This window comes from Humulus lupulus, chromosome 7 (assembly GCF_963169125.1).
Source record: "Humulus lupulus chromosome 7, drHumLupu1.1, whole genome shotgun sequence".
NCBI classification, from domain to species: domain Eukaryota; kingdom Viridiplantae; phylum Streptophyta; class Magnoliopsida; order Rosales; family Cannabaceae; genus Humulus; species Humulus lupulus.
In genome coordinates this window covers 95,175,888-95,230,230 of record NC_084799.1, presented here as the reverse complement: position 1 = coordinate 95,230,230, position 54,343 = coordinate 95,175,888, and the positions used below count along the sequence as shown (strand labels likewise).

The 54,343-nt window shown below is 39.5% G+C and overlaps 1 protein-coding gene across 1 annotated transcript; it reads right to left on the bottom strand.

Moving 5' to 3' along the window:
* Positions 1 to 29,898: 29,898 nt before the first annotated feature.
* Positions 29,899 to 31,086, bottom strand: LOC133791988 (actin cytoskeleton-regulatory complex protein PAN1-like). Its single transcript, XM_062229896.1, has 4 exons — positions 31,026 to 31,086; positions 30,720 to 30,922; positions 30,196 to 30,444; positions 29,899 to 30,111 (listed from the first exon to the last, which is right to left on the bottom strand). Exons 1-4 carry the CDS (start codon positions 31,084 to 31,086, stop codon positions 29,899 to 29,901), a joined length of 726 nt encoding a protein of 241 aa, XP_062085880.1.
* Positions 31,087 to 54,343: the final 23,257 nt, after the last annotated feature.

Here is a 54,343-nt window from a genome sequence, read left to right as displayed (position 1 = left end):
TCACCCCGGGGCCCTTTGCCCTATCCTCTGTATAACCAGCCTTGGAGTTGGCCCAACATACCTGGCTCTATAATTTTCCACGACCAATAGGCCGGTCAAGCTATGTCACACTCCTGATTAGGCATAACCACATCGGCCAGCACATAGCGCGCTACTGCCACCCTTGACTTATAAATCAATGCTTTCGACCAACACTCAGTGTGCTAATGCCGTTCTTGACTTATAAGTCAAGTCCGGGGCCCAACCATAGGATATGGGACTAATAAGTCACCCTGGGGCCCATTGCCCTATCTTCTATATAACCAGCCTTGGAGCTGGCCCAACTTACCTGGCGCTATAATTTTCCACGACCAATAGGTCGGACAAGCGTATGATGTCCTCCTGGTTAACCTAACCAAAACGACCAGTGCTCATCGCTATTTTCGTCCTTGACTCATAATTCAAGCCTTTCTTAATCAGATAATGCAAACAAGCATATATCATATATCAAAGATCCAGATACAGAGCATTCAAAATGCTTCATCAATGATCACAAGCATAATTATAATCATGCACATTCTCAAAGGTCCAAGCTCCAATCAAATCTATATTCAACATTCAGGTCAAGCCCTAATCACATACATCACGTATTGGGTGCAATTTTCTTACCTTTAGTCCAAGAAAAGGTTACTAATGAATGACCCTTGAGCACGATCCTGCCCCGAGCCCTAGCGGTAACCTAGTCACAACCATAAATAATAACTTCATTAAGATTCAATCCCTAAAACAAACTCTGGGACCACTCCCACGCTCTTAGGACTTCCAATCCCACCCAACAAGATGGTGGAGCCATCCCCCGAGCCCCCAAGTCCTCCTAAGCCCTAAAAGTGGACTTTGCTGAAATTGGTCTAGCACCGGGGCGCCTAAGGGTAGCGTTGGGACGCCACACAAGTCAGAGAGCCCCTTTAGGGCTTCCCCTGCATAGCATTGGGGTGCCTTATTCCAGTGCTGGGGAGCTCCCCTACAAACCCAGAATCCCTAGGCTTTCCCCTACATTTTCCTCTGAATTCAAGCCACCAAAATGTCATCTAAACACAACCTAAACTCACAATTCCACCTCAGAACCTCATCAATACATCAAGACCATCAAAACCTAACCTTAAACTTGATCTATTACCCATCAAAACACAAAAATCCATACTTGAGCTTTGAAGCTCAAGAACATCTCAAGAACATGAAGAACTTGCAGCAAAACTCAGAGAATCCTTACCTCAAACTAATGGTTGGCAAGCTCAAGCTGTCCCTTAGCCAAACTTTAGCTTCCACCTTCCAGAGAGAGAGAGAGAGAGAGAGAGAGAGAGAGAGAGCTACTTGAGAGTGATGCTCTGTTTTTGGTTTCCTTCAACCAAGGGAAAGAGTGACTAAGTCACTAAATTGGCACAAAATGACCTAAATGCCCCTAGGTTCAAATCTCTCTCTCAAAGCCCCTCAAGGTCAGTTTTGTCATTTGCCACATACCCCGTTAATCATAATCAACGCCTTATAATTCCTGATACTTCCAATATCCTCAAATAGGTACCAAATAATTTCCCCAGTACACAATCCTGGTAATGTACTAAATTGCCAAATTACCCCTAGGCTCACCCCGAGCCGGGTATTTGACCCTGTTATAAATAAACCACTACTTTGCTCACTAGGATCGTCTCATGCTGAGTAACCCAAATATATCCACATAATGATGTGGTTCTGACACATATATCACATTTATGCCAAATATACCCACAACGAGCCAGATTACCAAAATTTCCATTTTAATTAGAAATGGGCCCACATGCATATTTAATACACCTAAACATGCATATCAAGTGATATTATAATATTACTCACATAATCATATAATGACACACCTATATATCACATAAGCACATAATTTCCATAATTTTCCATCCTGGCTCCCCAGTCAAGGCCCTAAGCCTTATTAGATAATTTGGGACTTTACAACTATCCCTTATTTACTGGAATTTCATCTTCGAAATTTTACCTGAACAACTTGGGATATAGATTTTGCATATCTAACTCTACCTCTTAAGTCGCTTCCTCGACCTTGCTATTCCTCTATAATATCTTAACTAAAGGTATGGTTTTGTTCCTCGGGACCTTGTCCTTCCAGTCTAGTATCTGGACTGGCTATTCCTCATAGGATAACTCTGCCTTCAGTTCCAGATCCTCATAACTCAACACATGAGTCTCATCTAATACATGTTTCCTCAACATGGAAATATGAAATACATTATATACGGCCAACAATGCTGGAGGTAAGGTCAATCTATAGGCTACCTGACCAATCCTCTCTAGGATCTCAAACGGTCCTACAAATATAGGGTTCAATTTTCCTTTTTTCCCAAATTTCTTCACCCATTTCCATGGTGAAATTCTAAGGAAGACATAGTCTCTGACTTGGAACTCCACGTTCTTGTGTCTCATATCAACATAACTTTTCTTTCTACTCTAAGAAGCGAGCATCCGAGCTCTAATCTTTTCAATAGCCCCAGTGGTTCTCTGAATTGTCTCAGGACTCAAATATCCTCTTACCCATCTCATCCCAATGGATGGGTGATCTACACTTCCTACCATTCAAAATCTTATAAGGTGCCACTCTAATAGTCAATTGGTAGCTGCCATTTATAGAAAAACTCTATTAGAGGCAAATATTTATTCCAGGACCCTTCAAAGTCCAATATACATGCTCTCAGCATGTCCTCTAATATCTGGATAATCCTCTCTGATTTACCATCAATCTGAGAATGATAAACAATACTAAACTTCTGTTGTGTAGTCATCACCTTCAATAAACTTCCCCAAAGCTTGGAAGTAAATGTGGGGTCCCTATACATCAGGATAGACATTGAATTCCCATAAAGGCATACTATCTCTCTCACATTGAGATCTACATATTTGTCAACTGTATTATTCGTACTCACCGGTAAAAAGTAAGCTAACTTTGTATACCGGTCCATAATGACCCAGACTGAATCATGCTGGCCCACTACCCTGGGACATCCCACCACGAAATCCATCATGATTTCCTCCTACTTCCACTTTGGAATACCCAAAGGCTGTAAAAGCCTTACTGGTTTCTGATACTTTTCCTTGACATGCTAACGGGTCAAGCACTTTCCACGTACTCAGTTACGTCCCTCTTCATCCTAGGCCACCAAACTAAAGCTTTCAGATCCTGGTAAATCTTCATGGTGCCTGGATATAGAGATATAAGGGGTAGTATGAGATTCATCCGAAATCTCCTATCTGATCCCAGTGTCCATCAGAACAAAAATCCGATCTTTATACCTCAATAAACCATTGCGTGACACTGTATAGTCCTTAGCTATTCTAGCTAGAACATCTCCTCCAATATTTCCCATCTATGGGTCACTAAACTATTTTTCTTTGATCCTCTCTAAAAGAGTAAACTGAAGCGTAATGTTGGCCAACTGGCTCACCAGTAACTCTACTCTAACTCTAGTCACATTCTTTAACTGACGTGATGCATAGGCAGTCACCTTTCCTGTCTGCATAAGGACACAACCTAAACCCTGTCTAGAGGCGTTACAATAAACCATAAACTTGTTCTGATCTATAGGAAGACTCAGAACTGGAGCCATAATCAATCACTGCCTCAATTCTTGGAAGTTGTTGTCATACCTATATGACCATGCAAACTTCTGGTTTTTGCACGCCAGTTCTATCAATGAAGTAGCAACCTTTTAGAACTCTTCCACAAAACGCATGTAATACCCTGCCAATCCAAGGAAACTCCTGATCTCTGAGGCGTTTCTTGGCCTTGGCCAATCTCTGAGTGAGAGTATACCAAAATATCGTCAATAAAGACGATCACAAACCAATCTAGATAATCTTTGAACACCCTATTAATCTGATCCATAAAAGCAACTAGGGCATTAGTCAAACCAAAAGACATGACTAAGAACTTCTAATGCCCATATTTGATATGAAAAGCAGTCTTCTGCATATCCTTCTCCCTGATCCTCAAATGGTGATAACCAGATCGAAAATCTATCTTAGAGAATAGTGTCCGACCCTGTAACTGAACCTTTAGTTCCTACAACTTTTCTAGAGTCATTCAATACGGTGCCCTAAACACTGGTTCCATCCCTGGCACCAAGTTAATCACAACTCTATCTCCCTATGTAGAGGTAACCCTTGTAGATCCTCTGGAAACACATCCAGAAACTCACATACTAATCTAGTCTGTCGTGATCCCACTGTCACGACCTAAGTGGTATCCACCATACTAGCTAAGAATCCTATGCATTCCTCCTACAATAGGTCTCTAGCTCTAAGTACATATATCATAAGTATACGGGGTCCATGCACAGTGCCAACAAATACAAAGGGTTTCTCACCCTCAGGCTCAAAGGTTACATCTTTTTCTTGCAATCTATCATTGCCCCATACTTGGCTAACCAATCCGTATCTAAGATCATACCAAAGTCGGTCATAACAAACTTTATCAAATCAACTGATGAATCTTTTCCACAATAATCTAACCCATCTCTTAAAAGTTACTAGTAGAGCTCCAAATTCTCATCTCAACATAACCACGTATGGCCCATACTAATACAATGCTTTTACCACGAGAGAGAGGATCCGTGTAGAGTCCAAGAACTTTACTTAGCTAATTGTTCAGTAGTGTTATAGTATGATTAGTATTATCTTTGTTACTGTGGATTTTTGGTTCAGACCGGGAATTATTTGGACACTCATAGTAGTACTTATAGATTTTCTAAGTTTAACCTATAGTTTAAGAATATTTAGTATAACCTAAGGTTTGATTAATGTGACTGATATTAAGGATTATATTTATTATATTATAAGGTTTAGACATCAACCAATAGGATTTTAAGCACATGTTATGAATGGTGATTAAGGATTAAGTATTTTTGAGGATTAAATTTAATAAGGAGTAAAGTTTGAATGTTATAGGGTCAGTCAGCAGCTTTGAATACGTTGAAGGCTTAGTCAAGGCTGTTTACTCCATTCAAACTTAGCTAAAAATGTGTAATTTTGTGTTTAAATATTCAGCGTATGCCGATATATCGCAGCTATAGGGGGCGATATATCGCAGCACGTAGATACGGAAAACACGAGACGATGCACGGTCGCCTCGGGCATACTGGCCCAGGCGATAAATCGCCTACAGGGGGCGATATATCGCCTCCTCCAGCATGAATTCAAACTCTTTTGAATTCTTTTCCTTTCAGCCATTCAAACTTCTTCAAAAGTCCAGCATCTTTTGAACGAGTCTTCAGCCTCTTCTGAACGATTATTCAAATGATTTTCACCTAAAAAGACATTATTTTTATTCAAGTAAAATCAAGATACTTTCATTCCCAAACTCTATAAATAGGACCTAGTACCCAGCCATTATTCACCTTTTGCTCTAAGTTCAGAAGCTGCTAGTGTTAAGTGAGTGTGAGAGTGTAAACACCTGGTTTGGGAAAATCATAAGCTTATCAAACACTTTGGGAAGTGAGGTTCTATAGTATTTCGGTTGAGGAGTAGATTGGTCTTTCAAGTCTTTGAGGTAACCAAAACTCTAGTTCATTCCTGTATTATGTTATTTTCTTTCTCATAGTCTTCTACTCAATCTCTAACCTTAATCTTCATTTTGGTTAGGGAATCTAAGTTCTTGAGCACATAAGTTTCGGTAAGCATGTTTCTCAAATGGTTTAGTCTTTCCATCCCTTTCATTTCATCTCCTTTCTTCTTTAGACTTACTCTTTCTAATGGTTATTAGGAGTGTTCCAAAAGGTCCCAACTCAGTCCCCATATCCCGGTAACTTTGGTAAGGAAAATAGGCTAGAATCTATATGTTTATGTTTATGTTATCTTATGTGTTATGTTATGATATGTTATGAATATGTTATAAATGTGTTTGTTTGTAGGCTTGGGCTTATGCCCTATTTGACTAACAAGACCCCAAAAAGATCGTGGGCATATGCCTATTTAGCTGGTAGGACCCCACTAATCTCATGGGCATAAGCTTGTTTAGTCTATGGGACCCCAAGTAATAATGGCCATTATAATAAGTGTATGCTATATGTATTATGTTAAGTCTTTATGTTTCTTATGAAGTTATGTTTATGACTATGTGTTAGATTTTCCTTGCTGGGCATTAGGCTCATTCCTTTTTGTTTTATGTTCAGGAAAATAAGCTTTAGAGGTGGTAAGATTCGTGACGCTTAGAGGATGTGTATCGATGGTGAATGGAGTCAAGGGGCCGAGCGTTATTCGATTCGAGGATGTAGTTTCTGTTTTATGTCTTTTTACATGTATTTTCCGCACCATTTATGTAATGTCTTTTATTTTAAATCATGTTTTGTTTTTAAAGACAATGGGATCCCATATCCTTCTTAGTATTCTATTTATTTGTAAGTAACTCTTATTTTACAAGTTACTCAATAAAATTATGGTATTTTCGTAAAAATGTAAGTTTTATGTATAGTTTCGTTAATGGTCCAAATAGTCTAGATTAGTGGGTCATTACAGTTGGTATCAGAGCAACGGTTCCTTTGCATGAAGTTCTCCTCGATACACACGCTCGAAGCTCCGAATCTGACCGCCAAGTAAGTGTTTAAGTTACAAGTTACTTTGCCTATGTGTATAGCTAACAACTTTAGTGTTTATGTTTCAGTTAAGAATGAACGGAGCTTTAACCTACCAAGATATCCGAGCCATTAAGGCCTTAAAAAGAATAAGGGAGCCAAGAAACACCATAGGAGCCCTAGAAAGGATCACTCGAAGGTTGCTTTTGTTTCACCAAGAGATAGGTGGCCTTCAAGAGGCTAAACAAATAATGCTAAGATCAACGGAACAATATGTATTAGTAATTAGGTTGTTTAAAGATTTCCATCCTGTAATAGCAGCCTTAGAAGAAATATGGGAAGAAATGCATGAGGAGGATGAATTACCATTAACAATGAGATACTATTTCCTCTTAGTTAGGTTTACCGCAAAATTTGAGTTTCAATTCACAAATGAGCAAAAACATAGGATTCTCACCAACCATCCTAGGGGACATTTCGATGCACATGATAATGATGATTATGAGCAAATAGATGATGATATGTTAGATGACGGATCGGATGTAGAAGATCCCGATTTTTAGATTAGAAGTTTTTAGTGTTTGTTTTATTTATTTTTTATTGTAATAAGTGAAAATTGTTTTTCCAAATGAATAAACATGCTATTTGAATATCATGTGTGAGTTTGATTTTATTTTTGCAATCATAATAAATACTAAATAAAATGAATAATGACTAAGTTCGGTGAGGGTGGATACAAATCAATGAACCTAGTTTCCTTATTGAGAGTTAGGGGGCCATAGTAGTGGGAACGATTTTACTGATCCCAGCCCTCCCTCAATATGGTTAACTTTGGAACAAAGATAAGTTTCGAGCCTGAGAATTAAGTCATATAGGATGATTAGAAACACACTTAGAAAATAAAGATGACTTGTTTTTCTAAGTATAGAAACCCACTCTAATAATAAATAAAGACCTATATAATTTTTTCATAAAAAGTCATAATGAATAGGTCCGAGATATGTTTGTTTTAGAATAAGTTTTTGCCTTAGAGCCTATTAGGAAAAGTTCTAACATGTTTCTTTCAACTGTTAGAACTCTGCTACGATGTCGCTCCGAAGATCTGCACGCACCAACAGAAACGCCTCCAACGATGTTCCAGCGACCAATGCGGTTCCAACAGTTTGCCGAAGGGGAGTGCGTGCTACTGCTCGCCGCAACGCGCCGGCACAGCCAGCTGACAACACTGCAGAGATTGCCAGACTGAGACAGCAAGTCGAGGAACTTCTGCAGCAACAACGCCAACAGGCTCAATTTCAGCCTCAGCCTCCGCCACAGCCGCAGCCGCTGCCACAGCCAATGGCCCCAGCACCCCAACAAGTTGGTCCATATGGGGGATGGCCTATGACGGACTACGCTCCATATCCAGTACAGCACGTGGAGCCAGTGTATGAAAGGTTCCGCAAGTAGCACGCTCCAAACTTTGAAGGGACTACAGACCCCTTTGAGGCAGAAGAGTGGTTAAGAAATGTGGAGCCAATTCTGGCCCACATGAACCTAAGTAATGCAGATTGCATATCCTGTGTCTCGTCCTTGCTCAAGAAGGATGCCAGGATATGGTGGGATTTGGTCCAGCAATCCCACGATGCTGCCACCATGACGTGGACCCGATTTGTGGAGCTGTTCCACAAAAAGTACTACAACTCGGCTGTACTCGCTACGAGGGTTGAGGAGTTCACCAATCTGAAGCAGGGTACTTTAACAGTGGCGGAATATGCTCGTTAGTTCGACCGCTTAGCCAAGTTCGCAGCAGAGTTGGTTCCAACCGACTATCTGAGGGTGAACAAGTTTGTTAGAGGACTTCGCCCGAAGATCGAGATGGGGGTGAAGCTAGCAAATCCGGGAAACACTACATATGCCGACGTTCTTGAGACGACAATCGAAGTAGAAAGGCTGCAGGCCAATGTAAGCAAAGAAGAAGCCAGCAAGCCGGAACCTAGACAGCAGAGCCAACCTCAGGCCAGTCGGAACAACAATCAGTCCAGCAACAGTCAGTCCAACAACAACGGTAATGGACAGAAGAGAAGGCATCCCGACAACAAGCAATCAGACAACAATAAAAGGGCACGACCAAATAATGGAACTTTTCATATAATCTGTGCTCCCTCAACTTCTGCAATACAACCCATAGGTACTGCCCATGATCTACCTCCGACTGTGAATAAACTAGGATGTCGTCGATGAAGACTATCACAAACCTGTCCAAGTAATCCTTTAACACTCTGTTCAACAGATCCATAAAGGTTGTTGGGGCATTAGTCAATCCAAACGACATGACTAAGAACTCATAATGCCCATACCTAGTACAGAAGGTCATCTTCAGAATGTCCTCATCCTTGATGCTCATCAGGTGATAACCAGATCAAAGATCAATCTTTGAAAATACAATCTTGCCCTGTAGTTGATCAAACAAATCATAAATTCATGGCAGTGGATTGTAGTATCCGAGGTTACCTTTCTCTTAGACCTCTTTATTTTTGTGACTGTAGGTGGTCTTACTTTTATAGAATAGATTTAGCTTGAGTTGTGGTGATAGAATAAGGTTTAATTTATTTTAGTAGTTATGATTATTATAGTATAGTATAGGTTTATGATATTAGTAGCCTTGTTTGTGGAAAGGGGGGGTGATTGCATAAGAATAAATTAATTATGATATTATTAAAAAATCTTATGGATCGAGCCTACATAAAGCCCAAAAGCCCAATAAGATTTTGGGCTTAGTAAATTCGAAATCAGCCTAGGGAATTAGAGTTTGTTATTTTATGGTTAGTTAAGATATTTGTGGATTAGGTTGTTATTTAGATAATTAAATAGATTTTTCGTAACTTTAGGGTATTGTAACTTCCAACCTATTTTTGACCCAGTTATATTATGAATTTCGAAAAATAGTATTTCTAAAAAGTTGTAGATAATTGAATTAGCTTTCTAACAATATAAAGATGATCTAATTCAAAATCCTACAACTCCAGTTATATTTATTTTACTACATGTGGGTTTAGAGTTATGAGATTGAGGAAGTTAGAGGTTGAGATATTTTTTTATGTTAGATTACTCCTCAATTATTTAATAAAAATATTAATAAGATAATTTAGAGATATTTTATACAAAAGTTATGATTCTATTTTATTTGAATTTAAATTTGGATTATAGTTAGAATAAAATAAAGTATTTTTAAATAAAGGAAGTTTACAACAAGCTATGGGTACTAAGTTAAGTCTTAGTGCAACTTTTCATCCTCAGACACATGGGCAGTCCGTACAATTCAGAATTTAGAGGATATGCTACGCGCGTGTGTACTTGATTTCGGAGGATCATGGAACAAGTACTTGCCGTTGATAGAGTTTTCCTACAACAACAGCTACCAGTCAACGATCGGGATGACACCTTATGAGTTGTTATATGGAAGAAGGTGCCGATCACCATTGCAATGGGACGAGGTAGGAGAAGGGCAGCTTCTAGGCCCCGAAGCTGTTAGACAAGCTCAAGAAGCAGTAACGCTTATTAGACAGCGTATGCTTGCTGCTCAGAGCCGTCAGAAAAGCTATGCGGATGCCAAGCGACGCGATGTGGAATTCCAAGTTGGAGATCAAGTCTTCCTGAAGATATCTCCTATGAAAGGTGTCAAGCGGTTCGGGAAGAAAGGCAAGCTTAGTCCCCGATTCATAGGTCCTTTTGAGATATTGGACAAAGTGGGACTAGTTGCGTATAGACTAGCCCTACCGCCAGCACTAGCCGATAGTCACAACGTGTTCCACATCTCGATGCTACGCAAATATGTGTCAGACCCATCTCACGTCCTCAAGTACGATACAATAGCACTCCAGAAAGACTTAAGTTACGAGGAACGACCGGTTAGCATCCTAGATAGGGGGATGAAGCAGTTATAGTTCAAGAGCTTTCCTATAGTCAAAGTCCTATGGAGTAATAGTCTGAACGAGAGGCAACGTGGGAGTTGGAGGAGGACATGCAAGGCCGGTATCCGGAATTATTTTGGTAAGTAAATTTCGAGGACGAAATTCTTTTTAGTAGGGGAGAATTGTAGAGTCCAAAAACTTTACTAAGCTAAGTAGATAGTAGTATAATAGTAATAATAGTATTATCTTTATGACTGTGGATTTTTGGTTAAGACCGGGATTTATTTGGACACTCGTATTAGTACTTGTAGATTTTCTAAGTTTAACCTATAGTTTAAGAATATTAATTTTAACTTAAGGTTTGATTAATATGGCTGATATTGAGGATAATGTTTATTATACTATAAGGTTAAGATAAGAATCAATAAGATAATAGCACATGTCATGTATAGGTTTATTAATGATTAAGTATTTTGAGGATTAAATTTATTAAGGTTAAAATTTGAATACCCTAAGGTCAGTCAGCAGCTTTCAAAACGTTAGAGGGCTTAGTTAAGGCTGTTTACTCATTTCAAATTAAGCTAAAAATGTGTAATTTCGTGTTTAAATAATCAGCGTATGTCGATATATCGCAGTTATAGGGGGTGATATATCGTAGCACGAAGATACGAAAAACATGAAACGATGCACGATTGCCTCGGGCATACTGGCCCAGGCGATATATCGCCTACAGAGGGTGATATATCGCCTACAGGGAGTGATATATCGCCTCTCTCAGCATATTTTGAAAGTTTTCAAAAACGTTCTCCATTCAAACCTTCAACCTCTTGATAAGTCCAACACCTTTCTGAATGAGTCTTCAGCCTCTGCTGAACGATAATTCAAATTATTTTCACTTAAAAAGCCATTATTTTTATTCAAGTTAAATGAAGATCTTTTCATTCCTAAACTCTATAAATAGGACCTAGTACCCAGCCATTTATTCATCTATTACTCTAAGTTCAAAGGTTGCAAGTTGCTAGGTGAGTGTGAGAGTAAAAACACTTGGGTTGGGAATTATAAGCTTGATCACTACAAGCTTACTAAACACTTGGGAAGTAAGGTTCTATACACATTTCGGTTCAAGGTTTAGATTGATCATAGAAGTACTCAAGGTATCCCAAACTCTAGTCCATTTTTGTATTATGTTCTTTAAAAATTCTCATAGTCTTCTACTCATTCTAACCTTATTCTTATTCTTGGTTAGGAAATCCAAGTTCTTAAACACAAGGTTTTTGGTAAGTATATTTTGATAGCATAGTCCCTTTTTCACTTTCATCCCTTTTCTTCAATATACTCACCATATTATAAATGGATTTTAGGAGTGTTCCATGGTCCCAAATCAGTTCCCATATCCCGGTTATTTTGGTAAGGAAAATAGGATAGGATTTATGTGCTATATGATTTTATATGTTATCTTATGATTTTATGTTATGTAATATGTTATGTTAAGTATGATTGTAGACTTGGGCAAATGACCTATATGACTAACAAGCCCCAAATAGATTATGGGCATATGACTTGCTTAGCTAGCAAGACCCCACTAATCTAATGGGCATATGACTTGTTTAGTTTATGGGACCCCAAGTAATAATGGCCATTATAGTATGTATGTGACATAAGCGTTATGGTATGTTTTTATGTTGCATTATGGATTTTTATGTATATGGCTATATGTTTGATTTTCCTTGTTGGGCATTAGGCTCACTCCTTTTTGTTTATATGTGCAGGGAAATAGTTTTAGTGGCGGGAAAGGTTCTTGGAAGCTTGGGGAATGTGTATTGAGGCGGAATGGATTCAAAGAGCCGAGAGTTTCAATTCGAGGATGTAGTTTTTTTTGTTTCTTATGGTTTTTATATGTATTTTTCCGCATTTTATTATGTAATCTCTTTTTAATTATCATTATGTCATGTTTTGATTTTAAAACAATGGGATCCCATATCCTAACTTAAATTTTATGTAAGTTTGACCTATATTTTTACAAGTTTTTTTTAATAAAGTTATGATCTTATCACTTGTAAGTGTTATTAAGAATTAGTGTTTATGTATAGTTTTCGTTAATGGTCCAAAAGTCTAGAGTAGTTGGGTCATTACATTTTAGGTAAGTTTCTTCTTGATGGTTTAGTTTTCATATTCATCTCTATTCTTAGAGATTCTCACCTTTTTCTATTGTTGGTTTATAGGAGTTTTCTAATCCCGTTCTTGTTCTCAAATATCCTGACTTTTGGTAAGGAAAATAGGATAGATTTTATGTGCTTATATGTTATGTTTATGTTATAATATGTTTATGTTATGTTATGATATATTATGCTATGATATGTTTATGTATGATATGTTTTTAGTTCTTGGGTATATGATTTGTTTAGATAACAAGCATATAACTTGTTCAGATTACAAGTCCCAAGAATATATTCCTTGGGCATATGATTTGTTCAGATAACAAGCCCCATAAATTTATATGATTTGTTTAGATAACAAGCCTCGTAAATTTATGGGCATATGATTTGCCTAGCTAGCAAGCCCCAAGAAGAATGATGGCCATTGTAGTCCTATATGATATATGTTTTTATAGTCATATGTTTTATAGTGTATGTTCATATTATAGTCTATTGATTTATGATGTATTTCTTTAGTAGATTTTCTTTGCTGGGCATTAGGCTCACTCCTTTATTTTTAGTGTGATGCAGGAAAATGATATGGAAGGAGGAAGGATTCTTGGTAGCTTGACTTATGTGTTGAGGATGAAATGGAATGAATGGATTGTGTGTCGATCGAGGATGAAGTTATTTATTTTTAGTCTTTTAAATCATGTTTTTCTGCATTTAGTTTTTAAACAATTGAATTAAAGTTTATGTTTTTCTTTTAAACAATGGGTACCCATGCCATATTTTATATTATCGTGTATTTGATACAATATTTTGAGTTTTCAATAAAGTTATATTATTTCTTATGTATCTTTCTCCAAAAGTAGTAGCTATGACTAGTAGTTTTTAATGGTCCAAGGTCTTAGAAATAGTTGGGTCATTACATGGATACCTGTTATTGATAGTCAGCTTGTTCAACTCTCTATAATCAATACACTTCCTCAGAGAACCATCTTTCTTCTTCACGAATAAAATTGATGCACCCCATGGCCAAAAATTGGGCCTGATAAACCCCAAGTCCAGTAACTCCTGTAACTGAACTTTAATTTCCTTCAATTCTGCTGGGGCCATCTTGTACGGTGCAAGTTCAATGACAAGTTCTTTCTCTCTGTGGGGCGACAAACCTGGTAACTATTCTGGGAATACATCCAGAAACTCACAAACTAGCTTGGTCTCCTCTGGTCCAACTGGAACAACCCTAGTGGTATCTACCACACTAGCTAGGAATCCCATGCAACCACCTCGCAATAATTCTCTAGCTTTCAATATTGATATTGTAGGAATATGGGGTCTGTGCACAGTTCTCACAAATCCAAATGGGTCCTCACCCTCTGGTTCAAAGGTTACAATCTTTTCCTTACAGTCTATGGTTGCCCGATACTTGGCTAGCCAATCCATACACAAAATCATATCAAAGTTCTCCATGATCAATTATATGAAGTCTACTGATATCTCTCTACTATCCACCTCTATCGGTAATGATTTGACCCATCTCCTAGAGACTACCAGATCCCTAGTAGGCAATAAAGTCCCAAATCCCACTACGTAATACTCACATGGTTTACGCAACATATCAATCACTCTACTAGATACAAAGGAATGTGTAGCCCTTGAATTAATCAAAATAGTATAAGAACTACCAATACTGGAGAGCTAATGTAACACCTTAATACCTTAGAGTCGTAACCATGTGATTTATAAATGTGCCATTAGCTTGCTAATCGAGGTTTAAGGTTGAAAATTGTGATTAAATTGAAATAAATACTCATTTGATAACATTAATTATAAAAGATTTGGACATTCATTAAAATCGTAAAAGTTATACATTTGGGATCCCAAAATACTGTTTGAAAATGTATTACAACTCAAAAATGTGAATACAGTCAACCTAAGTGGCAAAATCAACCATCCACAGTAAATTCCTCAAACAATCCCGGCCGTGGCAGCCAGGTAGGTCGATCATGTACACGCTGCTCCACGCTCTCTAACTCATGGTTGGTCAACCTTTTCCTTGCCCTTACCTGCACCATAGAGCACCCGTGAGCCGAGGCCCATCAAGAAAACTCAACGCATAACATATCACAATTTAATCCAACAATACACTTCTTAAACAAACAACAGATTAAACATATAGCGGCCTATGCTGACCTAGGTGCTTTACCAGGCACTTGGTTCACAGTCTTCACCAAGCGGGTTGATACAACACCCTTAGAGGGTTTCACCCTAGCGGCCTGCATTCAACATGCTTTCACCGTTCCTGACCTTTGTTGTTATCGACCATTGCTGCTATCAACCTTTGCTGTTCTCGGCCTTCATCGTTCATTCATAATCATGCACAACATAGCATAGCATTTACAAGTATTCACACATATATTAAACACAAATAATAGGGCCACACCATGAAACACAAATAATAGGGCCATGCCTTGCTCTATGGGCACAAACTGTTTTCTTACTGGCGTCCCGAGCTGATAAATTATCGCGATCCTGAGCACGACCCCCTAAACCCAAGCTTTGATGTAAAACCTAGTCACAATGCCATATCCACCAATCCCAAGCCAATTAAGAACTTCAGATTAAAATACTAGGCTTTGAGACCTTGAATTCTACTAAACCAAGTAGTAGAATCCTTCCCACGCCTTAACATTTGGGTTCTCGAGCTTCAAACCTTCAATTGGCCAACATTGGTTATTTGAGCCGTGACCCAGCCCTGAAGAGCCAAGGCACACCACAAGCCTGCGCCGCGTGCCTGGGCAAAAATCTGAGGCCCCTAAGACTCTGAGTTCATGCGAGCAACAACGACTGAAGAATAGGGCCACGACTCGAGCCCCAAAATCCAGAAATCCATGCATTTCCACTATGTTTTCCCTTAACCCAACTAACCAAATCACACCCAATTCAACCCCTGTACTCAAAATTAAACCCAGAATTCATGTCTTGGCATCTTAGTTAGTATAAACACTTCAAACATCAGCTCATAATATCATTAAAACCTAAAAAATCAGAGCAAAGCTTACACCTAAGAAAAGCTTAAGAAATTACAGTACAACTTAAGAATTTAATACCAGAATCCTTACCTCTGTGATGACTTCAACCTTGGGCTATTTCCCCATCACCTTAGCTTGTTTTCCCCAAGTCCCTAGCTTCAATTCTCAGCCTAAACCTCAAGTATTCATCAAACCTTCTAACACACCAAAGACAGGGAGAGAGAGAGAGAGAATATTGAGGTAGTGTATGTGTTCTTTTGATTTCTGGTGGTTTCTAGTATCTAGCAAAAACCAAGTGTATCCGTAGCTTTCAAAAAGGCCTAAAATTCCCTTAAGTCTATTCTTAATCCTTTAGTGCCACCAAGGGCAATCCCATCATTTGTCACATCCCGCTAATTCCTCGAGTGTTCCTATAATTCCCTATTTAACCCCCGACATACTTAAAAAATAATTAAATCACTACCCGTTATCCGGTAATCCCGAACACATACTATATCCCCAAAATACCCCTAGGCTCCCCCACGAGCCAGGTACTCGACCCTATTGTGACTATTTCACTATTCCTCTCCCTAAGACCTTCTCTGATCATATATCACAATTATAGCACCAAAATCTTGTGGTATCAAACACAACACGCATATAATTCACATTTATGCCCTCAATGAGCCAAAATTACAATTATGCCCCTATTAACCAGAATGGGCCCACATGCATATTTAATTCGCCTACAATTGCATTTCTAATCACATAATCATTTAATTCACATAATAACATAATTAAATCAATTATTGCCCTCTCGGCATGCTAATCAGGGCACTAAGCCTTATTAGCAAATTTGCGACGTTACAACTATGCCCTCCTTACAGAAATTTCTTCCTCGAAATTTACCTGAATAACTTGGGATATCGATCCCGCATCTCAGTCTCAAGCTCCCAAGTTGCCTCTTCAACTTTGTTGTTCCTCCACAACACTTTTACTAAGGCAATGGTCTTGTTGTGCAAGACTTTATTTTTCTATCTAGATATTGAACCGTCTTCTCCTTATAAGACAAATCTTGATCTAGTTCCAGATTCTCATAACTTAGCACATGCGTAGAATCCGATACATACTTTTGGAGAATGGACACATGAAATACGTTGTGAACCCCTGATAAGTCTGGAGGTATAGCTAATCTGTAAGCTACCTCCCCAACCCGTTCCAGAATCTTAAAGGGGTCAACAAACCTAAGGTTTAACTTTTCTCTCACTATAAATCATTTCACTCCTCTCAAGGGAGAAACTCTGAGAAATACATGATCACCGACTTGAAACTCTATGCTCTTGCGTCTCAAGTCTGAGTAACTCTTCTGTCGACTTTGGGAGGCAAGCATTCGATCTCCAATCTTCTCAATCGCCTCATTGGTCCTCTGAATGACCTCAGGACCTAGGTACTTTCTCTCACCCGCTTCATCCCAATAGATGGGTGATCTGCACTTCCTCCCATATAACATTTCATACAGAGCCACTCCAATAGTCTCTTGATAGTTGTTATTATATGAAAATTCAATCAAACTGAGATAGTTACTCCAAGATCCCCCAAAATCCAGCACACAGGCTCGCAATATATCTTCTAGTATCTGAATCGTCTTCTCAGACTGTCCATCCGTCTGAGGATGATAGGCGGCACTAAACCGAAACTGTGTGCCCATAGCCTTCTGCAGGCTCTCCCAAAACTTGAAGGTGAAGGCGGGGTCCCTGTCGGATACTATCAACCTCGTAGCCTTATTTAGTCGCACAATTTCCTTCACATACTACTCATCATACTGCTCCACTGTATAAGTTGTCTTAACAGGCAAAAATTTTCCTGATTTGGTGTATCTATCCACAATCACCACACCGAATCATATTGTCCTATTGTCTTTGGTAATCCAACCACGAAGTCCATGGTGATGTCCTCCAATTTCCACTCTGGAATTCCTAAAGGCTGCAACAACCCTACTAGCCTTTGATGTTTAGCCTTCATCTGCTGACAGGTCAAACACTTCGCCACATAATCTACTATGTCTCTTTTAATCCCTGACCACCAATACAAAGTTCTCAGGTCTTGGTTCATCTTCTTCGTACTCGGATGTAAATAGTAGGGAGTAGTATGAGACTCATCTAAAATCTCTTGCCTAATACAGGAATCCACCGGAATGCAAAGCCGACCCTTATACCTCAATAAACCCACCACTGAAATAGAAAAGTCCTTAGCCACTTCGGCCAAGACACACTCCCTGTGCTTCCTCATTTGTGGATCCTCCTTCTGTGCTTCCTTGATCCTCTCAAGGTGCGTGGACTGAAGAGTGATATTGGCTAGGTGACCAACTACCAACTCAATTTCTGCTTTGGTAATCTCTTCAGCTAAGCTCTCTGATATCTGCCTCGAACTAAATAACTGCCCTGGGCCCTTCCGACTCAATGTGTCGGCCACCACATTGGCCTTCCCAGGATTGTACAAAATGTCACAGTCGTAGTCCTTTACCAATTCTAGCCAACACCTTTTGTGCATTTCATGTCTTTCTAAGTAAAGAAATACATTAATCTTTTATGGTCGGTGTATATCTCGCACTTCTCCCCGTACAGATAATGCCTCCAAACCATTATTGCAAATACCACCTCTACCAATTCTAGATCTTGAGTGGGGATACCTTTGCTCATACTCCTTCAGTTTTCTTGATGCGTAGGCTATCACCTTTCCAGCTTGCATCAATACACACCCCAAACCCTACCTGGAAGCCTTGCAGTAGACTACAAACTTCTCATTGTCTGATGGAAGGCTCAATACCGGAGTGGTGATCAGTCGCCGCTTCAACTTCTTCAAACTGTTATCACATCTATCTGTCCACACGTACTTGGTCTTCTTACACGTCAGCTCAGTCAATGGTGTAGCTATTCTAGAGAATCCCTCAATGAACCACCAATAGTACCCTGCTATTTCAAGAAACTCCTAACCTCTGGTACACTGCTCGGCTTGGACCAATCTTGCACTGCCTCAATCTTGCTTTGGTCCACCAGAATTGTAATGCCTTGGATAGCCAAGACCGTTACACTGTGTATTTATAAAGGTGCTAGACTTGCTAATCAAGTCATTTAATTAAAAACGTGTTACTGAAACTATAATGGAGCTAGGGTTAAAAGATTTTGGTCTTAAAAGTCGCATTTCTTTTAAATATCATTTTCTGTTTACACGGGATCCCAAAAATGATCAGATTAAAATCACTTACAAAAGGTTCACGATTTAAATATAATATTAGCCATACTAAGGCAAAATACAGAGTTCAGTGATCCCTGACCTGATCCACTCCTCGGCCAAGGCGACCGAACAGCTGACTATGTACATTCAGCCCCGCAACTCTCCATCTCAGGACTGGTCTAACTTGCCTTTGCCTTTATCTGCACCACGTAGCACCCGTGAGCCAAGGCCCAGCAAGAAAAGACAATAACACAGCATAAGCAATCAACAGACAATCCAATATCTCATATTGCATAAACATGTTCTCAACCATATAAACATTTAGAATAACCAAGTATTCAAATACTAAACATATCAACTCATATCATACACCAATTCACAAATGATAACTACGGTTAGCGCCCTCAGGCCGCACCCTCCGTTATCCCACTGACTCCGGCCCGCTTAAACTGAGCTCAGTGAATATAAAGCTGTCCTTGGCTACCAGTGGCCAAGCCGCGCCCTGTGCGCAAATATTGTGTACGACACCCTTAGACCGCTATCACATGTCCCCATGGCATAATACCATCATTGACATTATACAGATATAAGGAGCTCTTAGTCCCATCACAAACATATAACCGGGTGCAGTTTTCTTACCTTTGGATTTGCTAGCCTTGTTCACTGTGATCCTTGAGCTCAATCCCCCTTGAGCCCCAGCGCACACCTAGTCACAACCATAGATAAAAATCATCACCAAACCTCAAGTCCGAACCCTAGCCTCGGGACCAATCCTGAGCCCTCGGGAAGCTCTAATTCCACCAAACGGGGTGGTGGAATTGAACCCCGAACCCCCGGGCAAAAACCCTTGAAAATAACTCAAAAACCCCTTTCTGGAAACAGGGTAGCGCTACAGCGCTCTAAGGAGGGCGCTATAGCGCTACAAGCAGAACCTAAACACCCTCAAAATTCTTGGCCTAGCACTACAGCGCCCAAAGGCTAGCGCTGTAGCGCTAGTCACAGACAGCCAAAACTGCATTTTCCCTTCCTGCGATTTCCTCGAGCCAACCCATACCAAAACTCTTCCAATCCTCAACCAAACTTAAAAACAAGCTTATTAACATATTCCACTCATCCCAAGCATCAAAATCATACAAAACCTAACCACATGCACCCCTAATCCCAAAATTCACCATAGTTGCTCCTAGACTTCAGAAACTCAGCAAAAACAATCAAAACTTCAAAGTTTAAAGCTTAGAATTTTATACCTTTGATGGAAATTCGACTTTATGTTAGTCTCTAGACCTCCTTAGCTTGCTCTTCCTCAATCCTTGGCTTGAATTCCCCTAAAGTTCCCATCAGTTTAGCTTAGACACCATAGTTCAAACAATCCAAACTAGAAACTGAAAACTCCAAAGTCTTACCTTAAGTGATGGTGTGTTCTTGCTAAGCCTTTGCCAATCCTTCAAGCCTAGCTCAGAATTCTTGTTGCTTAGCCTAACCTAACTCCCCTCTGAGCTTTGCTCCAAGAAAACTCAAGAAAATGATGAAGGAAAGCATAAATCGACCCTTGGAGAAAATGGCCTACTTTCTTCCCTTTCTTTTTCTTTCTTTTTTCTTCTTTTCTCAGACTTCTACCTTATTCTACAACTTCCACTAAGCATAAAGCCTCAACAATACCTATCTCTTAAAAGCCAAATGACCATAATGCCCTCCCCTTTAATCCTAAGTCTTTTAATCCACTTAGGGCCATTTTGGTCATTTTACTCAATTCCCGCTAATTCCTCAAGTGTCTCTAATATTTCCCGCTTACTTCCCGATACCTAATTAATCACCAATTATATTCCTCGATGTCAAATTAGACCCCAATATATTCACTAAATTCCCATTTATACCCCCAGGCTCGCCCTGAGCCGGGTATAAATCCTCGCTGTGACTTTTTCGCTAATCTGCTCACTAGGATCGTCTCGAATCACAGATCACAGATATATCCACATAATAATGTGGTCTCAATAATTATCGCATATATATACAGTTATGCCCTCAATGGGCCAAAATTATAATTATGCCCTTTCTAAACTAATCAGGGCCTACATGCATACTAATACACATAGCCATGTATCTCAAATATTCAAATAGCCATACAACATGCTTTTAATCATTAAATCACATATATTCCAATTATGCCCTCTCGGCACACTAATCAAGGCCCTTAAGCCTTATTAGTAAATTTGGGTCGTTACAACTATCCCCTCCTTACTCACAATGTGGCCCAGAAATGTTACTTGGGGCAACCAAAACTCACATTTGCTGAACTTAGCATATAGCCTATTCTTTCTCAATCATTGTAGTACCCAACAAAGATGCTGCTTGTACTCTGTCTCTGAATGGGAGTACACCAGTATATCATCGATGAATACGATCACAAACTTATCCAAATATTCCCTGAAGACCCTATTCATCATGTCCATAAAGGCTGTTGTGGTATTGGTAAATCCAAAGGACATGATCAGGAATTCATAATGTCCATACCTCGTGTGGAATGCGGTCTTAGGTATTTCCTCCTCTTTAATCCTTAACTAGTAGTAGCCGGTGTTGGGTAAACTTATACATGATTTTGTTTATTTTCATGTAGATCTTATATTAAACAAATTAATATGAGACAACCTAGAACATGTTTCTAAAATTGAATTCAAACAAAAATAATGATAAGAGAACTTACATTATACGCAGCAGAATGATAGAGTCATTCCTTCAGTTTCTCTAACCCTTGTATCCTTTCCGTCGCAAGGGATTAGAAAGAAACTGAACCGTTCTTCAATTTTTTTCACAACCTTCCAAAGTATCCTTAGAATCACCTAGAATAGGGTGGGAAATTCTCAACACATGCGATAGATACATAGAGACGAAGAATAGAAGAGAAAAATTGAGGCTTAGAAAAAGACTTATGCAATAGAGAGAATATAAAATCTAATAGATCTTCTGATCTTCTCAGAAACTTGTGTCTGTCATCTGTTTTCAACTCTCACTAAGCATTCCTTTTATAAACTTAATTAGGCCATTTAATTTAATTAAAAAAATAATTAGTATCATCCCTAGGTCAAAATTATCATGGAATTTAGGCCCGTGAAATTTCCCATTTAATTATAAGCCCGTTAGACTTAAAATCAAGGCTTGTATTATTTTCTATTGATTAATTAAAATAATTATTCAAATCCTTTATCAAATTAATTATGTATAATTTGAACCTTGATTTAAACTTATTTATTAATTTAGATACCAATTTATCTTAATTAATAAATCTATCCTAATTTCTCTTTTCTTCTCTAAATTACATAACTATGTGAAACTATCCAAAATTGACCTAGTGAACTTTGATAATTCTAATTGATAATTAAATCAATTAATTGATACTATCTAGATGATTTCATCCAAGGTAAATTCGGGGCCATGGGCCTATGAAATCAAGCTTCAATAAGTTATCATAAATCTAACAAATAAATTTACTAACTTATTAATTCCTTGTGACTCCACCAAAGGCTCGGAATTGCACTCTTGAATTCATAGAACGCTTTATAAGCAATATAGATACGTTATTAATTATCCTTTTTTACAACCATAATCGTCACTCAATCCTCTATAGACGGTCTACAATGAGATGAGACTAAAATATCGTTTTACCTTTCATTGCATTTTATCCTTAAAAAACTTAGTTCCTTGTAAATGATATTTCAGTAAACTAATATTAATTATTGAAATGAGATCTCTACTGTTTACCCTAAAAAAAATACTTACTTGCTGACATGGCAAGATTAGTGTGTACGTGGGTTGCACGTGATTATATACTAATTACTTCCAGGTTGACCACCGACCAGAAGAGAAGTTGCTCGATGGATTTAAGAAAGGTGCTGAACAATACGACAGAAAATGTGCTGACATATGCGACCAGGTCTGGTCGTGGTAACAAAGCCAGAGTTCAAATACAATTATAAGATAGATATTTCTAAGATATTTGTCCCTATTTTTTTATGATTTCTGTTATTATTGAAACAAAATGTAGGCATGGCCTATTGGCCCATATGTATGTCCTTGAGTCTATAAATAAGACTCAAGGGACTCATTGAAAGGGCGAAATAATTTGTATTCAGAGAGAATCAATGTTTTCTACACACAAACTTTTGTATCCTTTTTTGGAGCTTGTGAAACTCAGTAAACCCTAGTTTGCTGATCGCAGGTTTCATAATACATCAATAAAAACACTAAGTGGAAGTAGGTTATTACCAATATCTTGGGTAGAACAACTATAATTCCTGGTGTCATTTAGGTCTTGCATTCAGCTTACAAATCTTTATTGTTTTAGTGACTCCGTGTCATTGGCCAAATCATCAGTCAAAATTTTGGTGCTTTCATTGAGAGTTGAACTCAAGACCTTCAAGAAAATCAATGGCAAAAACAACCAGGAAAGCAGGGCAAACTTTTGGAAATATGCCAAATCAACCTCCTCCACAAGATGTCGCGGAGGATGAGTCATAGGTAGAATTGGAAGAGGAGGAGATGGATACTGAAACCATGCGAACAACTTTGATTGTATTGCAAGAGGAAGTAGCTAATCTAGAGAATATGGCTGAGACAATGGTGCTGCAGCAAAGGGAGATTGGCCGGCAACGCCAAGAACTGAATGAGCGATAAGCTGACATGGACTGCCAACAGAGAGATTCCACTACGGATTTAGAAGCGACCATTCAATTGGTACGAGGACAACCTGCACCTGCCTCCCAACCGCTTCAACCACCCAACACTTACCCTTAACATAATCCACATTCATAGCATCCCCACAAGCCACCACAACCAAGGAATCCTCAAAGACTAGAGCAACATCCCACAACTCAACAGGAGGGACCAGTCCAAAATCCTGAGCAGCAACCATCCTCTCAAGCTGGTCGAGTAACGCTCAGCAGAAAAGGCAGAATAGGACCAGGCAGCATCCCAGAAGCCCTAGATGCCAGACGGCTGGGGAGCAAAACCCTCATAGCAGGGGACAACATCCCTCAAGAGGCAGAAGAGAGGTGGATTCAGGCTCTGGAGTCAGAGTTTCCCCATGACATAGTAATGTCAGAGGACCAACCGACCAGCGCAGGCCTCCCCCTGTCTATCAAGACATACCAGCAGGGAGAGAGGGAAACAGTGCGAACAGCAGGTCGCACACTCATAGGTCATAATTAAGAGATGGCCATGATTATAATAAGGAAGACTCTGGCAGGAAGAACGCTAGTCAACAACAGGAAGAGAGAGGCGAACGAAAATACCCTCATCTAATGGAGAACCGACCGATAAACCAAAATGGTGGGGGCAGCCTAAACAGCCCAATGTCATTGACCGACTGGGTGCAAGCGAGCAAAGGCGTAGAGATGAAGACCTGAGGGATGTGCTCAATAATCGAAGGGAAAGACATGACGAGTATTACCCCCCAGCTCTAGTCGCTCCAACAACACTAGATGCTGTACAGGCCCAAATAGATGCCTTGAATCAGGCAGTGCAACAACTGGTTGGGAACAGAGCGTGTCATATAGAATTTGATCGGAGAAAAGGCACTCCATTTGTTCATAGAATTTGTGTGGCGAAGACTCAAAGAAAATTCAAGATGCCAATACTACCCAACTTCACAGGAGGGGAAGATCCTGTATCTCACGTGAACAAGTTTGAGATATAGATGGACATCCAAAAGGTGTTAGATGATGCTCGGTGCAGGATCTTTCCTGTCATTTTATATGAACCTGCTCAGGAGTGGTATTTCAAGTTTCCTCCAGCCAGTATAGTGTCCTGGGAGATGTTCGTAAATGAGTTTTACAGACAGTTCTATGCTGGTCGAATACACCCAACAGAGGCCAATCAACTGGGCAAGATTTGATAGAAGGAGGGAGAAACCCTAAAAGGGTATATCCAGCGATTCATGTGAGTAGCTGATCGGGCCAAAACTATTGGAGATGAGGGAAAGATGATGACGCTCACAGTTGGAGTACGATGCCATTCTCCCCTCTGGAGTAATTTCCAAAAGGATAGAGTCAAGAGCACTCATGAATTTTTGGATCGAGTAGACAAATATATCAAGCTCGAGGAGACTATTGCCAATTAAGGAAAGTCTTCTATGGACGAACAGGGAAAAAAAGAAGACTCCACCAAAGTCTCCAATGGGTTTGGTAAACCCAACGACAACGACAAGAGTAATGGAAAAGATGGGGGAAAAGGGCAAATAACAAATCGACAATATCTGATAGCAAGTGCCCCAAACAGAACAGGTACGAACCAAGGTTCACCAATTACATTGCCCTGGTCGATAGCTGAGCTGAAGTATATCAGGCCAGTCATACCACCGTTCCCTTTAGCCGACCAACCACGATTAGAAAAGATATCTCCAAAAGGGACACGACCAAGTTTTGTCATTTTCACAACGACTATGGCCATGACACCAACGTGTGTAACCAGCTCAAGGACGAGATCGAGTTCTTTATACGACAAGGACATCTAAGGAGGTATGTATGAGCCGGTGGAGGCTCTTAGTAGGAGGCTCAAGGAGGCAACGAGCAGGTGCCTATACGCCAATGCTCGTCACCTCTACAACCAGCTCTAGTTGCTAGTACATTGTTGACCATCTGCAGAGGACCGCATATAGTAGGTGACAGTGGTAAGGCAAGGGAGAGATATGTCAGAGCCCTACGTCATGATTAGGAAATCGAAATCCTGAACGTTGAGGAACGAACTGCGAGCTTTGAACAGTACATTACTCGCTACTTTCATAGTAGTTGATTGTCTGTCTACATATAATGTTGTGATTGGAAGACCCATACTCGTCGATCTGGGAGCTGTAACTACGGTCTTGCATTTGGCCATAAAGTTTCCAACCGACGCAGAAGTTAGGTGCGAGTTGGGAAACTAGAGAGAAGCTAGAGAATGCTACAATTGATCGATCACAAAAGCAAGAAGGGGTGGATCAGGAAGTGGAGCTAAAAAAAGGTTGCTGGTGGTTAATGAAACACAATCCCAATCAGGTGAACAAGTCACCAAATAGGGCATTGCCCAAAGTGAGGTTAGGGACTTAAATCCTCGCTTTGAGGATTTTGAAGAAAACATAGGACCCATGGAGGACCTCGAGGAGGTCCAGTTAGAAGAGAAAGATCCGACTAGGGTTGTGAAAGTTGGTAAAAACTTAGAGACAACAACGAAAAATGAATTGGTGGAGTTTTTGAAGAAACACCAGGAGGTCTTTTCCTGGTCACATAACGATATGATTGGGATAGACCCAGTGGTGATCAGCCATGTCTTGAATGTAGACAAAAACTATCCACCTGTAAAAAAGAAGGCTGATCGACAAAGATAGATCCAAAGCTCTAAAGAAGAGGTCGAGAGGTTAAAGGAAAATGGATTCATTAGGGTAGCATTTTATCAATCTTGGGTCTCTAATCCCGTACTAGTTCCCAAGCCAAATGGTAAGTGGAGGACTTGCGTGGATTTCACAGACCTTAATAAAGCCTACCCGAAGGATTGTTTCCCACTTCCAAGAATCGGCCAGCTTGATGATGCTACATCAGGACATGAAATTTTATCATTCATGGATGCGTTCTCTGGTTATAATCAAATCAGTATGCATCCACCTGATGATGATCACACTAGCTTTCAAACAGATACAAGACTTTACTGCTATAAAGTAATGCCTTTAGGTTTGAAAAACGCTGCTGCGACTTACCAGCGACTAGTCAACCATATGTTAAAAGAACTGATCGACAATAACATGGAAGTCTACATCGACGATATGCTGGTCAAGTCAAAGAAAGGCTAAAGAACACATCAAGGACCTACAAGAATGTTTCAACATCTTGAACAAATATCAGATGAAGCTGAATCCTCTAAAGTGTTCCTTTGGTGTTGGATCAGGGAAATTTTTGGGATTCATAGTAAACTCACGAGGAATCGAAGCTAATCCCAAAAATAATTCAAGCAATAATCGAGATGCAGTCTCCTACCAAAGTGAGAAATATTCAAAGCCTAACCGAAAGAATTGCAGCCCTAAGTAGATTCATATCTAAGTCAACGGACAAGTGTGTTCCATTTTCTAATCTACTCAGAGGCAACACAAATTTTAATGGACAGAGGAGTGCAAGCAGGCTTTTCAAGCGCTAAAAGCCCACATGTCACAACCGCCAATTTTGTCCAAGCTGGTCGAAGGAGAAAATTTATACATCTACTTAGCAATAACAGAGTATGCTACTAGTGTTGTTTTAATCAGAGAGGAAGAAGACTTTAAAAAAGAAGTGTACTACATAAGCAAAAGGCTAATGGGAGCTGAACTACGAAATCCGCCCATAGAGAAGTTGGCTTATTGCTTGATTATGGTGTCTAGAAAGCTGCGACCCTATTTTCAGGCTCCCCCCATCATAGTGCTTACCGACCAACCACTATGGCAAGTCTTACAAAAACCAGAAGCCGTTGGTCGGCTACTAAAATGGGTAGTCGAGTTAGAAAAGTTTGAAATTTCCTATGCACCACGAGTAGCTATAAAAGGAAAAGCCCTAGTGGATTTCGTTGCAAAATCCACCGGACTCCCTGCCAGCGAACCAATGATTGAGACCGATGATCAAAATCAATGCCCTACCTGGAAGCTGTTCGTAGATGGATCTTCCAATGAGAATAATGTAGGGGTAGGGCTGGTTTTAATCACACCTGAGGGATATCGATTTCATTGTGCGATTAGATTCAACTTTATGGCCTCCAATAATGAAGCCAAATATGAGGAGTTGCTCGCAGGATTAAGACTAGCCAAAGATATGGATATAAAGTCAATAGAAATATACAGTGACTCCTAACTAGTAGTTAATCAGATTATGGGAGAATATCAGGCTAGGGGTTTTTAGATGCTTGCTTATTTGAACAAGGCAAATGATTTATTGGCACAGTTTGATAAGTATACTCTCCAGCAAGTTCCTCGCGATCAGAATTCAAATGCCGATGCCTTAGCCAAATTGGCAAGCGCTAAAGATGCTGGCGCTTTGAGCATGGTACCGGTCGAATGTTTGTTGGCACCAAGCATTCAAGTGAAAGAATCCTCGCTAATGGTACAAGTGTCAGACACATGGATGACTCCCATCATTAAATATCTCGAACAAGGAATATTACTAGCAGATATGAATAAGGCGAGGACACTTTATAGACAACCGACTTGATTTATTTTGGTTGATAGAGTCTTATATAGAGAAGGATATTGAATGACTTTACTACAGTGTGTCTCTAAGGAAAAGCTAAGAACTTGATGCAAGAAGTACATGAAGGTTTCTGCGGAGATCACGCTGGGGGCAATGTTTGTGAAAGAAAATTCTACGATAAGGATACTTCTGGCCTACCATGATTGAATACTCTATGGAATTTGTTAAAAAGAATGATAAGTGCCAAAGATTTTCCAAAATACCACGAGCAGCCCCAAATGAGCTTAAACAGATAGAAAGCCCATGGCCATTCACAGTCTGGGGAATTGACTTGATCGTGTCTTTGCCTACGGGAAAAGGGAATGTCAAGTATGCAGTAGTTGCTATTGACTACTTTACTAAGTGGGTCGAAGCTGAGCCACTCACAACAATCACGACCAAGAAAGTATTGGATTTTGTCGTAAAAAACATTATATGTTGATATGGGTTGTTGAAAAAAATTGTCTCAGATAATGGCGCGGAATTTGACAACGACCTTTTCACTGATTTCTGCGAACGACATGGTATTATAAAGAATTTTTCGTCGGTTGCCCACCCACAAGCCAACAGACAGGTTAAAGCTGTTAACAAAAATCTAAAGGACACACTAAAGAAAAGGCTTTAAGAAGCAAATGGGGAATGGCCAGAATTATTGCCAGAATACTCTGGTCGTATAGAACATCTCACTGAATAGTAACAGGCCGTACGCCGTTTTCCTTGGCCAATGGGTATGAATCCATGTTACCCGTTGAGCTAGATACACCATCTCATAGAAGGCTAATATATGACCAGAGCACAAATAACCAATTATTAATGGAGTCTTTGGACTTGGTCAACGAAAGGTGCGAGCAGGCTCAACTTCGAGTTGCAACTTACCAACAAAAGGCCACTTGATATTTTAACTCTAAAGTACGTGAAGGAAAGTTTGACGTGGGAGATTTGGTACTTAGAAGACTTTTTCTCAATACTCGCGACCAGAATGCTGGAGTACTCGACCCCAATTGGGAAGGTCCATATCAAATTGAAGAAATCCTTCAACTAGTCATATATAAACTTGCTCACTTAAATGGAGATCTCGTTCCTCGCTATTGGAATGGAGAACACATGCGCAAGTATTATCAATAAACAGTTCTTTTTAAAGAGTTGGCTAGTATTAATTTTACTTTTTACAAGTTTGTGAACAAGGGCTAGTCAGTTAATGACTGGTCGCTTATAAGTGTAAGATCAATTTTGATCATTGGTACATACACGATTTTGTCCATTCTATTACGAGAAATAAGAGGAACTGTGCATAGCTAGTTATTCTTGCCAATTATTGTATTTATTACAAGTATTTGCTCATTACGTGTGTTTTTTTTTCTATATTATAATTAATTATTTATGAAGTACACGAGCAGTAATGTTTGAATAAGACTTGGTCATGGAAAGTGATCGAGAACCTTGAGCTCCTCGATCACTTGGGGGGCATATAAGATACTAAGCGAGCAAAGCATATCAGTAGCCATATGTAAACACACGAGCAAAATAAGGGAAAGCATATTACGACACTTAGAGTATTTTTTAAAAAATTTAGTTAATTTTGTGAAATCATAATAAAGTGTTATGCTAAGTTCGGTCATACGAGCAGATGTTATAATAGCAATGAAAATATTTTATAATATCACAATGAAATGTCTTTACATCGCAAGCAATTGCTGCTCGGATGTAATTAAAATAATTAAAAGGAAAAAGCTACCTTAGGCAGCAAAATTATCTTAACATCACGAACTATTGTTCGAATGTTTTAATTACATGAATAAAAAAAGTTACTATGCAGCTGGAGGAGGGTCTTGCTGAGACTGCTGGTCGACTGATGTTCCAGCGTCTTCTTCAACACCATCAATGCTTGTCGCCAGAGACATTTTAGAAGAATCTGAGGCATTCTGGGCATTCCTTTCCTCCTCTTGGCAAGCAGCGCACTTCGCGAGTTTAGCTTGTCTCATTTGCTCGGGAAGATAATCGAAATTTGCCTCTGGATTGTTCTTCCAAAACAAGTAAAAGCAGTTAAAGGTAGCTCCTCAAAACCTCTCTAGGGTTTGGGAATTTGTCTCCTCGAGCAGCATAACTTGTTCCTCCAGACTAGTAGCCTCCTTCATGCTAGCCTCTAGATCTTCTTGAAGCTTGGATGCTTCCTTATAGTTAGTCTCTGAAGCTTCTTTAAACTTCTCCTTGGCAGCAACGACTTTGCCAAGCTCTTCTTGTCTCTTCTTCAGCTCCTCAGTTAAATTGGTGACTTTGTCTTCAGCCGCCTTAATCTTCTCCTCGCAGGCTTTGATCTCCTTGGCATGTTTTGCATCGACCTCCTCGGCGCGACGCTAGCTATTGTTCATGGTTAGGATACTCTGCGAATAGTAGAAGAGTGAATTTTTTAGAGCTAATCAAAGGAAATGTTGTTTGACTAAAGCAAAATACAGTAGAAACTTACACTAAGAAGTTCGTTGAACCCACGAGTAAGGACCTAGATGGGTTTCACCACAAGAAGACAGGCAAAGGCCTCTTGGCTGCGACGGTGCTTAGACAATCTCTGCAGCTTGTGGTTTGTTGAGTTATAAGCATTGCTCAATAAATATGCGGCCAGAGATCATTCTGCCTTGTTGGTGGAAGGAGCAGTGAGAGGAGGAGGAGGAGGCGTAGTTGATTTAGACAGAGCAAGAGCTTGAGGGTCCTCTGGTCGAGCTCTTTTTCTGGAGGGCTCTCCACTGCCTTCTCCAGGGTTTTGTCTGCTTGACTTCTTCCTGGTCGGAGGAGCGTCTACGTAGGCCCACATGTCGAAAGCATCATCAGATGGCATGACTACAAAACAAAAACAAATGAGCAGATATGTTAAAAATAGTTTGGCGCAATAAAGGAATAACGTAAAGAGAAATTCTAAGTAGTATACCCGAACTATTATTACTGGTCGTTACATTATCTAGAGAACTACTGCTATACTCACTATCTGCCTCGAAGAAGTCCATGCTAAAACTATTGGTCGTAAATTTAAAGTTGCCATCCCTATCGAATAAATGACAAGGGATGGGCATATTATCTAGGAGTGAGAAATCTTTACCATTCTCGTCTGAAGATTCGATTATAGAGCTAGTGTATCCAAGTAGTTTTTGTTTTCCCCTCCCATGTTGGGTATGTGTATTAGTAGCTCGAGTGCTCAGAGTTGGTTCTCAGATGGTCACTCCCGTTGGTCACCGCCTCTGGGGTTGTGACACATCTTGCTGCTGCTCGGGGATATCTTGTTCGTCAGTGACCTCTCCAGTGGCACTCCCCGTAGTGGATTCCCACACTTCTTGGTGAGGTGCTAAAAGGCCGACCAGCCTTAAATTTCTCTCCGTGACCAACTCCTTAACGCTTTTTTCTATATTGGTCATGCTGGCCAAGGCTAGGGCTCTTATATCCATCTCTGGAGTGGGGTCTGGTCGGTACCATAGACCTAGATGCAGCACAAGACAACTAAGGACAAGGAAAGACGAAAAAATGACTAGTTAAAGGTTGATTAGAGATTAAAAGTTTACCTCCTCGTGTGAAGGCCAGGTTGTCAGCAACTAAGTCGGTTGTAAGGAAGTACTCTTGAAAGTACCTTCCTAAATTGGACTTGTAGGTAACATCACTCAAGAATGTGCGAGCAGATTCCTGCTGGCAAAAGTGGAAGAACCCCGTGTTGTTCTGGTTGGGGTAGGATTTAAGATTGAATAGATAGTTGATCTCATGTGGAGTAGGCATAAGCCATTTTTTGTGGTTGTATAGGATATAGAGTGCTGAAAGTACTCTATATCCTTTGGGTGTTATTTGGAAATGGGTGACCTCAAAATAATTGGCCACCCCTTGGAAAAAATCATGTAAGGGTAAGACTACCCCTGCTTCAATGTGATACCTTGACCAGGCACTGTAGGCACCTCCGGGTATGTTTTCCCTCCGGTTGGGTGTTGATTTGTACAGGGTAATCCCAGAAATCCCATACTTCTTGGGGTATTTTGCCACCATCCTGGTCGATATGACACTAGGGGGGCAATGTACCAGTCTACCTCTGCTCGAGGGCCATCGCGAGGACGAGCTTTGGGCTAAGTGTTTGGTGGTGAAAAGTTTTCAGGTTATGGGTTGTTTGAAGGACCTTCGGCATTGGTTGCCGTCTGGTTAGAAGGTGAATATGTTGTTTTCTTTTTCCTACGAGCAATGTATTTGACACGACCAATGTTCGATTGGTTGTGTGGAGGACTGGTCGTAGGGTTTGATTGTGAAGTCGAAGGCTCAGGAAAATGCAAAGAAGACTGTTCTTGATCCTCGAACAACAATGCAAGAAGATCATCGCCTATTGGTCTCTCATCTCCCTAGGGATCATGCATGAATATCTGAGAAGAGCAAAGGGGAAGTGAGAATCTACGACCAATAGATAGAAGAAAGAGAAAAGCAAGGATAACGTTGCTCGTGTAGAAAAGTTAAGCTTTTATACGACTAGCAACATCCTGATAAAAACACAATAAACATGCGAACAATTTGAAAAAATAGATCAAAAAGTGAATGTGAAAAGAAAAACTTTTCAACTTCGAAAACAGGCAGGAAAAAACCCAGTTTTTCCAAAATACTCAAAATCGAATTTTCACCTCGATTTTGGACCTGAAATCAATATTCCTATATCCCACATTACTTTTTAAACATTGTCTGGTATTATATACTGCCTAAACTCCTTATTCTAGCATACTTATTCTATGTATGTTTGCTTAAACCCAGTTACCCAAAAATTTCTCAGGAACAACAGAAACCTAGTTACGAAAATTCGTGAATAAAGACCAGAATACATGAAAATTTCTACAAAAATGAGAGGGTGGATTCAAAAACTTACTTGGAGTATGGATTGTTGGAGCAATCACAAAGGTTTTGCTCGTAGTTGCTCAAAGATGTCTCGAATCAAACTGGAATCTCTGGGTTTTCTAGAACGTTTGTCTGAGTTCTTGAAGAGAGAGAAGGTTCGGGTAAGAAATGAAAAAGATGAAAAGGCTTATATTTATACTGCTCGGGGCGTTAATAAAAGGTAATGATTGGAATGGGATTTTGATGTACGGGGAATTGTAATAATCGTCAAACATTTCTGGGAAATTCTAATGGTCATAATTACTTGATTTTTCGAAAAAAAAAACTGACAGATGTGACAGGTCAGATTGATTGCTGGTCGAGTAAGTTTATTAAATGCTGATCGCATTAAAATAAAATTGGGGGGCAAATGTTTACCCTAAAGAATACTTACTTGCTGACATGGCAAGATTAGTGTGCACGTGGGTTGTACGTAATTATTTAGTGATTACATCCAGGTCGACCATCGACCAGAAGAGAAGTTTCTCGATGGATTTAAGAAAGATGATGAACAATATGGCAGAAAATGTGGTGACATATGCGACCAGGTCTAGTCGTGGTAACGAAGCCATAGTTCAAATACAGTTATAAGATAGATATTTGTCCCTACTTGTTTTTATGATTTCTGTTATTATTGAAACAAAATGTAGGCATGGCCCATTGGCCAATATGTATGTCCTCGAGTCTATAAATAAGACTCAAGGGAGTCATTGAAAGGGGGAAATAATTTGTATTAAGAGAGAATCAATGTTTTCTATACACGAACTTTTGTATCCTTTTTGGAGCTTGTGAAACTTAGTAAACCCTAGTTTGCTGATCCCAGATTTCATAATACATCAATAAAAACACTAAGTGGAAGTAAGTTATTACCAATATCTAGGGCCAAACCACTATAATACCCTGTGTCATTTAGTTATTGCATTCAGCTTACAAATCTTTATCGTTTTGGTGACTCCGTGTCATTGGCCAAATCATCAGTCAACATCTATCATTTCCCCTAGATACGGGTGTCTTCCCTCAACATGTAGCTGGCACAGGACACCCTCTCATTCCCTTCCATTCTCATGAAATTCAGGATGGAAGAAGTCATATTCATCCACTGCTCTGCCCGCAGTGGGTATGGATCGCCCTCAAAGGTGGGAGGGTGTTACTTTCTGAACCTCTCGTATAAAGGTTCCCACTTGTTTTCCATCACAGGCTAGTCTAGCACTGGCGCCACAACTTGTGGAATCTGCAACCAAATACCTCGAGGAGGGGCCTGTTGCCTCAATTCTCAGAGCACCTGTTCTGTTCAGTTAAGTCTTGCTCCCATTTCGACAAACAGCTGTTGCCAGTTCAGTGGGGCAGGTGGAGGGTCCTGACCCTGGTTTTCATCTTTGGCCACATTGCCGCAAAGTCTAACTGATCGCCGATGCATAACTTCAATTTGCTTGCAATCAATGACACCGCACATCAGGCATTATAACAACTTCCAAAAAAAAAAAAACATCTCCCAATCCCATCAATCAGTCACAAACATCAATTCACACCACATGCACATAACATAAGCATATAGCAATCAAAAGGCCGTGCCCTGGCATGCATATATATACACATTCCTCATGCAGTATCTATAATATTCAAGCAAACAGGGTAGCTTAAACAAGCAGTTAAACACATAGTTCATTTAATACTAACCAACCCTGAGTCAAGCTTGTCACTGGCAGCAAATGTACATGTTCGGTCGATCTCCAAGAACCATAAACCTTGGCACGCTTTGATACCAAGTTGTAACATCCTACTACCTTAGAGTCGTTACCATGTGATTTATAAATGTTCCATTAGCTCGCTAACAAAGGTTTTAGGTTGAAAAATGTGATTAAATTGAAATAAAAACTCAATTGATATCATTAATTATAAAAGATTTGGACATTCATTAAAATCGTAAAAGTTATACATTTGGGATCCCAAAATACTGTTTGAAAATGTATTAAACCTCAACAATGTGAATACAATGGACCTAAGCGACAAAATCAACCATCTCTAGTAAATTCTTCAAACAACCCCGGCATGGCAGCCAGGTAGGCCGAACATGTATATGCCGCTCCACGCTCTCCAACTCATGGTTGGTCAACCTTTCCCTTGCCCTTACCTGCACAATAGAGCACCCGTGATCTAAGGCCCAACAATAAAACTCAACACATAATATATCATAATTTAATCAAACAATACACAACTTAAACAAACAACATATTAAACATATAGTGACCTATGCGGACCCAGGTGCTTTACTAGGCATTGGGTTCACGGTCTTCACCGAGCGGGTGGAAACAACACACTTAGAGGGTTTCACCCTAGCGGCCTACATTCAGCATGCTTTTGTCTTTCCCGGCCTTCACCGTCGTAGGCCTTTGCCGTTATTGTCCTTTGCCGTTCTCGGCCTCCGCTGTTCATTCATAATCATGCGCAACATGGCATAGAATTTACAAGTATTCACACATATACTAAACACAAATAATTGGCCCATGCCCTGAAACACAAATAATAGGGCCATGCCTTGCTCTGCGGGCACAAATAGTTTTCTTACCTATGTCTCGAGCTAATAGATTAATGCAATCCTAAGCACGATCCCCTAAACCAGAGTGTTGATGTAAAACCTAGTCACAATGCCATAATAAATAGATATCCATCAACCCCTAACCAATTAAGAAATTCATATTAAAATGATAGCCTTCCGGACCTTGAATTCTACTAAACCGGGTAGTAGAATCCTTCTCGAGCCTTAACATTTGCGTTCTCGAGCTCAAAACCTTCAATTGGCCAACATTTCTTATTTGAGACACGGCCCAGCTCTTAAGGGCCACATCGCCACAAGTTAGAGAGTCTTGGGCTCTCATCAAAGGGACACGGGCTGCGACACACCTCAGCCTGCGCCGCGGTGCCTGGGAAAAAATTTGAGGCCCCCAAGCCTCTGAGTTCATGCGGGTCGCGGTGCCTGAAAAACACGACCGTGACTCGAGCCCCAAAACCCAGAAATCCACGCATTTCCACTATGTTTTCCCTAATCCTAACTCACGAAATCACTCCCAATTCAACCCCTATACTCAAAATTAAACCCTGAATTAATATCTAGGCAACTTAGTTAGTATAAGCACTTTAAACATCAACTCATAATCTCATTAAAACCTCGAAAATCAAAGCAAAGCTTACACCTGAGAAAAGCTTAAGAAATTACAGTAGAACTTAAGAATTTAATACTAGAGTTCCGTCTCCAATTATAAATCCCCTCGCTCAATCGAGGATTTCAAACACTGATCATCCGTCTGTTACTTTTCACCACATCTGTGTCTCAACGTTAACCTTTCTCACTAATACCCAAGACTTAAGCATCTTATGATATCCATAACTGTCAACTTAATGCTCCAAGTGTATCAACTGTGTTCATTCTTTCTTCTCCTGCAAGGTTCGATCCAACCTCGCGCCAGATGCGCCTGGGCGTGCATAATCCGTGATGCACCCCTACAAGTCCATGTCCTCATCATAGATCAAGTCCTTTATGCCATCACTCTTTACTTAATCATAACACACACAAATTCCATCATCGTCCGTAACCAATCAAATCTTACCTTGTCTTCTGAATTTCTTTCTGATTTGACACCACTCAATCCGTCTAACCTCAAGTTTTACTATTCTCCTCATCTCTGATGTAGTCGTCTCCGGAGGTGCTTGTGCAATAGATGACACGCTTACCAGTCTTGTTATGCCTTCAATTCTTCAGACGTTTTTCATTAGCTTCTTTGCGACTTCAGATCAAATCTTCTCACACCTGTCCTTTCTTCTTGCAGCTGTAATCTGAGAACTCATGACGACAACCAACTAACACTCTGTAGAACCTTACCTGAGACTCTGCCTTCTGGGTACTAACGTCTTCCGCATAGTCATTTGCTCACCATTTCCGTCTGGGAGCAATCCACATGCACTGCTCGTGAGCTTGAAGGGGACTTGCCCACACCGTTCAGGCATTCACTGTCTAAAGAACTTACCTGTGCTACTGTAGCTTGAACCATTCCAGAATCTTTGTTACCAACTCCTCACACTCTAGCCGGCGCAAACTAGACAATCCACGAAATGTCTCTATCCTTGGTTTCCAACTGGCAATAACCAGGTCGTAGATCAACTCTTGGGGACATCGTCCCCTCTTGTATCCAACATTGTACTTTTCGTCCTAACCCGACGATACTAGCAATCCTCGCAGTATAACACACTAGCTACACCATGCTCAGATTCCTTCGATTGCTCCAATAGACTTTCTGTCGGCCAAAACCGTCTTCTACAACATCCCTTATACCAATCCTATCTGTAGTCTGACCTTGAAGTATTCCCTAAATCTTTCTTTGCATACCCACATAACTTTCCCACTGGTCAGCTCTGCCTCCTTTACGTACTCCAGATGATATTCTCAACAATCCATCTGCCAGAGTTTCTAATTCCTTCTCAATAAGTATAACTGTCCTCGGCCTCCCAAATGGCACCTTTGAGGCAACTTCTCTATGTCCATCTCCCTCTCGGAACATTCTCAACACCGAGCCCTTCCAGTTCGTTACATGTCCAAAGCATAAGCTCGTCAGTTAAATACTCATCCTTGAGGACTCAGCCTCGAACCTCGAATGTATCGATGCATTCCAGTTCTCCATTTCCCGCACCATGGGAAATCCATCCTAACATCTCGAGTCATTCTTCGTAGAAGTCATGTCCTCACCTGACCTCCTCTCAGGTGGCATCCTCTTCCTCATGTGCATACCAATTAACCTCCTGGTTCCTGTCGCCATCTCGATAACTACCTTTTCGATCAGGCTTCTTTCCAATCTCAATCTAGGTGCCCAAGCACTGTTTGGAGTCCTTTTTACCTCAACATTGAAAATCCGACCTCGCTGCGTTCTATCAACAAAAGTACCGTCTTATCAGTCAGACTTTTCCCCTTTTTCTTGGCAATCCAGAAGCCACAACACTATCCGGGGTTCTTTCAACTTGACTATCACAATTCTCTCTTTACTAACTCCATCAAAGGAAGCACTGCCCTTGCGGCTCTAGCACTCATGCTCTATACATCAACCATCAGTTCCTCAAACAATATGGCCCTCTCCGCCATCCACATGCAGACAAAACTCTTTCCTCAAAGCAACCCAAATGCCTTAGACTATTCCAGATCTCATGTCCTTAAATGGGTCGCCACCAATTCCAGATACATCCATCTGTATAAATTTCTGAAATGAACTATCCAATTCACCAACCCATTGATCTACGCTGTCGTTACCCCTAACAGTCCAAACCAGACTTAAACATTTGCCCGTCTCCACGGTTCTAATCATGTCTTTAAAATCTCTTCTAACCATTCATCATCTAGGTTCTTTCCAACCCATTAAGCCAGTACCTCAGCCCGAGTACCAATTCCAGGCATCCCTCTGCCTCAACATTTAACATAACCCTCTAATCAGGATCTCTCATCCTCTTAACCATGGGTGGAATTAACTCTGCCCGTCTATTGATAAATCCCTTATCTGACTATACTTCACAGTAAACCAACACTTGTAACCTTATTGTTAAAACATCGAAATCAGCTATTTCCCCAGAGAAATCCGCTGTTCACTTATCCCATCTCGACTAACAAACTCCACAGCTTACCCACACACTAGTGACCCTCTGTTGCTGCTTCCAGGGATAACTGGAGGTCTCCACTCCAACTTATATCTAGAAACCCCCCTTTTTAACAAAATATCAGATCTCCAACCCTTCTAGGGACCAACAACTCGAGTTCATCTGCCAAAGCTGACCAGACTCCTGAACTCTGTGGTTCCTACTCTGAACCAAACCGCATCCAGATCCAAATATCCACAGATGTCATGCACACACAAGCATAATTAGGCCAAATCCACAATGTCACACATTTAGCTACCAGATTTAACATCACTAAGTATATCCAGGTCTCAACATGCTTCATACAAGCAAATAAACGGATATAACTTATGAATTTAATTCAGAAAATTAACCACATACACTCAATATGTAAACCATTATGCCAATATTCATCCATATGCATAATAGTATTATTCAGCATGCATCAATCTCAACATGCAATAATCAAGGGCTCAGCCCAACAGTATCTCCTGCATATGTCAACTCATTTCTCATGCTCCATATAGATAACCAGGCAAACAGGGCAATCAAACATATATTCAAGCATATTAATCATTCATACCAACCAACCCTGAGTCGAGCTTGTCACTGACAGCGAGCGTACATGTTCGGTCGATCTCCAGAACCAATAAACCTTGGCTCGCTCTGATACCAAGTTGTAACGCCCTACTTCCTTAGAGCCGTTACTAAGTGAGTTTTAAGACAAAACAGTGTGCAATGAACTCGCTAACCGAGGTTTTGAAACAAAAGTGTGACTAATTAAAAGTTAGGGCTGTAATCTTTGAAAATGCGACGTTTCAAAAAAAAAACCTCTAGTATTAAACACTTGGGATCCCAAAATAAGGTTTGAAAACTATTTGCATATTGAAATAAGTTTACAGTTGTTTAATCATAAAATCATAGATTATTACAGCCATTTTCGAATAAACCCCCAACCAAAGCAGTCGGGCAGGCCAAACATGTACGCGTCGCTTCACGCTCTCCGTACTCATGGTTGGTTGACTCAGTCTTTGCCCTACCTGCAACACGGAGCACCCGTGAGCCGAAGCCCAGCAAGAAAACTCATGCAGAACATAACATATGCAATGTATACAGTTTATCATAACAGATAATCCACAAATAAACAAGTCAACCATTAGACTAAGCAAACACGGCCATGCCGCCCCAGAGCCTTACCGAAGCCTGGGGTATCGGTTCTCACCACGAGGATAACTCATGTATCCCTTGGGTCCCACCTTGAATATAGCATAACACATGTATCCACCGGGCCCCGCCCTGACTATAGCATCCCATGTGCTAGGTGTTACTTTCGGCCCCACGGCCGCCTCGGCCTACGCCGTACTCGGCCCTTGCTGTTCATTTCATCATAATCACACATATAGTACATTCGAAATAACCATTCACACACATCACGGTTCATTTAAGGTTAACATTTACACATAATACAATCCGGGGCCATGCCCTACAATCACACAGTGGGGCCATGCCCTATTATCGGGTGTTATGGTTTTCTTACCTTAATTCCAAATGCTTTAAATAGAAAAGTGACGGCCCCCGAGCACGATCCACTTCCCGAGCATTAGCTTAACACCTAGTCACAACCAAGATAATGGATACCAATAAGATTAATCTCAAATGAGTTTCTAAACCAAGTTCTAGTCCCCGGAACATTGAACTTCACCAAAAATATAAAAAGATTCAATCCCGAGCACCCGAGGTTAAATTCCCAAGCCTAAATTCTCAAAATCCCAAAATTCCTTAAGCGCCGCGGCATGGCCCCCAAACAGGGCCGAAAAAATGCCCAGAAACAGGTAAGGGCCGCGGCCCTACAAGGACCATGCCGCGGCCCGCCCTCCATCCTCAGCGCATCATAGCCTTCAAGGGCCGCGGCCCTCCAAGAACCATGCCGCGACCCGACCCTTCGAACCCAGAAAAACCCACCATTTTCAAGCTTAAAACCTCACCTTAAGCCATCCCAAAGCACCCAATTCAAAACCAATTAATAATCAGAACATTAGGATGGTTTAAACAACACAATTCCACCAAAAATCCAACCTAACACTCACCAAGATCCCAATTCCAAATTTCTGAAATTTCAAACCTAAAACTCAAAACCAACCATGGAAATTCTCAATTTCAACCATCAAACTTTAATTTAAACCTTACCTCAGTTGTAGAATCGTTTCCCAAAGGATCCCATGACCTATCTTCAAAGTTTCAAGCCTCAAACTCCACCTTGAATATCAAAATCCATAAACATTCACAACCCAACAAAATCTCAGAATTTAACTTGAGAAAAGAATCAATTGCTTACCTTTACCCTGATTTGTTCTTGATTAACTCTTGAGCTAAACCTCCAAATCCCACCATCAATTTTCAGAAATTCAAGCTTGATTTCTCCTAAGATTTCTGTGGATTCATGAAAGAAAGAGGAAAGAAAGAAGAAGAAGAGAGGGTGGAGGCTGGGTCGGTTTCTCTAAGTCTCCAAATGGTTTATTTGTTTTGTTTTTATAACTTAAGCTGGTTACCTCAAGGTTCGGGGTACCAAAATATCCCCGAGGCAAAAATGGTAAAATCCCCCAGTATTCCCGCCTAGACATCCTAACCTCAAATATATCTCCAATTATTTATTTTCATAACCCAATATCAAAAATACTCCTTGACTTGTCCAAAGTCAATCATAATGCCCCGTTGTGACTATTCCCCGCTATCCAGCTCTAGGATCGCCTCGTGCCGAAAGTTACAAATCACGGATATACCCACATACCACTGTGGTCTCAACAATCATCACATATTAATACAGTTATGCCCAACATGGCCAAAATTACAATTATGCCCTTCTAACACAATCCGGGCCTACATGCATACTAATATACATAGTCATGCATCTCAAATAATCAAATAGTCACATAACACGCTTTAAATCATAACCATGCATTTAACTCATAAAATCACACATAAATCCCAACATGCCCTCCTGGCACACTAATCAAGGCCCTTAAGCCTTATTAGCGATTTTGGGTCGTTACAGTTATCAGGCCGCAGTGCTCAACTATGCAGAAAACCCAAAAATTCATGCACATACGCGGTGGCATAGCCTGCCAAGCACCGTGATGCTAAGGTGGCTTAGGGCAGGGATGTTCATTTGGGCCACGGTGCTCCAAGAACAGCGCCATGGCGCGACCCTACAAATTCAAAAACCAACAATTCCAGAAATCACAAACCTATCCAAAATCATCCCAAACCACGATTTTAACAAATTTAGACCATAATAATGGTCTCAGAAGCCCAGACACACAATAAACAATAAAAAATCTAACTGAAACTCAACCTCCAAGTAATTCTTTCAAAACTTTTAAAAACTAAACCAAAGCTTAAAGAAAAACTGAGTTACCTCTGTCAAGGAAGATTCCTAGTTGTTCCCCTAGCTTGACAGATTCTAAACTTCTCAAAACAAATCTAAATTCCCACCAAGCCTTGTTTTTTTTTTTTTTTCAAGACTTTCTTCAAAAACTGACTAACCACACATGCACAAGGGAGAGAAGGAGAGTAACGAGAGAGAGAGAGAGAGAGAGAGAGAGAGAGAGAGAGAGATAACAATGTTTTATTTTAAATTTTGGTTATGCGTTAATAAACTCAGCTATCTCAAGTTAAACCCATGGTCCGAAAGACTAAATCGCCTCTAATACAACACTTCCCTCTCAAAGCCCAATAAGGGAATAATCGTTATTTTACACTCCCATCTCGCATTACACTTAAAATTCCCAATAATTCCCGCCAAACACGGAATATCACTATTTTTCCTAAATTACGACTCATCTAGTGAGTCATGGCAACTCACCGAATTACTGAAATATCCCTTGGCTCACCTCAAGATGGGTATAAATCCCCTCGATCTGAGCTATCTTGCTCAAAAGAATCGACTCCTGGCGAATATCTCAAATATATCCACATAATAATGTTGTATCGATCTTATAATTACAATAATACCCTCAACATGTCAAAATTACAAATATGCCCCTTTAAAGAAAAGTGGGTTTATTTCGCACATTTAATACACTTAAACATAATAAGTCATATAATAATGTAACCCAAGCAATGCACATAATCACATATATATCCAATTAATTCACATATACTCATAATATTCCAATATTGCCCTCGTGGACCCCTAATCAAGCCACTAAAGCCTTATTAGGAATTTTGGGATGTTACACTTCCTCTCACCCATTTCATCCCAATGGATGGGTGATCTACACTTCCTACCATATTAATGAGTTACATTCACTTTGACTTATATTAATCAAGAAAGTTCCAGACTCAAGATTAAGAAGAACAAGGTTCAACTGAGTTTCCTAAGCATGAGAGAGAACACAATTCAATAGGGTTTTGTATGTAAAGTGTGTATTCAGCTTATGAATATAATGGCGGTGAGAGATCCCTATTTATAGAGTTTCTTAGTGAGTTATGGGCCCTACAAAATGATCGAGGCCCTACACATATAGTGTGGGATTGTTACAACTGATTACATATTCAAATAATACTAGAAAAATACATTCAAATAACAGTTACATAAATATCTTGTGATATTTCGTGATATCTCTTAAATTTTGGAACATTCTATTTGAATGACATGTTCTTCAAGCAAGACTTCCTTTGAGCAGCTTCATAAGGTAGTTGTGCATTCGACCAGCCTCATTCCCCTCGAGCAGCAAGCTTAGTTGGTCTTTAATCTTTTGCAAAGCAAACTGCTACCTTCATGCTGATGAGGCCTACACGAGCAGTTGACTTATCTCAAAAAGCTCTAAGGAGTTTTAATGTTTCAACATACATCTCTATGTATTAGCTAAACGATTATGTGATTTTTGAGCCTTTATTAGAGAAATGTCTTTTGGTTAACTTTAATTAATAGGCTATATAAACAGGGAGAGAACTAATGAATGGTTTCAATAAAAGACTGTCATTTATTTGTTTTATGTGTCTAATTAAATACAAGCCAAACCCAAAAAATAATGCACATATATGTTTCACTTAATTGTGGTTGTAATACTATGTCTTATTTATTAAATCTATGATTTGCACTATAATGAATAATTCATAACTATCATTTATACTCATTGATGAAATAGGTGGAACAAATATATTTAAAAAATAACAACTTAATTTATTATTCAAAAGAAATATCAAATTTGTTCACTCATCAAATAAAGGAATCTAAAATATAGTTCCTAGATAGAATTCTAGAACTAATTTTAAAGAAACAAACTTAATACAAAGTTGAAAATATAAAAAAAAGACTAAATTCCATGCAAGTTATTTCTTGGTTTACCATTCTGCAATCATTTTCTTGTTTCTCTTTCACATTTTTTTCTTTTCATGAATAATGTGTTCCTGAAAACAAGAAAAAAATATGGTTTGTAGCATAAAAATTTGAATAAACTATTCAAATATATTAAAAAGAGATGAGCAAATCATATTTACCCTTTATTCTTGCAAACTTCTAAAGTGATCAAAAGAATCTCGTTTGATCCTTTCCCATATCTCGTATGTAGATCTAAGGTTCACATATCTCGATTTAATATTGTCAGGCATAGTCTTTAGTATGCAATGACGAGCCAAATAATCAGATCTCATCCAATCCTCATATTTTCGATGACTATCATAATCAGATAAAGTTGATGGCTCATCTAGATGCACATCAATGATTGCATCATTCACTTTTAGTTTGTTCAGAATTATGTGTATGTTTCTGTACCATCATTAAGCTCGTTGAAGTCCAAATGAAAAGTACTTAGGTAGCTGTCATAAGGATTCACTGGTTCTTTCACATTTTGAGGTTCTTGATCAGGATTAGGAGAATTAACCATTGTTCCTGGAAATAAATAAATAAATATAATGAATTAAAAAAAATACCAGATTTTAATTGAAAAAGTAAACATGATGCATAAATGCAACATATAAAAACACATAAAAATATATACTAATCCACAATAAATTAATTTGAAAATTAATGAACTGCCTTGGAGTAGGTCAGACTAACTTCAAATTAATTTTGACACAAATCTAAATTTCATAAGTGAAAACTTAAAAATGCCTTTTTCTCTTTTGACTTATGAACTACCGCTAGTTTGGTCAAGATGCACTAGTCGTGCTCGATAGCCTAGATACACCTTCGAAGTGTAACCCATTATTTTCAATCAATGACTTAACTCAAGAGTGTGCCTTAGGGTCAGTCAAACTTGAAATACATCACTAATTATATTCTCATAAGAGAAGTCAACCTTGAGATAAAATAAACATATTCGGAAGCCTTTCCTTTGGGAGGTCGCAAACGGAGGTGACACGAGGCCCTTCTTGTACCTCTCGGTGTTCAACCAATAATAGAGACCATGAGACTTATTGTCATAACTCCCTCTCCCACTCACTATTTTGAAAAGTGTGTTTTTAACAAAATTAAATTTTTTTTAATTTAGTTGTAAAAATAAATTTAATTATTTTTACCAAATGATATTCTAATAATTACTAATCCAATTAAGCAAAACACTAAAATTGTGCCCTTAATTCTAATTTGAATTTTGATTTAACTAAGAGAATATCATTTTTATTTTAATAAAACATTTTTTATCAAAACAACAAATTAAACAACTTTAATTTTGATTTACCATCTTAACTAATGAAGACTAAGTTTATTATTTCATGAATTATCATATATAAACATATAATAAAATATAGGACGTTTCTAATAGCATGTTTCTACACGAATGTAATGCATGCTAATTGCATACTATGTGGGTATATGAATGACATGTTATAATGCATGACAAAATATCAAACATTTTAATCACATTCGAACATTTATAATAAGTAAATAAAAGCGGGTTGGTAACTTTTCGGTATTTCTAGAAAAATTACAACACTTGCAAAAAATACATGAAAATGTAACCTAGACTATTAAAGGCCTAATGAAGAGCACTTTGATCTTAAACCTTGAGATGTAGTCTTCTTGAGCCAATGTCACCCTTTTCCATATCCATTTTGAATTATACAACTTTTTAAATATTTTAAACATACTTTTAAAATAATTAAACTTTGAGTTTTAACACCAAAATAGTTTCTAAGGCCCAATTTGAATTTGGGTAATTTAATTCAAAATTAAAATTCAAGATAATTTTAATTTTTGATATTTTAATTAAACCAGTTTTAATTATGGAATAGAACAATTAAACATTTTTAATTAAGAAAAATAATCAATATTATTTAAATTAAAGAAATTTCCAAATTAAAACCATTTTAATTCAATTTATAATGTATAATTAAATGAATAACTAAAACAATTACGGTAACTACACATTAGGGTTTGTAAGATACAAACCCTACGTGTGTACCATTAAGATGCGGCGGCAGCAAGGAGGTTTGGCAGTGAAGGAGGCCACAGATGGGGTGGAGGCTGGCGTGGGTGCAATGATCTAATAGTAATATAAAAACATCATAATGATGATAGGAATTAATTTAGGTAAATATCTAACTTACCAAATTTAAAATATTTATTTTCAAATTATTAATTAATTATATAAATAGAATAAAAACTACATATATACAATATATGTACACTATTACATGCATGGCACAGTCCCTGGACTATGTCATGCGTGAATAGTAGTGTAGTACATTATTAAAGAATAAAATGTCCATTGATATAATCATTACATACAACATTAATCCTCTATTAATGGTTCATAATTAAAATGGAGTAAAATTACCGTTCTACCCTTTTAGCTATATCTTGTTCCTAGAGTACCACTGACTTTACTAGTAATGGTTGTGTTACAACAAGTTTTGCGACGTGACCACTCATAACCTTTTCAGTTCCAAAACTCAACCCAATAGGGAACCATTATTCAATCTATAAGAAGGTATAGATTCCATATCTGTTAAACTATGTCCCCAACCATATATATCATTGAGTCCCCAAAACAATTGTTCTTAGCCTAATCATTCTGACAAACCTTAGTGCATGAATCAAATGATCAGATGACAAACCTTAGTGCAAGATTAAGATTATCGTGTATATGATCATCGTTTGATGTGTTAGATTAATACTATGAAACGATGTTTAAACAAGTATTAACAAATCACATCCGGTCCAGTTCTATATATCACTATATATAAAGTTCCTTCACTAAAGTGTCCTACTACACTAGTGACCCAGATCTAGGTCACTTGTATTCATAATACTAGCGAACCGTACTAGAAAAAATTAATCTAAAGGTTCCATAACTTTATTTTACTACAAAATATTTTAAGTTTATTATCTTAATCTCAATCCTCTCATACCAATATGAGATTAAAACCACATAGATAAACTCTAGAATTTTCTTATATTTACTTAATATTATCAACATAATATCGGACATAGTCTATATATATAATAATTCAATTTAATTATTTATTTCATTTAAAATATTTGTCAACAATAATTGCTTTAAGGGCACTATTCCCAACAACTAAATGCCATGTGTTCTTTTCATTTAAAATATTTGTCAACAACAATTTTTGGTTAAACAATTTCCCCTATGTTTATCTTAGTGCGACCAGCAGTGGATAAACTTGCATGCTTCGACCACGCTGGCCCTTTTCAAATTCTGACACACTAAAAATTGCAGTACCATCTTGGCATCTTCTTAGTAAGGCAACTGACGAATTTGTTCTCAAAGCAATCTGACACCACGTTCGAGGCAGCAATGATGGTGCATTTTTGGAAAAATGAGGCAACGTTTCTTTTACCAAGGCAGCTAATGTCACATCATCTCCAAAATTCATCATGAATTTTCTTTGATGACGTTAGCTGCTCACACGCGAGCCATGAGGCTATAAATAGTCTTGCATCTTCCTCCTCATTTTTTACCTTCTTTAGGATTTCTCAAGCATTTCTCTCTCAAAACCGAAGCCTTTTTCTTCAATTTCTTGTTCACCAACCCCTTCATCCTCAAGACCTTTCTTTAAAATCACTACAAAATTAAGTTTTTGATCTCTTACTCATGTTTGATTTGCTTTGTAAGTTTCCTCAGTGCATTTACGATGATTTTGAAAATTTCCATTGTTTGTGGTCTTGGTGTTCTTGAGCAAACTGTAGAAAATTTTGCATTTTTTCTTGTAAAAATCGTTGATTTTTTCGGGAAATGCCTGTTTGGGGAAAATGAATACTAGGAAAATCTAAAAAAACCAACTAGAATTTTGATTGGTAATTTCTAGAAAAAAATGGTGGGGATTTTCCCCCAAAAAGGTAAGTGAAAGGTTTTGTTAAAAAAACTTTTTAACTGCCTTTTGGATCCATATTGAACCTTGCTCAAATATATCATTGTATTTATTCGAGCAGCACACTGCATAGGCACACATACGCTGGTCGAATAACTCGCTTCACCTTTACTTGTTACCAGATATATGACACAATCACTAGGGAAGTGATTATTCAATAAACCTTGATTTACTCCAAACGCTGGTCATTGAAGTGGAACAAACCCGACCATACATTGATCTCAACCGTGATATTCCTTAACCTCCTGATCGATCTAGTGAGCAATCTTAGCAATATGAATTTAAATTTCTCCCCAACAATGAATATCGCAGTAAGGTTGAAAAATTACACCAAGTAATAAGGATATTCCTTCCAAAAAATTGGACTTATGTTGTCCACCTTGAATCTGTTGATTCCCTCCTGGTCGAAATCCTGACCAATGGGAGGACAACAGACAGGTCTGTGTTTGTTGGAGAGGATGTAAATGTTGCATTTCGCTCTTCAGATATGGCCAGAGTAAAGCCAGCTACGAGGAAGCGAGCAGCTGCAGATTCTAATGTCATAAGGAAAGCGAGTAACGAGCTTAATGAGCAGCAACAGCAAAAACAATAACAACGACGACGACAGCAACACAAACAACTACAACAACAACCACAATAACAGAGGCCGACGAGCAGCCTGTAGTTGTACCAGCTGTGGAGACCCTCCTTGTGTTGGTCCAAGAAAAAAGCTTGTAACCAAGCAGACCAAGCGAGACCCTCCTGCCCCAACTTCTTCGGTTGCACCAAGCCAGATTCCTCCAGCCACCAGTCTGCTCCTGCGAGCACTTCCTCTATAGCCTCGGTAGTTAACCATAAAACGCTTCTAAAAATAGTGGAAAGCGAAGTCCTTAACCGAGGCTATCTGCACTAACATCTAGAAGCTCGCTCAGCATCGCTTGAGTGTTGAGGCCTTCACCGCCCTCAAGGGGGTGGCTGTTTACCAAGCCTTTGGCTGGGCTATGTCAGAGATCTTGTCGGTAAACACCTCTTTATTATTTAAAAAGATATACATATTTATACAAGTCTTCTACTTGATTCTAGCCTCATCATTTTTTTAGAGTATGATGACACTGGCTCATACCCGTCCTAGAGCAAAAAAGTTTGCTGATGCGCTTACAAAATCAAGGACCACTGTGAAAAAATTTAAAGAGGCCAACAAAATCAATCATCAGGAGGCCAAGGAGCTCAAGGAGGATCTTAAGGGAAAGATTCTCGAGATCGAGGCAAAGAGCTAGGTGTTCCAAGCGCTCCAGGAGAAGGAGACAAAGCAGGCTCGTCTCATCATAGAGCACGAGTAGAGACAAAAGAGCCTCGAGGAGAGTATCTAGTAGCTCAAGGATGAGATGAAAAGGCATACAGACAACCAGGAGCAGCTAAAAAAGCTCATGGAGGTGCTAGCCCAGGAAAAAGAGAAGCACTCCTAAGATTTGTCCAGATTCAAGAACTCTGCCTTTAATTATTCTTTCATGTTTTGAAAGAACAATAAGGAAGAAAACTTCAACTATTTTCCTTCCAATCTACGAGACAAGGAGATTGCGAAGTGTATTGCTCGTAAGGAGGTTGAATCTGCTGTAGCTGCTTCCCTAGAGAGTCTTGGTCCAAAGATCTCCCTCAACTCTCATGGTGACCAGGGGCTGAAGTAGGTCAAGGATGACGTTGTTGACCAGTGAGGCAAAATTTTCCTTATCATTTTTTTCTCTCTTTTTTATTTGCATATATTCTAGATACCCGGGCCATAATGTTCAAGGTGAAAATATAATGGCTGACCGAGCATCTTTTAATTTCGGGTATTATTTTAATATGTTTTATTATTAGATACAATATGCTACTGGTTTATTTTTTACTAGTTATAAAATTGTACACGCTATATAAGTTATCCAACTTTCCTGCTCCTGTGGACAAACAAAGTGTTTTATTTCTATGTTCTCTCGAACAAAGCACAAAACTTTATAAATTTTGAAAAAATTTCTAACTACTACTAAGTTATGCTTACTCTTTTGCTTATATGAGATTGTGTATACCTTATATGCCCCTAAGTGATTTAAGAGGTAAGTCCTTGGTCACTTGCCAAATGACCAGGCCTAATAAGTAGTATGCTTGTTTAGAAAAAATCACACATGTTAAACAATACTTGTTAAATAACAAAAATTGGCAATTTTTAGTGTGTCAAGTGTCACAGGCTGACATTTTGATAGCGGAAATTCCCTTGCAGCACCATGACTCCTCTGAGCCAAGGTCAGCCTTCCAACCATTTGAATAAAAGTGGGCACATTTTTCGCGCGACCGCGTGTCTCTCCACACTTCCGTCTCTCGAACAACTTCCGTTGAGTGACGCTCTCATGCATCTATGAGTGTAACCATGCATCAAGGCTATCTAGCCAAGACATTCAAACTATCCATAGGTTCTCACTATGAGAAGGAAAATCCCAACACCAATGTTCACCCAGACATTCGTAAGCCATGGTAGCATGTGTGGCCAAGAGCCAACACCAAGCTGACGTGCCAACACCTCTCATCATTTCCCATTCGATACTATTTGAATAGCTCCTATCACAGTCCAAGGAATCCCATATATCCATGGTCCAATCCTCAAGGCATCATGCCTTCACGCATGTTGGCAATCCCTCGAGACTAGCTGCCAGAGTTGTAGCACACACTGGACCTCTGTCCTTTTCAAGCATTGTACACCCTTCAATTCCTGTATGCCGGCAAGTCCCATGAATGACTTCTCATGCCATCTCGTGTCAAGACTCGTGGCCATGGAATTCCATGACGTCTCTCGGAGGTTTGGGCCATGTTCCATGCAAGTGGCATACCTGCAAGCCAAGAGAACCGTACCCATAAACCTCTGGTAGCACACTTCGTCGCACTACTGGGGCAGCTCGTCAATGTCCATGAGTACTCTTAATCATGGATACATATGTTTCCCCTCATGGTCCTCATATGCCTGCCCTATTAGCCCTCCCGACTAGTAGTAGCTCACTTGACACACTTGCGCTAAGGGGTGGGGGAGAACTGACACCAGGTGCTCCCCCTACAAACAGTCTTATGATCTTTTAGCCTTCTACCAGGAACATATATGATTTTTTCTTGGGAGACATATTTGGCTCTCAACTCGCCAATTCTCCGAATCTTCCAAATCCTATTGCACCATTGCATTCATTGACCCTTCAATATGGAACCTACCAAGTCATTTCAATTTTCAGGCAATATTGAAGATATTTATGAAAATTCCACTACCGTACAAACTAGGTATCAACATGCTCACCAGCCTGCACCCTCTCATGTGCATATAACCTAGCACCAACCTAGCTTGTTACATGCCCTTAAGGTTGGCATGCTACACTCTCCCCCACTTTATTTGTCGATGCCCTCATCGATAGACCATTGGCCAATCTTCCTACCTCGACTCCTAAGCTCACTCCATGCTCCTTTTGAATCTTAAGTCTACACTTGTCCCTCTACCACTGTAGAATCATTGACTTGATGATGATCTCCCACATCCACTCTTGGACTCGATCAAAGACCCCATGCCACCATCACTATTCAGAATTCTACCATGAAGTAGTGCGTCTGCATTCGAATACTTCTTGCACACATGAACTCCTCTGAGTCCATCACTACGTCCCTCCAGTCAACCAAGTAGCCCTTGCAACACTGACCCCAAAGCCAACACATTATCTGATTGGTGCTTTCTTGTTAACTGTCCAATGCCTACTCCTATTAACAAGGATGAAATTAAGGTGCACCCCTCAAGGTGAGGTTCGCAAACCAACTGTTCCTAACGACACCTACGAAACATCCTTCCGCTAAAGGCATGTCTCTCTTCAACGCGGCACTCATGTCAACTGTAGCCTTTATGAAATATCTAGTGCACCCTTGCACACATACTTCACAAAGTAGTCTCTTAGACTTTTGGCCCTCTGGCCTTACTGCATACCCACGACTTGATGCAAAATGGACACTCCTGACCATAAACATAACTATTTCTCTGAGCTTCGACAATGTGGCCAATGATTTGACATCATTCGAAACCACTGCACTTACTTTTGTCTCGTGCTCATGTGACTCTCAGCATCGTGCCTCAAGTTCTGCCCCCAAATCAACCTTGCCTAACTCTAGACGGCCTGTTGAATCTTGACAAACTTGACTGCACTCTACCTCACCCTTGAGGTCTAAATTTGTCCCAATTTGCTATCTCCCTTTGACATATATTCTCTGAATCATTCGACTTGTGTTCCCATAAACACGTGTCCCCATAAAACACTAAGCCTATCCCATAACATGCTGCAAAACCTGCCCAATCTTGATCTAAGCCTACGCCCATGCACACTATCTATCTGTAGCTTCACTTGGTCACCAAACCCACTCGCATCAGTCATGCATGTTATCGCACTATACAACCCATCTATTGTTGTGTTTCCCTCTAGATTCACACACCAAAGCTGAACAAGTACCCTGACCCTTTGAACATATGAATTAGTGGGCTCCCCCACTTCAACTTGGCAATAACTTCTCTTCTCGAGGTGTACCTCTCAAGGTATAGCTCACAAGCTAACCACTTTCTCTCATGTGGTCCCTCGTTCCATTTATCACTTTTTAAGATGATGCTGAACTAATTCCTCGGTTATTTTGAGTCTTCGCCATTGGAAATCTCTATGTCACCTTAGTACCTGGCTCCTGCTGACCTTCATATATACTTCGTCGATGTTGTATTATAGCTTCATATCCATAAGCCAATGAAAATGGATTATGACCAGTTGATGTGCGAGCAGTAGTGAAATATTACCATAGCTTGCTCGAGTCGTTTCTTCATAGCATCTTTCAAAGTCTTGTTGATAGCCTCTACCTGTCCATTTTCTTGAGGATGAGCAACTACTGATTTTTTTTTTTTGTTATAACATGGCTTGCATAGAAGTCTATAAATAAATCACTATCAAATTGAGTACCATTATTTGAGATGATATTTTTTACTAGTCCATATCTGCATATGATATTTTTTACCTTGAAGTCAAGTACTTTCTTCGAAGTAAATGTTGCTAGTGGTTCTGCCTTTATCCACTTAGTAAAGTAATCCACTACAACTACCACAAACTTGACTCATCTTTTTCCCATAGGTAGTTTCCCGATCAGATCTATCCCTCATACAACAAAGGGCCATGGACTTTGCATTTGTTTAAGCTCATTAGGAGCTACTCGAGGTATCTTAGACAATCTTTGGCACTTGTCAGATTTTTGTATATACTCCATTTCATCTTCATTCATTGTTGGCAAAAAATATCCTGGTCTTAATATCTTTTTTGCTAGGCTCTGTCCCCCTGCGTGATTGCCACAGAATACTTCGTGCAATTTGATCATCAATAGTTCTGCTTCTGTTCTGGTGACACACGGGAGTAAAGGCATTGAGTATCCTTGCCTGGACATCACTCCATCTATGATTACATACCTAGTAGTTTGCCTTGATATTTTTCGCGCTTTGTTTTTGTCTTGTGGCAAAAGTCCGTGCTCCAGGTAAGCAACAACAAGGGTCATCCAAGATGGGTAATGGTCTAGTCACAACGATGTCTCTATCTCATTAACACTTGGTTGGGCAAGGTGCTCAACTAGTATTATGCTCATAGTGTCTGCATCTTTGGCGCTTGCTAGCTTGGCTAAGGCATCAATATTTGAATTATGGCAACGTGGTACTTGTTGTATAGTATATTTCTCAAACTACACCAGAAGATCTTTTTCTTTGCTTAAATAGGAAGTCATCTTTATCCCTCGATCTTGGTATTCCCCCAGTATTTGGTTCATGACAAGTTGTGAATCACTGTAAATGTATACGGATAGAGATTTGACGTCTCTTTCAAGTTGTAGTTCGGCGAGCAAAGCCTTGTATTCAACTTCATTGTTTGAGGCACTAAACCCAAACCTTAACGCGCAATGAATGTGATGTCTCTCAGGTGTAGCTAAAATTATAGCAGCTCTAGAATTATGCTCATTTGAGGAACCATCTACGTATAGCTTCCATGTTGGCCAAGTCTCTTCATTCACTTCTGGTACTACCCCTTGCTTGCTTTCATCTAATACTCCTGTGCATTCAACAATTAAGTCTGCTAATACTTGTCCTTTGATAGCAGTCCATGGTTGCTAAGTGATTTCGTAGTGCCCAAGCTTTATTGCCCATTTAAACAACCGACCTGATGCCTCGGGTTCCTATAAAACTTGCCTGAAGTTTTGGTTTGTTAAGACTGTAATTGGATGGGCTTGAAAGTATGGCCTTAATTTTCTTGCTGTAAGTAGCAGTCAGTACACAAAGTTTTCAATCAGGGGGTCTCTTATTTTTAGCTCTTACTAGCATCTTGTTGAAGTAATACACCAGAT

Coding starts and splice junctions, on each gene's coding strand:
- LOC133791988 (XM_062229896.1), bottom strand. CDS start 31,086: ATGGACTTCTTCGAGGCAGATAGTGAGTATAGCAGTAGTTCTCTAGAT. Junction 30,923..31,025: donor TCTAGATAATGTAACGACCA/GTAATAATAGTT, acceptor TTTGTTTTGTAG/TCATGCCATCTGATGATGCT. Junction 30,112..30,195: donor CTACTAGTCTGGAGGAACAA/GTTATGCTGCTC, acceptor TTGTTTTGGAAG/AACAATCCAGAGGCAAATTT.